At 36.3% G+C, this 72,089-nt stretch overlaps 1 long non-coding RNA gene across 1 annotated transcript; it reads left to right on the forward strand.

The window, feature by feature from the left end:
• The first annotated feature begins 18,504 nt into the window (after positions 1-18,504).
• On the forward strand, positions 18,505-57,849 carry LOC150008670 (uncharacterized). Its single transcript, XR_016511330.1, has 3 exons — positions 18,505-18,634; positions 44,718-44,787; positions 57,474-57,849. It is a non-coding gene; the product is annotated as an uncharacterized LOC150008670 (long non-coding RNA).
• Positions 57,850-72,089: the final 14,240 nt, after the last annotated feature.

Raw genomic sequence — 72,089 nt, forward strand, 5'->3', positions numbered from 1 at the left:
TATCTTTGCATATTCTCCTGTGTTCTCTTTCTCGATTTTCTTCTCTTTTTTATGGAGCAAAGCCTCAGGTATTCTTCTGACAAAAGTTACATAGGAAATAATTGAAATTTTACATATCTAATGTCTTTATTCTATCCTGAATATAAATTGATAGTTTTCTCATAGAATTCAAGTGTAGAAGTCATTTTGCTTCATAATTTTGAAGGCATTGCTCCATTACCTTTGAGAATCAAGTAGTTCTACTTTGAAATTCAGTATCATTTTCATTTCTGAGTCGCTGTTTGTGACAGGCCCTCTCTAGAAGCTTATCAGATCTTTCTGTGGTACAGCTTTCTGAAAGTCTAGTTTGTGTCTGTCTTCATCATTTTTCTGACATTCATTGGGTTCTTTTAATGTGGAAAATCATGTGTTCCAGGTCTAAATAATTGTCTTATATTATATATTTAGTAGTTTTCACTACTCATGTGATAGGCAGAATTTCAAGCTGGCTTTTATGATTCCCACTCCATGGTGAATATAATATGCCTTTATAGAATTCTCCTTCCCTGGAGTGTAGATAGGACTTTTAACTAGCTTCTAACCAATAGAATATGGAAAAGGGGATGAAATGGCACACCTATGATTATATAATGTTATATGGCTAAGGTGAAGGGATTTTGAAAAAGCAATATAGATCCTTAATCATTTGATTATCCTGAATGGGTCTGACTTGGTAGGTGAACTTTTAAAAGAGGGTCTAGAGGTAAAAGGTCTTTCTGTTGCTCACTTAGAAAAAGCAAGCTACCATGAATTTTGAAGCTATAAAGAAATAAATTCTTCCAAAAAAAAAAAAAAAAGAAGAAGCATGAGCTTAGAATAGGACAACAGCCCAAGCTGACTCCTTCATTGCAACCTTGTGAAATCCTGAGTAGGGAATACAGCTAAGGGTACCTGGACTCCTGGGCCATGGAAATTGTGGGATAAGAAATGTACCATGTTGTCATAAGGTGCTACATTTGTGATAATTTATTATGCAGCAATAGAAAATTAATGTTTCTTCCCTCCTCCACCCTTATTTGTTTTTTGTTTGCTTGTTTTATTTGGATTTTGAATTTTCTGGGCTAGGTCTCTTTTTCCATCTGTTTTTCTGTTCAACTTTCTGAGAAATTTCCTCAGAATTTTTTATCTTCTAATTTTTCTAATATGTTTTTCATTTCTGTTATCACATACAGGAGTGAGCAAAAGTATGTTTACAATTGTGAGTTTGTGAAGTGGATTTTATTCTTGTATTATTATTTATTTTGTATTATGCATTTTTCCATATGAACAACTGTAAACCTACTTTTGTCCACCCCTGTATATATCTTAAAATCCTGATGGCTTATTTTGTCCCCTGAATTCTAATTTGTTATAGCATCCTACTCTTGTTTCATAGTTGCAATATCTTTTTTCTTACACTTCTGAGGATATTAATAATGTGATTTATTTTTTGTTTTGTTTTTGTTTTATTTTTATTCCCTATCTAGGACATGTATTTCCTCCAAATTGATTTTATCTGTAGTTTTATTTTAGTTTCTTTACCTTTCAAATTGAAGATTTCTCTCAAATGATAAAGACAACATGTATGTGTGTGTGTGTGTGTGTGTGTGTGTGTGTGTCTAGCAGTGTTTGGCTGGAAGTGGGGAAATGGCTTATCCAACAGTTTACTTTGGGGTGATCTGGCTTGGCTATTCATTTGAGAAGCCTCCTATGGGAGTATCTCGAAAGCTTTTCTTTTGATCTGGTCAAACTGTATGGGAAAGGATCTTCCAATCTCCTGGCCATGAGTAAAAGTCTGTCAGCTACTATTCTGGAAGATGGGTAGGTAAAAGGCATATTTCTACTTATTTTCCTGCTTTCAATATTCTCACCTTCAACCTCCACCAAGCCAAGAGACCCTCTGTCTCATCTTCTTCACAGACTGGGTCTCCAGCCCTCCGCCAGTGTTGGAGAAATTGGGCGAGGAAGGAGAAGTGGCTGATGGCTGCCTGGGTGCAGGAGGTGTGGGATATCTTTTATAGATTTGGTTTCTTTTTAGACTTGCAGCAGATCCTCCTATCTTACCCACTTTTCTCAGCCCCACTTTCAGAGATACCTAGTGCTGCCAATCTCTGCTGTAAAATCTAGTTAGTCCCTAGCTCTCCCCTTTGCTGGGTTTGGGCTTTGTATTCTCAGGTCCATTAAGTTCTCCTGACCACTCATTCACTTATTTTCTGGCCTCTAAGTTGTTTGTCTACTTGTTTGTTTGTTTTGTTCTGTTCTTCTGTCTTTGTTCATTCATGGTTCCTAAAAATGTCTGTTACTGATAGTTATGGCATTTGGGAAGAAAGTAAAAGGAGATGTACATATTTAACTTGACATATTTGCCAGTAAGTCTGTTTATGTTTTATTGGAAAAAAATTTTGGTTGCAGATAATTGTTCTACTGAAAAGCAAATATGCCAAAGACCCACCTGCCTTATCTTTTCTGGTATCTATCTAAAGAAGTGCATTCACTTCCTCCCCCTGCCCAACCCCCCAAAGCTTTGGCTTAGATCAGTAAATTGATTAAACAATTTTAGAAAATGGCTCTTCCTCTAGGGAGATAAAGAACATTTATTTGTCAATAAATATGTGGACTGTGAAAGAAGCAAATACCTTTTCATTGAGAATTAATTTTTCATGCTGACATAGAACTAGCAACTTCCACCTGCAGATAGATTGTTTAGAATACTGTTGCTTGAAGCAGAATTTTCTGTTAGCACTAGCTTTATTCCATTGTTGACAGTCTAGTCCATCAAAACAGAAGAACTTCTGACAAACTGATGAAGAACCAACATTGCCTTTGTCTTCTTTATATTTTTGGTACTTGTTCACATAGCAACTAACCTAAATAATATTTAAGCCAAGTTATAGTTGTAAAAAATGTTCATAATGTAAGAAATCCTTCCCCTAAAGATAGTCATATGTATCTGGCAAGTTTAAGGTTGAGAACATCATCAAAAAGATAGTAACAATTGGCATTTAAAAATCTTTGTCTCTCAGGGCATTTTAACATCTGTTAGATTCACCCAATATTCCCAACCTTGGCAAAAAATGGCCCTGCAATATTTGTTCGTATTTTTAAGAACCTTTATGAAATTCACTTCCCTGAGCAATGTGTCCCAACAGTGTACTTGGTCATTTCCCCTAAGTTATAAATTGCCTGTGTCTCTGAGTAATGTCATCTCCTCAGAGAAGACTTTCATGCCCACCTTATCTAAAACTGTCCCTTCCCTATAAGCTATAACTCTATATTTCATTTATTTTATAACACTTATAACAATCTGAGTTCAAAATTATTACTACAGATCAACCATCATTCAGAACCACCTGAAATCTAGCTAAATGGAAGTCCTACAACTAGGGATTTAAAAAAGAAGCTACTTTGAGAATAATAGGAGGGGTGGAGACACAGAATGGGCTGTTCCCACACCCGCGTGTGGCTGATAAAAATTGGGAGGGATATCTTAGCTATGGAAGACCCCATGAGGATTGAAGGGTCCCAGCCCCACACAGGCCCCCAGGCCCAGAGATCCAGTGTCAGGAAGAGAAGTTTTCATAACTTCTGTGTGTAAAAACCAGCAGGGATTATGGCTGAAGGAGATGAATGCTGGAGCCTCAGGCAATAACTCTTAAAAGTCCCATGCACACAGTGACTTGGACTCACTCTCTGAGTTCCAGCACTGGGGCAGCAGCTCAAAAGGCACCAGGAACATATGGGGAAAAACTGAACCATCCAGCATTAGGACAGAAAAAATGACAGAACAAATTCCTAACCTGGTGAAGAAAGTAAAATAGACATACAAGTCCAGGAAGTGCAGAGAGTCTCAAACAAGATGAACCCAATGAGGCCAACACCAAGACACATCATAATTCAAATGCAAAAGGTTAATGACAAAGAATCTTAAAGGCAGCAAGAGAAAAGCAGTTAGTTACATACAAGAGAACTCTCATAAGACTGTCAGCTGACTTCTCAACAGAAACTTCACATGCCAGAAGGGGTTAGCAAGGAATATTCAAAGTGATGTAAAGCAAGGCCCTACAATCAAATATATTCTACCCAGCAATGCTATCACTTAGACTCAAAGAACATATAAAGAGCTTCCCAACAAGAAAAAGTCTAAAGGAGTTCCTCACTGCCAAACCAGTATTATATGAAATGTTAGTCTTCTTTTTAAAAAAAAACAAAAATATAAACAATAAAAGGGCAATAAATACATATTTAACCACAATTGAATCTATAAAACAAATGTAATAAGCAGAACAAAAAGAGACTTATATACAAGGTCTGTCTGGCAAAAGTGCAGTCATTGTTAATATAAAGAGAATAATTTGTGTGACATTGATGTAACCTGGCAGCCGAGGAGAGTAGACTGGAACGTGCATGTGTGAACAATGATGACTTCACTGTACTAGTCAGTGGGAATGGTAGATGCTGTTGAGTGAGTATGTGCGCTGTGTGGCCGTCACATTGAAAATGATTGAGCAAGTAGAATAACGACTCTGCATCAAATTTTGCATTAATCTTGAACATTCCTCCACAGCAAGTAGTCAAATGATTCAGAAGGCCACAGCTATGGGCAACTAGAAATGGGGAGCTACATCAAGACAATGAACCTACTCATGCATCACATCTTGTGCAGTATTTTGGCAAAACACCAAATCACCCAGGTGACTTATCCCCTCTATAGCCCATATTTGGTTCCCTGTGACGTCTGGCTTTTCCCAAAACTAAAATCACCTTTGAAAGGGAAGAAATTTTAATATGGAAGCAGCACAAGTTTCCATCAGTAGATAAGTGGATAAAACAACTATGGGACATTTAAACAATGGACTACCACTTGGCTGTAAAAAGAGAATAAAATTTTACCCTTGTGACAATATGGATGGACCTAGAGAATATTATGCTAAGTGAAATGAGCCAGTCAGAAAAAGACAAGTGCTATATGATTTCATTCATATGTGGAATCCTAGAACTTAACTAACGAGGAAAATGGGGACAGATTGATGGATGGAGAGCAGGATAACAGCTAGTTGTGGGGAGGTGAGAGGGTTGTAAGGATTGAGCAAAAAGGTAAAAGGACTCATGGACATGGACAACAATGTGGTGATTGTTGAGGGGAAGGGGGTGTAAGGGGACTAAATGGTAATGGAAAAAATTACAAAAAAGATTAAATCAAACAAAAAAAAAAAGAAAGAAAAGAAAAGAAAGGCAAGAGATTTCAGTCCATCAGTGAGATTTAGGAAAATACGACAGGGCAGCTGATGGTAATTGGGAGAACTGTGTGAAGTCCCATGGTGCCTACTTTGAAGGTGACTGAGGTGTGATTGTCCTATGTACAATGTTTCTTATATCTTGTGTCTTCTTCAATAAATGTTTCTATTTTTCACATTACATGGCTGGATACCTTTTGGACAGACCACATATACACAGAAACATTTTGACTGTTGCCAGATGGGACAGGGGTTGGAGAATAGGTGAAAAAAGTGAAGAACTAAGAAGTACAAATTTGTTGATACAGATTATTCATGAGGATGTAAAGAACAGCATAGGGAATATAGTCAATAATGTTCTTATAACTATGTAAGATGGGTGCAAGATTTATTGGGATGATCACTTATTAAGTTATGTACTGTCTAATCTTTGGGGTGTACACCTACAATTAATATAATATTGAATGTCAACTGTAATTGAAAAATTAAAAAGATGATTAAAAACACTGAAAACAAAAGAAAATATCAAATAGCAAGGAATACGTCTTATAAAAGATATTAAGATTTATGCAGTGAAAACATTGAATGTTACTGTGGAAATCTTTAAAAAGCCAAAATAAGTGAAGATCAGTACTCAGTGTATGGATTGGAAGACTAAATATTGTTATGAACAAAATATGTCATTTCTTCCTAAACTAACCTATTGATTCAAGGATATTCCAGTAAAAAATCCTAGGTGGTAATTTTGTTATAATTGAGAAGATGATTCTGAAATATCTATGGAAATTCAAATGATTTAAAATAGCCAAGGCAATTCTGAATAAGAACAAAGTTGAAGGACTACGTGACTTCAAATTTACTAGAAAGTTATAGTAAGTAAGATAATTTGGTAGTGGTGCAAGAACAGAAAAATAGACAGATGGGACAGAAAAGAAAGTCAAGAAACTGTCCTCAGATACATGGGACCTGGATTTATGACTCAAGCTTCATAGCAAGTCAGTAAGGAATTAATATTTGTTTGTTTTTTAAGTAAATGATGTAGGGCAATTGAACACGCATATGGTCGTCGTCGGCAGCCGTCCGTCTCGAGAGACGATGGTGTAGCTTCTTAAGAGTCTATCTGCACCGCCGAGAATGGCTGTGCAGTCCGACTCCGGAGTGACATCGTATCTGTCTCCTCCCGTGTTGAATCGACATCTTGCGATGACGCTGAAGCTACAGAGCCTGGGCAGGGTGATATGGAGGGTCTGCTGTTGCCCATGCAGCAGACCCCCCCTCTCTTCGCAGCTGAAGGGTCCAAGGGAAAGACGGAGTCAATACAGCTTGGCTTCAGGTGCGCCGCAGGAGTTGCCGGTGATGACTACAACGTCAAACCGCCTTAGGGACTCTGGCTCTGGATTTTCTGTCGGGGTTTACTCCCCTAGCCTTTCCCCTGAAGAGGTATGCCGCAAGGCAGCGGAGGTTTTTTGGAGTCAGAGTTTTCCTTCTCTGATGTACCCTGACTGGAAGATCGAACCAGCGACACTTAGCTCGCAGGCCGACGCTCAATCCACTGAGCTAAACCAGCCAGGGCCACGCATATGGTAAGTTTAATATTAACTCTTACTTCACACAATATACATTAATTAACTTGAGAGAAATCCTAGTTCTAAATGTGAAAGTTAAAACAGTAAACATGATGGGATGGAATATCTTGACTGTAATGGTAGTTGTATGACTGTGTAAACTTGTTAAAAGTTAGCTTTGTGACAATTCATCCAACTAGAGATTTATTTTCTGTCTTTTAATATACAAATCATACATACTTCACAATAAAACTTACTTAAAAAGCAAAATATAAAATTCTTATAATTATTTGAAATTATGTTATTATATGTCTACCTATAACTGTTCAAATATCCCCACCAGAGGTAAAATCCACCAAGACAGAAACCTTATTTATCTTGTTCTCTGCCAAACTCCCAGCTCCATACATGAGGCTTTGCATTTTCTTCTTAAGCTCCAGCTTTCTACCGGTCCACATTCCTTACTCCTACACATTCTTTCTGCCCCAGTTCAAATATCACCTTCTTAAAGAGACCTCCCTGACCAACCACTGTTTTCTAAAGTTGGTCATTTCTGTTGTAATTATTCTCTTTTTCCATCAAGACCTTAGTTGCAAGCAATCAAAGGTGATGCCTGTTGGTTAAGCAGAAAAAGAGTTTAATATAAGGGTATTTTGTGGCTTACTGAATTGTTCAAAGAGGTAGAGAGCCAGGTTTGAGTAAACTTTTGGGTTAATTTACAAAATTGTGTTGCAGAACTGATATGAGAAAGAATTAACTGTAGTTGCTAAGGACAACTTGGCTCCTTTGTGCCATGTATTACTTTGGAGCCCCAGCTACTATTACAGAAGGGAGGGAAGGGAAGAGAAATTACCCAAACTATCATTTTGTAACTGAATGCAGGTTCAGTTGCCTGCTGCTATGAAAGCCAATTCTTGAGAGGCAGGTGCTGATGTAAAGGGAAACGGTTTATTTACAGATGTTGGTCATCTGGAAGATGGGGAACTCATGTCTCAAAGAAGATGGGGACTCATGTCACAAAATCGATTTCCACTTCTTAGTAGAGGCAGAGGTTTTTATAAGGAGGGAGAGGAAAACAGAACAAAGAGATCAAGAGAGGGGATTGAAAAGTTCTCCAGGTGCAAATGAGCACAGTCCATTCTGATAAGGCAAATGATGGTTTGGTGCGAGTCACCCCGGTTTAGTCATCCTGGCTTCACATCATCCTGGCTCCATGGATGAATGTCAGCAAATCTCCCAGAGCTGGGATGCATGAAGGTTGGAGTCTGTATCTTTTGAAGTTAGTTTCTAGGATTCTTATACATACATGCTATTCATCTACAAGCTACATGTTAGTCAGTCAGCATTTACAAAAACAATGTCAAAAGAATGCTGGGGTGGGTTACAATTCATCATTACAATTGCCCATTGTTATAATTCTTTTGCATTACTAGCATCTGATTCAAATTCTGGCATGGGTGTTTCTACTTAGTGGAACCCAAGTTATATGCCTGTAATCTAGGCTAGATGCAAAAGAGACAGACTGAAAAAACTCTTATACGGACAGCTGGTCTTTACGTACCACCAAAATTCATGTAATGAAGCATTCTCAAAGCACTGAAAAGTTTTCAAGTGTGTCCATTATAATCTCCATCACATTACTTTATTTATTTCTATTATAGTCTTATTAGAATATGTAAATGGCCTGCTGTATATATTTATTTTTATTGTATTGGGTTTAATTTATTGCATTACTAAAATACAAGCATAAAAAGGATGGGGATTCTATTAGTCTTCTGTTGCTATGCAACAAATTAACATAGATTTAGAGATTTGAAACAACACAAAACTTATTATTTGACCATTCTAGAGATCAGAAATCTGACCCAGTCTTAACAAGCTAAAATTAAGGAGTCAGATAGGCTATGTTCTTCTCTGGAGGTTCTGGGGGATCATCCATTTCTTGCCTTTTCCAGTTTCTAGAAGCCATCTGCCTTCATTAGGTCATAGTCCTTCACTCCGCATTCAAAGCCAGCAACAGTAGTTATATCCTCTTATGTTCCAAATCTGTCCTTCTCCTGTCTCATCTTTTATCCAGCCTGGAAAGGTTCTCAGATTTCTTACAGACCCCAGGTGATTAGATTAGGTCTACCTAGATCATCTTGATTAATCTCCCATCTCAAGGTCCGTATCCTTAATCACATCTTCAAAGTTCCTTTGTAAGGTAACAGTTACAGATTCTTGGAAGATAAGGCATGAATATTATTGGGGGCAATATTCTTGCTGCCCCCACACCTTGTCATTCTTCACTGTTGCATCCCCAGAGTCTCAAACAATGCTGGCTGGCCATAGACTCAATAAATATTGAGTGAATGAAGGAACCTAGATCATGACAGAGGTGGACCAAATTCTTTATTCTCCCTACTATTTCACACCCAGCCTGCTTTGTATGGTAGTAGAAGAGGAAGTTTTGGATCACAGAACTCTATCGACAGCTCATAAGGGAACTGGCTAGCCATGATGCTTCACCCAGACTGTTTCCCACAGATGCCCAGCGCCTCATGCTGTCCTTTTTTTTTTAACCCGGGCCGCATATTTTTTACTTATCCTGACTACTTGAGCCCATATCACTGGCAATCAGATATAAATCATGGAAACATTCTAGGAAACTTGGGGTCCCAGAAAATGATGGGAATCCTGAGACAGGTAATCACCCTTGTAAATGAATTCACAGTGCTCTCAATTCAACTAAATCCTGGCATTGCAACTTCTCAGACAACTAAAACCTCACATTTAGCATCCTCCTCAGTGAAACCCTCTAGATACACCCACCCATGTGCTGGCATTTACAGGCAGACTGAGACTAACACAGTAATCTTGATATTTCTTCCCAGAGAGTCTGTTTTACCAACAATAAGTCATTTGAAGCAATATTTTCTTATAAAACAAACATGGACCTATTATAAGGCAGTATATAACAATATCTTAAAATATCATGAAAAACAGCACAATAGAGTTGTACCTCAGGACTCGTCGTTAGTTCCTTCCAGAACTCATGACAAGTGCCAAAACTAATGAAAACCAAGCAATGAATTTTCTCTTGTGGAGCGATGTTGTGACTCATTTGAGTTTCAGCAAGTGCGGCAAGTCCTGAGCAAGCGCCGAGTGTTGAAACATCTTTTTATCATCCAGATGAGTTGAGTACAAGGTCTGACAAGTTCTGAATCCAATAAGTACTGAGGCATGACTGTATTTTAAAGACTTGCTGCTTCTAAGTTACCCTCCACTGTCTTCCTGTGCCCGACTGCCACTGGTGTAATTCTGTTCATGGAGTGTCACCACCTAAAACATCCTCCTCTACTACCAGTAAAGGGGTACTTTGGTTGAAAATATCAAGTAAACTGTTCTAAACCTACCTCAAATATTGATTATCTGGCTTATGATATAGTCAGTGGAAGAACATGCAATATTCTTCCTTTTTATTTTCCTGGGGTTAGAACTACCATCTGTGAAAGATGACCAAAGGTGCTATTTTGAAGATCTCACTTTAGGTTGATAATAGCCAGACTCCTCTATTTACATTTCTAAGGTCACAGATTCCAGGGTCAAGAAATTGCACCAAATTCCTAAGGCAAATGACGGCAAAGCTTTCCCTCATCACTCTTCTACCTATGTTTCTCTAGGGACCCAGAACCCTAAAGTAACCTCAAGTTTTATATTCCGGCATCAGGTTCTGCTATGCCCTTTCAATATTCTTCATGTTCTAAAATTACTTCTCATTTTTTATTGTTCTTCTTCTGTTTACTGCTCTGTATCCTTACTAACATAAACAATAAAACTGAGTTATTACTAATTAATATCCTCCTAAAACAAAGAGCCAAGAATATTGCTATTCCTCTAAAGTAATTCACACTAAAATATGAATAGCTGATAAGTATGTTGCTTATACTTTGAAAGTAGAACAGTTATCCAAATTAGCTAATTCAAAAGGGTGGGGTTTATGTCTCTTGTTCACTCTCAAGTCTTTAACACAGTGCCTGACAGAAAATGGGTACTCAATATTTGTTGACTGACTGGGAGAATATTGGGAAATGGCAGCTTTGGGGAAGGAAGTTACCTCAGTGTCCATATATATATTTTTGACTACCTACATTCTTACACATTTTGACAGGCAGAGAAATAAGACCACCTCCTCCTCACTGCACCCCACCCACTCACTTATTGCTAAGGACTTACCTATGTTGTTTTATAATAACAAATGCATGGTAGGGTTCTCTTCCTCCAAACAATGTTTTGATTTTTTTTCCCCCTAAGACTGTTTGGGACACACCCTATTAAAAAAAAAATCCCATGAGCAGGGAATACCACTGCAATTCTCTATAGCACATAGCACTGACTGAATTGAAATTGGAAGGCAATATACAGAGTACAGAGTCTAGAATAAAAGTCCGAATTTCTATTTCAGGCTCAGCTGGTTGTGTGATTCTAGGCAAGTCATTTAGTGGCTTTAATAAGTTATTTTCTCCCACTATTTCCACATCTAATCCTAAACCTTCTTAAGATTTTCAATTAAAGTTGTATTAAATTGTTTTCAAAGAAAATCAAAATGTCAATGATACAAATTATACAGGTTATAAATCTGTTACATTTCCAGAAGGAGATTTAAGATGAGATATATAAAATATCAGTTATATGGTTGCAATGAACAGTGCTAGAATTTAATCCTATTATATTTTTAAGTGAGTCCATCCATGTTCCAGGTACAAGCTCAACACAGAAAATAATATGCCTCCTGGTTAAGGGGAGAGGCATAATAATTTCTGCTGGGGAAATGGAACAATCCAGATGTAGCTCTAATAATGACCTTGCTTACCAGGCCTCTTCTTCCCACCTTCTTCCTTTTGTCATCCTCCTCTTCTAGGGGCACACTTTGCCTGGCAAGGAGCATAAAAGCTATTACAAAAAGATACTGGTAATGTAATAAAGTATTGACCCAGTGGGCAAGGAAATGAATTATATAACTATAGAACGATATGTGGGAAAATATGTACAGACAGGAGATGAATAAAAAGAGGCACTGTGCATGTTATTAACTTAGATAGGAGTAAGAGAAAAAAATTGTATCATCTCACCTTTTTCCTGCCTTCTGTTTCTGGATCAACTTGACAGCTTGAAATTCCTCAGTGACTCTCCCTTTTTGTTTCACATCTTTTTGGTTCATATCTCTTACCTTCCTTTCACAGTTTTCAAGTCCCCATCCTAAACTCAGGAACTCAAGAAGAAGAAGGAGGAGAAGGAGGAGGAGGGGGGGGGAGGGGAGGGGAAGGCGAGGGGGAGGGGAGGGGGAGGAAGATGAGAAGGAAGAGGATCACAGGGCTGGGGCTTGCATAACTCTGCCTGACTTGGAGGAGTTTCAGTTTCTCTACACTGTGTTTCTTCATCTGTAAAGTGGGAATAATAATACTTACCCTAGCCACAGCATAGGAACGTGTGACTAGCAAGTGGGAGAATGTGTTAAAAAATTAACCTCTCCAGTGTCATCATCATCACTTCTCTCAGATCCCTCCTCAGCTCAGTGGAAGCCTTGGTGTCATGGGCCCACCGGGGCCACCTGGCTGTTTACCTGTTTCCACAATACAGCTTTTACTTGCCTGCCCCCATAAATGTTACTTTATTTGTCTTTGTGGCCATCCTATTTTATTCTTTCTGCTTCTGTCTTATTATTAGTTCGATATCTATAATCTATCCATAATTTTAAAAAACCACATAAAACCATATTTTTATGCGGGATTAAAATGTCAATTCTATTCTTCTTTAAATTGGAACCACATGACATTTTCTTTCAAAACTATTCATCATATTTACAAATGAGAAAGCTTAATTTTAATATCCTTTATATTCACTGTTATTAATTTTGCTTTTGCTTGCTCTAACCACTTTTGAAACTGCACATAAACAGCTCTCCTTAATGTTTGTAGGAATAAAGTAGGACAAATCCCAAAAAATTCTACAAATTTCTGTAGGAAACAAATTTTTTTAATAATGTCCACATAATTTAATAACACAAAAACCTTTTATTCTTTCATCTCTATACACTAAAAAAAATTAAAAATTTTATTCTCAGATTACTTCAAGAATATAATTTTTTCTTGTGAAATACGAAATTCTGTAACACTGCATGCGACATAGTCCATACTTCTCCTTGTCTGATTCTTTACAATTATTGTATTAAATAAAGTAATTCAAATAAAGCAAATGGTGACATTGGACTGGAGTACTCTGATGCAAAATTATAGATCTCAAGAGTGTTTTTTAAATATGCTTTACCTTGTTGCTTCTTATTACCAAATATAGGGAAATGTTTGCAGTGTGTGAACATTTAAAACAAACCTATCAACTATCTGAGTACAAAGTTAAGTCAATGGTTTGCAAACATTTCTTTGTTTCTTTATATGCATTTAGCTACTGATATATCTTTTTCAATGAATGAAGCAACCCTGAGAACATACAATAAAGGAAAGCAAAAATTACCAGGTTTGGACTTCACTTCACAGCCAGAAAGATTCTGTTGAGCCTGCCAGCAGGGGATCTTGCGTATTAATGCCCTACCTGGAAGAGCTGACATGTTGAAAATGAGATTAACATCTTCCTGTTTTACATTAACTAAGGCTAAAGTGTCATTTGCCTTATCAGGAGAAAAAATTTAATACTGAAATGATAGGGTTGCCAACAAGGTGTGGTTTTAAGAAAATGTTAAATTATTAAGTAGGATTTTTTTTTTTTTTTTTTTTTTTTGTGGTAGTTTTGCTGATGGTGAGTCTTTGAAGATAAATACCTCGTGCAAATAAAAGCCAAAAAAGTCCGGATGACTGGAAAGCTAAACACAAACACATGCAATTCAGCAACTCCTTTTCAGGCCAATGCTAATTGACATTTGGCTCACAATAAACAACTTGTCAGAGTACTTAAAAAACAACAACAACAAATAAATGAATTCCCCATGTCACAGAGTACTGATGGCTTGGTATTTGTTGTCAGTTCTAGACCAGCCTAGAAACAGAAGAGCTAATATAAATGATTTATTCATTCAGATATAAGATAGCACTTTTTAATTCCCTCACTTCACAATCCATCTAGTTATGTATTTACTAAAGATGAGCATTTAGATGAAAAAATATTAAAAATTCGAATGTAGGGAAGTCTCAAAATCATTGTCAAACATAAGAGAAGTGGGCTAGGAGTGACTTGGTGTCCCCAAATCCAGAGGGACCCTGAACAGGACTGGCTAGGCTTTCCTCTGATCCCGAAGAAGACCAGCTGGTCATCTATACTTTATCCTCAGGTGACAGAGCCTCTCTATCCACTGACCTGTTTCCAAGCCACAGCTCTGTCACTTGTCCACCCCTGTAAGTGTTATTTTATTTGCATTACTCCTGTGCTGGGCACACTCCTGGGAGTAGCAGAGGGTCCAGAAAGAGGACATAAGTTTTTTGTCCTCCAAGCTTCATCGGCTAGCTGTGCAGACAGACATCAACAATAACTAGATGAAAAAAGCTAACTCTAATCGGAGCAGAGGCATAAACACCTGCAATAGGAGCCACAAGGGAGGGAGAAGAATTCTCCAGGGGGGGATCTGGGACAATTTCCTGGTGGAGATGGGGTGTGAGCTAGATCCCGCGGAAAGGGTGGGATTTTAATAAGTGGGAAGGGGCAATGGTGGAGAGGGCTTTCTGAGTAGAATGGACCAATTTATTATATTTTGATACCATGATCACAGAGAACATCAGAGTTAAATAGACACTTAAAATATGCATGGATAGAAAATACATTGTAACAGAAAATACTGACAGCAATCCACTTTAAAAAAAAGAAACTATCTCTACCTGTATATTGAATATACAAATGGTACAAAAAGGAAAAAACATGGAGACTTCATTCTGCTCGCTAAATGCCTACTATTCAAATCTTAAGAATAAGCCATACCAGTAGCTATTGTTTCTATTCATTTCAGAGCTTCTAATTGCTGCTATCTTATGGGGTCTCAATGAGAAGAAAGGAGGAGGGGGAATGAAAATGCATGAGATTTTCAGGAATGCCAACAATGTGAAGTTGGATTCCCACTGTAACCACTTGCATTTATTGTTCCAGAGATGACACTGGTCCTTGTGTTCAAAGGGAGCTGGAGGAGGACAAGCAGTTTTAAGGTAGCACAAAGGAATGCAACTTAATGCCTCCCTAAGGAGAAGCCGCAGAGGGCTGTGCTGGTGGAGAGAATGATAATAGCAATAATAACAATAAAAGAAAAGAGCGAGGGGAGGGGGGGATGGAGTGGGGTGGGGAAGGAGTCCTGATAACTAGAGATGAGGTGAGAGGAAGAGGTGGAGGTAGCCTTCGAAGGTGTTGGAGGAGGATTTAAGTGATGCAACAGAACAACAGAACAGCGGAAGCTGTGGGGCAGGACGCAGAACACATCCAGGGAGCTCCCAGGAATAACGGAGAGCACATATTGCATCATCAGGATCACTGAGATCTGAATCCTCTGGGGAAGTCGTGTCTTTTTTGTACTAGATGTTTTGAAGCTGAGCTTGGGGGTGGAGTGGAAGAGGAGGGGAAAATCACCGGGAAAAATTAAGCAGTCTGAAAGGAATGTAAGATTATGAAGATAAATGTTTACCTCTCCACTGCATTGTATCTCTTGAAATGAAACTGTTTTTGAATAGTGCTGCATCCATAATGCAAGAATGTGGGCATTGTGAACAAATTGACTGTCTCGGGTGATTTGACACATTTTTATTTCTGCTTAGGAAAATATCTGTTAATCCCATTAGAGAGAGAAGGAGAGGGTCCTGAACAGGAACAGAAGAGATCAAATCACTCACCATCTTGCTCGCCCTCTCCTAATGCCAAGGTCTTAAAGTCTCACCTATTTCCACAAGACTTGGCACCTCATCTATGCCCTGGCTGTCATTATAGCAATACCCCTTCTTCTTCACCACCCCATCCTTGCCCATGGCACTGGCTAAAATCAAGACAAGACTGGGTAACTGCCCTCTCCCAGGCAAACTGAAGTAGAAAAGAGACCTCATTTTATGCTTTCTCTTTGCATAATTTTCCTTCCTTTCTTCCATTCTTTTTTTCTTCCTTCCCATTCCCTCTCTCCATCCCTCCCATTCTTCTTTATGTAGTTTGCTGTTTGCTAATATCCAACTCCAGACCATTCTTTGTGTTTGGCAAAGAAAGCAGATTTATTGTCTGGTATCTCCAGGGGGGATATGGTGTCTATGGTGTTGCCTAGGCCAAGCGTCCCCCAGGAAGGTTAACTACCTCTAGCTTATTCTCCAAGGGACAAGGATGGCAACCTCCCAGTTGAGCACCAGCCATTGTCTTCAACAAGAAAGGGGATCCGATCCAATTGAGGAGTACCTTTGCTTCTCACAACAGTGTATCTCAGTGTCGTAATGCGACTTGTTGCGACCAGTTGTCTGGAATCTGAATCTATAGAGGGTAAATTAAGAATAAGAGAAAAAGAAGACATTTTTCCCAAACTACTTTCTGAAAAAGGTTCTTCTTGGAGCAACACCCAAGTCTGATCAAAAGGTCTGTTCATCTGTCTCAAGAGCCAACGCTAGAGCCCAGCATGTAGCTAAAAATATGCACTCACAGTCCTAGAAAATTGTATTCATTAAGCTCTACCTAAAGGTCCTCACCCAGAATCTGCTCTATGCCAAAGCAGCGTGCTGCTGTTAATCCTCCTTTATAGATTAGGCAGTAAAATAAAGAGGGTGGGACTGAAATTCAGGGAAGTCTGCACACGTGTTTGGAAAAGAAGAAAAGCAAAGCACAGGGATTTCTTGTGCTCCCCTTCATGTTCTGATTTGCCAGGGTTGTCCGGGCACCACTGAGAGATGCAGGGCTTTTTCACACTTACAGTACTTTCCCTTCTATAGGGAAAGTGCTACACATAAATGGGAAATTTAGAGACAGATCAAATAAATGCATTTCCCACTGTGTGATGTTATTTCTGTGTACCTCCTCCCCCCTTGTTTATATGTTAAGGAGGAAATACTATTAATCACAGCTGACAGTATTCAGCACTGACTATGTGCCAAGCACTGTGGCAAGTGTGTTATATATATGATCTCAGTTCCATTCTTCTAAAGCCCCATGAGATAGGTTCTGTGTCACCCGCATTTTGCAGAGGAGAGCATTAAGGTTGTAGGAAGGTGAAATAACTTGAGCAAGGAGACGTCAAAGCTGGGATTTGAACTCGAAGCTCTTGCTCTGAGTGAGTATATCATAGTGTCATCTCTAAATAGTTCCTGTAAAAATATGTTTTATGGTTTTCATTTAAGATTTTGGTGACCGTGCCAAATAATAATAATTCTGTTATTACCTTAACCTTTACAATTTTCTACAATCAAATGGTAGGGTTCCTTGAAGGGAGGACTGTCTCTCCCTCACCTTGGTGCCCCTTGCAGCCCTTAAAACAAAGTCTCTTGCATAGAATAGGAGCTAAAGAATTATTTGTTGAAATGCATTTTACATTATCTGTGTATCTAAATAAAACCCCTCTAAACAAGTCTATTTCCCAAATACTAGGGTTGTCACTTCTTTGTAGCCATCCTCTTCTTCCTGTTTTGTTTTTGAAAGGTTGATTTTGAACTGGAGGGACATTGCAGTTGTCTTGTCACTTAGCGTGATTTGAAAGTGAGAGTCTGTGTAGTGCTTTCGCCTGCCCTCAGCAATCAGGCCTCACACTCACGAGGCTCTGATTGTAGGAGTTGCCTTATTTGCATTGATGAGGATGAGCCAGCTGCTAGAGCACACAGAACTGCACCTGACACAATCACTGAGTTCAGGATTAGCTCGGGAATCAGGAACCCACTGCGCTGCGTGGCAATCTCAGCGCTGTATTAGAGTCACTCATGCAAAATGACCCAGATTTGCAATGAGCATAATTAGCAATTCAAAGATGCATATTAATTTGGGGGCCAATATTTTTTGACATTTCCCTAAATTAAAAATAATACCCTTTCTTAGACCAGTTTGGGCATGAAAATAATTCAGGGGCTTGTGAGTTTGTGAAAATGTGTAAAACCCAGAAAGTGATGTAGATTTCTTTGGGTAACTAGCCACCCCACCCCCACCCCCAGTCCTCCCCGCCACACACGGAGATATATTAAGTTTGGCATCAAATATGGTAAAGGCTTTGTGGTGTCATGCTCCTTTTTAATCAGTAGAAAATAGCTGTTTACAAGGATAAAAATAATAAAAATAAAAATAGCTACAATATGTGGAAAAGGAAATTTTAAGCTTTAAAAAAAGGGTTTGATATTTTATATTATGTATTTATATTTCTGAGGCTCTGTTTTGGTCAGGCATAACTACAAATATACTCAGTGATTTTAGGATTTCCTAAAAGTACAACAGATTATGTTGAATTTTTATTAAACAGAGTTTATAAATCAAATGGAGCATTCTCAACCCCTGGGCTGTGTTTCCATATGTCTGCAGTCTATAGGTATTGAAATGCTCACCTATACTTCAGGAAAAAAACCACAACATTTTGCAAAAATTGAATAAATGATCATTCGAAGCAAAAGCATGCAGTTCAAAAGCTAAACCTCCCATTGGAGAACAGAAAATTTAATGAGCTTTTAATGGAATGCAATGCTCAGAGTAGTAAATTATTTGTTAGTTGACGATGCAATCAGCATGCTGATTAAGGTTGCTTGGTTTTTTACTAAACATTAACTGAATGAAAACGGGTAGTCCTTGTTCTGCTTGGGGGGCTTTAAGGAAGCAAATGGACTTTCAGAACAGAGATTGTCAATAAAGGTGAGTGCACTCCAGGTGTCATTTGAATATGATGATAAAATACTTCTGATAAATATTTAAAAGCATTTTAAATCCACAATGTTCGCCTAGTGTATTGTGGACTCTGTTTAAAGAAACAGTGGGCCTTAGCAAGCCTGACAACAATCCCTCTATCTCTCTAGAAAGAAATATCTAGATCTGCTTTCTTTTATTGCAAAAGAAAAAAAAGGGGGGGGGATAATATGTTTTGAAAATATAAGTCAGCATGGACTCCGGGACCAGGAACTGTTTCGGAGTTTGGAATATATACCTAAAAAAAGACAAAAAAGAACAATAATCAAAACAAAGGAAAATATTCTGACAGTAAATAAAAGAAGAGACATCTGTTTCTCTGGGTAGATTAGGATAAAAATTTAATTAAGCAGTTGCAATAGTTCGGTGTTTTAAAATAATTGGTACTAGAATACATATATGTATGTTTTAATTTATAAATGATGGCATTTTGAGGACAAAAAGTATTGTGATATCGGAGTTATATTCTGTCTAATTTAGGAGGTTTGAAGGGGAGTAAAATAAAAAGAGCAAAAATTGGAAATAAATTATGTAACGGTTATTTTTGTTGTTAGGTTGTTAATGCAGAATTTTTAAGATATATTATTTACCATATATTAATCAATATGTACATTAGCTATAAATTATTATTTCTGGGAGAGATTTTTGTTACTGTATCTGTTTAAGATGTTAGATTTATCCCCCCACCCCCACCCCTACCCCGCCCCTGGAGGGTTTTTTTGTTTGTTTGCTTTTCTCCCTACAATTGAAGAATTATGGGTTTGTAGGTTAATTTTCTTTGAACAGCTACAAAGTTCTTTTTCTATAAATCCTAATTAGTTTCATTATTGGGGATTCTCTGGCAATAATCAGGTACCCTTAAAATCCGATAAATAACTACCTCTCACTTTTAACTATTCCTGTTTATGACCCAAGAGGTTAAAAGCCTTTGACTGGCATTTGACTTCTGACCTCATATAAATGTTATCTTATCAGTTCCTGCTTGTTAACTTGTATTGAGTGCTTGTCCCTGATGGCTTTTAGATAAAGGGTTGTGGGTTTTTTCTTTTTAATATATTTCCTATAGGAACTAAACCATTTGCTTTGTTCTATGCCTAGTGCTCTCCAGTCTACACAGTAACCTGCTATAAATCTGTTACAAAGCCCCAAATATACTTTTATTTATTCTTCACATTATTTTAGTTTAGCTTTATGGTGGAATTTTATGATTCAGAATATATATTTATTATAATTAATAGCAGTAATTACTGGGATCTTAATCTTTAACATGTTAGTCAGGAAGCTGGTTAGCTTGCTATTGTTTTTTTAAAAAATACAAAAAATAACAACAATTTTAGCTTTTGATTTTGTACCAGCATGGGATGAGTTAGAGAGATAATTTATGGAAATCTTGCCTCCCCAGACTTCAGAAGTCTGCCTAATGAGAGAGTCATCAGTAAGATATATCTTTTTAAAAAAATCGAATCCAGACCCTGAACAGGGTATTTTTGAACCTTTGGGGAGGAAGGTGGTGGCCTGGTGCCCTCCTTTGCCCTTCTGTCCTAAAAATTAAGGGAGATTTCAACGTTTTATTTCAGTTGCAGCTGTGTGTATTGCTCACACACTTAAGTGTTTGTGTGTGTGAGTCCAGGCACTATGTACAAATCTAAATACGTTTAAATGTTTGCATTTTAATCTCCCTCCATACCTCGATGGCATCCTGAGAGTATTCTAGGCAGCTACTGGTGCCTCTGAGGCTGCCTCATTTGCAAATGACCTACAATGTGATTTCTAAACAAAATATTACATTTATTTCTATGTGAAAAACAGGCAGAAGGAAGGCAAAGAAGGAAGAGGCAGCCATCTTGGAGTCATTTTGCCTTTTAGCTCCTTCTTTCTCCTCCTCAGGCCCGATAGTTAGGATATTATCTTTATTTTTAATTGGCCTTCCACATAGCGCAGGAGTCCTATACAAGAGAACTTTGTATTCATGTTTGGAATAGAAAAAAGTTGTAACCTCTTTGGACTTTAAATAATAACTGCGACTATAGACGAACTACACTATTATTCTCTATCCTTCTAAATAAATATACATATAAATGAAGCATATGCCACAGCTTGTAAGAGACCTGTACAAAACCTATTAAGGGAAACAAATGTCTATTTGGACCACTCATTTAGTGCTATCTAAAGAATTAATATGTCAGTAAAGTTATCTGCCCTTCCTCCTCCCCCATTCTTTCTTTTCTCCCCAAACACACACTCACATGTACACACAAACACCACCACCCCCCACTCCCCCCAACGCCAAGACACCCACTATGGAGAATCCTGGAAACTTGTTTTTTGTAAACAGGAATTCCCTTCCTCTTAGACCTTAAGTATTTAAGAACAAGTACAGAGGAGCAGCTTTTATTTTGTATTTTATTTTAATTTTCTGTGTGGAGCTGCTCTGGCTCTGCAATGTCCCAGCACTGCTTTCATCACGCTCATATTCTGGCAACACATGGGTTTCATGCAGCTCGTCCTAACTTTTCATTTCAACCATTGCTTTTCTCAAAGTGGCCAGAGTTTAAAGACTGCAGAAGCAAAGGGAAAAGAAATACCACGGCAGGGGGAAAAACAAACCAACCCCCAAACTGGTGCTGGTATTCACAGCACTGACACATTCTCAAATGTTTTCTCTGTAGTTATAACACAAAAGCTCTTTCTTCCCTGTTTTGATGTGTTAAAGACGGGAAAGAGAGAAGACACTTGGAAGTGGTGAAATAAGTATTTGGAAGCACAGGGAAGGTGTTTCTCCTTCGAATGTCCAGAATGTGTCAATAACATGTAGTTACTTATGGTTTAATATTAATTATATATTTTTTAATGGAAAGGGAATGAAAAGTTAAATTTAAGCAAGTTGTGTCACATTTGTTGAACTTTTAGCTATCAGGGTTGCCTTTATCTGTGTGTGCAATTTTTTTTTTTTCCCTAAGGGTACAATTAGAAGTGCATTTGAGGCCAATCATTCTGCTGTCTCTGAAAAAGGGATAACCAGAATCCTAAGTCCCTCTGAAAAGGGTGTGAGTGGATCAATAACAATTTATTGTCTAACTCTGGTATTTGGCCAGAAGAAACTGCAAACTTTTACTCCCTCAAAGTCTGTAATAGGAACTAATTTTTCTAGCCAATATTATTGGCAGATTGTTTTACTGAATGAAACAACTAAGAATTTGAAGGACAAATAATGACCTAATTTCTAAACACTCTTGTATTCTGATGGCTAAATTCTCTGTGTTGAATCCCAGAGTCCCTTACAGATGTACTTTGCATCATGGCTTTAAAAACAAAATTTAAACATGTGAGCTAGCTGATTTCAAAACTGGTACAAGTTGCATCATCATTCTTATTTACATTTAACTAATCTTTGAATATATAGTTGCAGGCATAGTATATCTAAGGCAGAAAAGGTATTTACTTAAACCACTTTTATATCAATCAAAATAAACTCCCAAACCATTTTTGATGTAATATTTTAAAGTCATCGTAATGAGTAATACTTTTAAATTGTTGTAGTTAGAGGATGAAGAAGATGAAGAAACATCAAAGTCCTTGTTTTTCTGTATAGCTCTATCTTCAAGCTTTATAAAGTTAACTAAAGGTGTATTAAAATATATAGCTTTTATATGTTTATAAACATCCAAAATATATTAAGAAAGATAATCCATTTGATTATTTCTTATTCCTTGCCAAAAATCAAACCTTCTCTGTTTGGAAAAAAGCAAAGACTTCTGTCATATCACATGGACCTTTTGTACTTCAGCAAAAAAACTGAGGACACAAGAGTCAGAAATATCAAAAATTTTAGGACCCAAAATCACCACTGTTGAGGTTTTATCCCTTCCTTTGTGAGGACTGATACAATGGATTTCCAATTTCCTTTGGTCTCTGGCCTCTCTTTTGCCTGTTTTTTAAATTAGTTTAAATTAGTTTTGTTCTTTCTTACTAGTATGTTGAATTTGGGTACACTCTCCCAGCTTGATTCTCATTCTCATTCTCCCAGCTTGCCTGGGTTTTGGAATGGGGAGTGGTTTTCCTTGTTTAAAGGCATTGCAATTCAGACTCAGAGAACCAGGACTTTTTTCTAGACATGCTGAAACTGAACATGATTTTATGACCTCTTTTCATGAACATTCATCTGCACATGCTCAAAGGTCACACCCAAGATCATAAGACATGTTTGTGTCCTTATGGTAAAACCATAAAATAATATCCACAGGCATCTGATACTAAGGGCATGGCCTGGACATACACCTTGCCCTCTTCCCCTTGGCCTCGCCTGCCATGAAGAATGAATATGTCCATCTCCAAAGTAGATGCTTCGAAGTGACCAGTCAGATGCTAGCAGGTCAGCTGGCTCTCTCTCCTCTTGGACAGAGGGTCCATAAATCAGAGACATGTTGATGTGGTTGAAAGAAGGTAGTCCAGCCTGAGGGAAGCCCTGTAAATCTCTCCCGGAGCATTGTTCCTGGGTAGGGAGTGGGGGTGACTGTTAGGGTAGCTCTTGGGGCTGAGGGCTGTTATTAATGCCCTGGCCCTCCTGCAGTGGGTGCTAACTTGTTGTGCATGAGAGCTGCCACCACCTTTCCCAAACATCGGGCTGCTTGGAAAAGTCAAGCACTGCTGAGCCCTGATTTTCATTTAATAGTCAAAACCAAGATGCATTTGGGCTATGATGATAGGACAGCTCCCTTGAAAAGATTATTTGAACTACAAAGGCTTTCATTTAGGGCTAGCAATGTTGCAAAAGGGCCTGCTAGAAATTAGCAGCCTGTCCTGGTATTTGGAGAGCAAGAGTGACAACTTATTGGAAGTTCTCAAGGAATCATTTATATTTCACACTCCACTAGGCAGCTGATTTGAGATTGTCTGTTAGCATAACAAAGGCTCTGAGCCTGTGAACTTCAGAAACCTTTCGACCTCTTAGCTGCTGGCATGAATAGCCCCCAGTCCTGCCTATAGAGATCTCCCAAAGCTCCCCTGTTCGTGGCTAAATTGTTAATCAGGGTAATTTAATATAGTTTTCAATATGCCTCATCTTTTATTGGGAAAGGTTTTCACAGCTTCTCTACCCCTGAAAAAAACTTCTTTTATTCAAGTGTGAGAGGGGCAGCTGCAGACAGACCCCCATCCCTTGCTGCTCCCCCCCGAACCCCCTCTGTAGCAGCAGTAATGTTCTGAACAGCAACCATAGTGAAGAGCCAGAAAAAGAAACTCCAACCACAATCCCTTTGCATGCACTCCAACCTGAACCTGAAATTCCAGTCTATTTACACCAGGAACCGACAAAACAAAAACCCAAGGCTCAGCCATAACTGAAACCTCAGAGCCAAGACACACACACACACACACACACACACACACACACACACACACACACACACAGATGCCACACCCCATTCTCCACTCTCCCTCCACCACCACTCTTCTCCTCCCTCCTCATCTCCCAACTAAGCTTCTCTTCTGGCTCCCAACAACACGCACTAGACCCCCAGGCCTGCTAATTTTCATCTCGCTCACTCTTTGGAGGCAGCCCACACTGTCGTGCAAGCTCCTGATTCACACAGCCACCCTCAGCCTGGAGTCCGCTCCCCTCCCAATGTCACATACACTTGCTCTCCCCTGCTCCCTCGCACACCATCAATTCACATGCACATGAGTTAGCTGAAAAGAGCCAGAGCACAAATATATTCATTTTAATCCAGTTAAGACCTAAGAGGTCTCATAGGATATTATTCAATAGTTTGAAAACCAAGAATAAAACTCAGATTTTGCTACACCATTTTATCTCAAATAGGCCTACAGCATGCCTTTCTTTCACTTTCTACCAGTACATATTGTAAAAAAATAAAATAAAGTGGATAAAAAACAATCACAAGCAAACCACCCAGCTGCAGGCAGACACTGCTCAAATATTATTATGTTGTCTTTTATTAATGACTGTGTTTCTCATAGCCATGTGCAAAGTGTGAAGGAAATTTCACACAAAGAAGGAAAAATATATGACATTACTATTTTAAAAAAATAAAAATAGAAGGCTACAATCTCTTAATTTTATTTTGCCACATGAGAATTTTAGATATCTATGATCTTTTATCTTTCATTTCCACTTGAAAATTTTATGACATCTGGAAAACATATCTGATAATTTCCTGATCCTCTGGTGGTGATTTTCTGTGTAACCTGTGCTCTTCTCTATGCGAGTTGATTCCCTGTGTCTAGCTTCTTCCTGAAACAGCCATTTCTCATGTGCCCTGTTTTGGTTGGTGTGCTTGTCTCTCCGTCTCCTGGAGTTGGATAAAGCCAGGATCTAGTGCCTGAAGTATTTTCTTTGAATTTGCTCTTGTTAGAGGTCCATGATGGGGGTGGGGACACTTCACTCAGTTGGGATCCTGATCTAGTATCTAAAAACTGCTAAGAGATGGGAGACATTTCTGTGTACAGGATCAAGGACAGGGTTATTTGCCTCCAAAATAGAAAGTACAAATACAGACCCACAATTAGTAAAACAAAACAAATAACCCAATCACTTTCCCAAGATAATTTTTCTTTAAGTTAAGAAAAACATTTAAAAAATAGATTTCCTGATCAATTTTAATAAGTAAACAATGCCCAGAGGTGACACTTTGGAACAGAAAATAAAATAAGTGTATCTGGTTATTATATTAAAGGGCAGTCCTAAAATTTGATGTTCCTTTTTTTTTTTAAAGGAATCTGACAGCTTTAAATTCATTGTTGTAGAAGTTTTTAGATTATAAGCATTTTTGTCATTAATCTGTGCATTCTTTGTTTTAATGATAGACTGTTTAGTGTATTTTATTCTGTAAGTAGTGCTTTTCATGATGTCTTAAGCCAGAATATTTTTTAAATATTAATTGACAGTTACTGAAAATCAGTGGATAAATATTTCTGGTTTCTTTTTTAAAAAAATCCAGATATATAAAATCATTCTTATATAATTAACAGACGTTTTACTTTCAAAAGATGATTAAGAGAAAAAAATATCATTTTTAATCCCAAGAAAGAAAAAATACGCAATTGTGCATTTTTCAGTGCTTTTGCTTAATATTTTTTCATTAGCCTTTTCTTCATTAGGATTTATGATCCATGTCCATCATTACACTTTCACATCCCTGATTTCTGTTAAATTTTCTAGCAGAGGTTAATAAATACAAAGGGATAAAAAGGCTTATTTACTTTCATGTAAAGTGCTCAATATTTCAAGCTTATTTATATTTGTGTTTTAAATTTTTTCCATCTTCTAATTTAAATTAAAACTTAAATGAAATTAATTCTACTTGAAGTTAGGAAGTACCAGGGGGACCTTTCTTTTTACAGAATTAAACATAATGATTGTGCTAAATTATAGCATTTCCTTGGGCTTGGGCCATCTCACAACCTTCTCTAGCATGGCACAGTTTGGGCTTTATATTTATGGAGGCAAAAGGGTTTGGGGGCAGAAGGATGTGTATTTGGAATGGTGTTTGACAGGGGGAATGAACGCAGACACCAGAACAATTATATTACAATCCCATTGGGAATGCCAGCACCAAATTTAGCCAGACTGATGGGGTACTGTCTAGACGGTCCCTTTTGTGTATCAGCTGTTTTTTCCCTGCTTTATTGCTCTGCCTGAATGTGTGAGTTGAACATGCATATGGATCTCAAACATAACCATTCCTGCAACCATACATTGCTATTAAACTTCCTTTCATTTGGCTCAGAATCAAGGGTTGTGTATCCCTACTGTATTACCCTTACAATATTTTGTAATTAAAATGCAGCTTCCAGAATTAGTGGTTTAACAAAGGTCATATGACAAAGTAGAAAATGCCTAGGTTATTTCTCTATATTAAAAAATGCACTGGGTAAACATTTCTGTCTTCTCATACATGTCCACCTCTTTTTTACACAAGAAAAAGAAAACCAGAAAGAAAAGAAATAAAACAATGAGAGAAAAGAGGCATAATACATGTAAATTACCACCTTTCTTTTTGAAAAGGGCAGAGGATGGAAAGAAAGAATATTTATTAAATGTTTACAGTGTAATTAATGGCAGTGTGTGTGGGTTTCCTTTTTTTCCCCCCTTTCCCTTTATTTGATAAGTTAAATAAAGTTCAGTAATCAAGGTTCTTGTGAGGTCTTAGAAATAGATTCCCAAACTCTTCTAAATACATGCTTACAAGATTGCTGTAGTGTTACTGGGCAAATAGGAAATCTCAGATACATTCACATTTGGGCAACTGTCAGGATTTTGTTTTGTTAGTTAAGATAGTGCAGGAAGGCTAGGGCTTCTATGTGATTACTGTATCCACACAAAACATTCATTGTTCAAAGAAGCAGGAATGCACCCCTAAACAAGACGCACAATCCACGGGTGATAAATACTAAGGTTGGATGCCTCTCCCAACAACCAAGAATCTGAAATGAGCACAAATTAATTATTCCAATTAGAAAGTAAGAAATAGAAAAGCATTAATGCTAATGAAGTAGGTATCAAACCTACCTCTTTCTATGAACGGTTTATCAGCAACTTTGTCTACAGTTACTAAGAATTAAATGATATAAAAAATTATAATCTCACAAAATATAAGTCCTTAGAAATAAAATTCTTGCCTTGTAGTAGGAGGCCAAATGAATCCATTGTTTCAAGAAAGAAAATCTCATGTATCAAAGCACAGGTAACTTTTGTTAATATATACACAACAATTTGGAGCAGGAATTCTACTCTCCATTTGCTGATTTTTTTTTTTACTTAAAATATGAAGTGATGAAAATTCTTACCTTTTAGGGGGAAAAAATGAAAGTTGAAGTTAGTGGTAGAAAAAATGTAATAGTTAGATGCTGGTTTCATGCACTAGATTTTTTTCAGTGACTAAATAAGGAATTTTTATATTTAAAATAATAATTTTCCATACTTTATCCCTAGAATTCAACACTTACCACCCGCTATAGACAATGAAAATTTTATACATCTTTTGAGGATTGGGTATTGAAGAGAGAGCTAGAGGAAAGAAAAAGTACATTTTATACCCAATCCTACTAAACAGGATAAGACTATGATCTATTTTTCAGTTTGAAACATCAGATCACAAATCAACAATGATAAGATATGATCAGTGATACAGAATTGGGGAAATTTCCTGGTTGGGAGAGGGTATGGAACTTGAACAACTGACCTTGAACATGGAGACCTTGAGTAGGCACTTGTAGGTTGGTGTTAACAACCTCTGAGGCCTAATTTTGGCATGATTGAGAAAAAAAAAAAAGCAACCAAAGGTTGAAACAGAGAGCAAAATAAACCAAGACTGAGAACTAAAAACCAGGAGAAAAATGGGGCCGGAGTTGGGGAGTGGGGGAGGAGGTTGGGAAGCCGTGGTTGGGAGTGGGTGGCATGCAGGGTTAGTGAGTGAGAAAGAATGAAAGACAGAGCAGAGAATGAATATTCTAAGCATTGTTTTAATCTAAAACAGAGACGCTTCCAGGAGAATGAATTTCAATGGATATGAGCCAAAAATAATTATAGAGATTTTCTTGTTTTGTTTTGTGAATGAAGAGCATCTCTTTTCTCTAGATATTTGAGAGGGAGAAATGACCAGAGCCAGGAGATTGAAGTGATTCCCCTCTGCCCCTTCACTTTCCACACAGCACAGTAGCAGACCTTTCTTTCTTCCCTTTTCCAAAAGCTATTGGCATCAACTTGTGCTAGGAAGAGGAAAGTGGCAGCAGCCTTCAAATCTAGCTGGATTTTCTATTTTAACAACAGATTGTTTACTTTGATAAAGCTGAGTATTAAAACTGGAAACAAGAAGGGGGGTGGAGAATACATATTTTAAATTATGGAAATAAATTGAGCTATTTACAATTAAGAATATCCCCTTATTTCAGATATCTGAAACTTCCTTTGTGGTTGGTTTTACCAATTACATTTGTTTCCTTGTTTTTGATCATTAATAGCAGACTACTGAAAGAAATAAAGTATTCTCTCAGTTTTTCTCTATTTTCTCTGTGATGTAAGATCTTTATCTTGGAAATGTTTTACAAGGAAAAAGTCGTCATTTGTTAAAATAGCTTGAGCTATGACTGAATTTTTGTGAAAGCATTATAATATACTTCTCATGAAAACAGAAATAAAGGGCTTTATACTAATATGCAATATGCAGGATTGGGGAGAAACATACATTAATAGAATTTTGGGAAGAAGCAATCATAAACAACACAGAATTAATACTTAAAGACTATTACTTTTCTTAAGTTAAATTGACTTATACAGAAATCACACTATTAAGTACTGTCTGAATGCTCTTTCCAAATGTCCTATTTTAGGTGTTGAACCATGTTAAAGACCATGTTGTCATTTTTATTATTTATAGATGTTAATTCTACAGCAGTTTTAAGTTATCACTCTTATTCGTATTATCTGAATTTAAAGAAAGCAATGTATTTCAGAAACCTCAGAACCAAGTCCTTTCCTCTACTTCATATTTCATAACTTGTAAAAATTAGCTTTTGTTTTTATAAATATTTGACCTGTTAACTTTAATAATTTAATTACCCAGTGGAAGAACAGCATAGAGAGTTGTAAAGTTAATGGGTTAACACAAAAAAACCTTGATACAAATTTAAAATAAGAAAAAGTATATTACATTGTTAATCAAGATTATTTATTGGCTTAAGCAAAAACATCTCAGAAAGTAGCAAAAAGACATATACTTTCCTTTAAAACTTTATATATAAAATTGTTTCTGTTTTTTTTTAATATAAAAAATACTATTGACATATATAGTGGTTGGCAGTAAAGTTATATAATTTTATTATGTAGTTAAGTTTTTAAAAAATTTCTTAAAGATGAGAAATGTCTTTTGTGTAATGGGACTTTATTTAGGGATTTTCAAAATATATTTTAAATGTCACTGTGAATGTATTGTGTAAGTCTAGGAATATGAGTTTTATAAATCCATATTTAATTTAATTAATCATATTGATTCGCTTGACATTTTTTCATCCCAAATTTCTCCTCTCCCCTTTTTGTTATCTCTCTATTAAACACAACTCATTCACAATGGTGAACTAATTTTCAAAGCAGATTTTACAAAATAAAACTGACAATGGTTTTAGAAGAACTTTTAAAAGCATTTAACTTAGATTTGCTAGCAGTGGTTAAAATGAATACTTAAGAATTTAAAGTACTTAATCACACCAATCTTAACATTATATTTAAAACCCAGTCCCCCAAATGAGTAGATCTACTTCTTAAAAAGAGCCATTATTAATATTTATAACCAGAATAATCACTTAACTTCTCTAAGACAAAATAAATTTATAAGACTAACACAGGTATTTATTTTTCAACTTTTAAAAGAAAACTTTACTTCTTAAAATAATTTGCAAAATAGAAAAATATTTAATAATATTTAATGTCTTAAAACATCAATATATAAAATTTGAAAATTCATATTTGTTTATACTACATCATTAAATTATTGAGAAAAATAGTCTACTAAAACATTTGGAATATGATATACAATAATTTATTATTAATGGCAATGTAATGTATCACACCAATATGTGTATTTACTATCAAGCTCTCGAACTGATTAGGAAATGAAGAGACAAAGATAGATTTATAACTGATAAGTGTCCCAAAGATATTAGCAATAATAACTAAACTAAAATGAATGTAGAGCCCTTGGTATGTACACCAAAGTTTCTATATTTTACTAGAATATATACATACAGCTATGCTAAATATAGATATATTTGTCATTTGTATGTATCAGTCATTATATTATAAAATGAATATTTCAGGATTCTGTCTTGATCATTTCTTTTGTAGCCTTTAATTACTAAACTAATTTCAGAGCTTTGCTTAGAAAAGTTATACAGAAATTGCCTCAAAGGAAGTGTTGTTTGTTTGTTCTTTTCATTTTGGGGTGGTGTGGAGTCCAGTAAGCAACTGTGGGTGGTGGGAGGAAGCAGCAACCAGCAATTGAAAGGATTAGGATGGAAACTTCCTCAAGCTTCATGGGCCTGTATGCTGGCCACAGATGCCGTTATGGTTTATAGATAAGATATGCTTAATATTAAGACTTTAAAAAGAGCCTTCACACTCTTGAAAATTCAGAGGCAAAGCTGAGCCTCTTTCTTTAGCCCATATACTTCACTGCGTGGTCCTGGAAGCCTGGCTAAAGATAGTTTCATCCAGCTCAAATGCTTGGGTTTTGTCACTTTCAGTCATAACCTCCACATTACTTAAATGTAGTTTTGAAATGTGTTAAACGGAAATGCTGATATAAGCCTAAATGTAGCTGTACTTGCTGTTTCTGCTCTAAGTTCATTCATAGTGGTGGATTTAGTTAAAGGGCCCAGAACAGCCATACTTAACAGTAAGGAAACAAAATCCTCTTGGTTTCAGTGGGGTCTAGGTTTATGTCAGAGCAGAGGGAACTCACTATGGATATTTAAGATAAGTACCTTCTGTAAAAATGTACACATCATTGGTGTCCTATATAATGTAAAGAAAAATATGCTGCATTACAAATAAAGCTCCATTAGCTTTTTCCCCTATTCTAAATGCTATTTTATATATCTTGGCTATAGAGACTATGTAGTAACATTTATAATAGTAACAGCTGACTCCCAATAAGAATGGCTCAAGTGAGCCTAGGTGTCTACTGAATCATAATCAAGGACTACCTGGCAAGCATTAAGTGACAATAAGGGGTATTATTGCTAAAATATTAGATAAATTGATAATAGAGAAAATGGTCACTTTGGCAGGAAAGTCAACAGAAAATAGCAGTAATTATATGTGCCTTGTACACAAGCATACTATATTACATCCAGTTGCAATGTGCTATTATTAAAAAGAAAGTATGGTACCTCTTCTGGATGATACAGCTGCAGTAAGAAGTTTTATAGAATGGCTTATTTTCCAGAGCACAACATTTTGCTTCTCTCTCTCTCTCTCTCCTCTCTCTCTCTCTCTCTCTCTCTCTCTCTCTCTCTCTCTATATATATATATATATATATATATATTTGTGTGTGTGTGTGTGTGTGGTAGAATTTCTCCTGCTAGTTAAAAACTGTTTTTCATTACACCATTGCACAATTATTTTAATGTAACTAGCAATAATTACTTGTTTTGTGTATCTCTAGTAGAGTGATTCAGTGTTTGCTGTTCTACTTCATAAAATGCATCTGTATTAGGGGCCTGTGAAAAGGAGTATTGACCTTATATAATATATTGTTATATTAGTAGGGGCACAGAGCTCTATTTCTTTATAAAAGGCACAAAATCTATATTGCTTTGAGTTTTCCTTTTTGAATGCTATGTGAGTGTTCTGACAAAAGTATAAAACTGGGGGTAACTGAAGACAAGAACCCTCACTACATGGAAATCACTCAGTACACAAAGAAACTCCTTCTCAGATAGTTGTACAATGGGTGACTGAATAAAAAAGACTGTTGGAGGGATTTATTGACAGTGACATCACAGAAAACTCTGGAATCAGTGTTCGTGAGATTTGTCACACCAAAAAAATCAAACACAGATTTCAAATCGTTCAAGAATATCTGATCATTTTATGGCACTCACAAAGTTCTCCACAAATAAAAATGAAAATCAAGCAGAGCCCCTCCTGCCAGTCCTTCATTTTACACCAGTCCTTCTAGTTCTCTTTTCCTTCCAAGACCTATTTATCTGTCATTTTATTTTTCTTTCAAGTTCCCTTTAATCCTGTTTTCCCTCATTCCTCTTTAGTCTTATTTAACCAGTGATGCCAATAAAAGTAAATAGTCTATTTTAAACAAATGAGTCAGGGCCAAAAAAGTGGATTCGTGTGTGCCTTATTTTTTAGTGAAGCTATACCTGTGGTATTGTCTTATTTAATTTTTTTATAATTTTAAAAACAATATGAAGAAAATACTGGAGAAATGAAGTACTATTTAATGTCTCTGGATTTATTTATAAATATATGTAATGTTAAATGCAGTGAAATCCTTGTGAGACTACTTTCGTGCTTACTGATCCCAGGGTGCAGAAAGAATTAGCTTATCCAGGCAAACTCAAAGTCATAATTAGTCTTGTGAATTATAATAATCGGGTCTCATTCTATATTTCTTTTTCATATGATACTCCCAGTGGGAGTTCTGCATGAAAAGGGACTAGAGAGTTGGGCATTAATAATGGCATACCTGTGAAATGTGAGCATTTTTCTATAGTGCTAATCAATGAAATCAGAAATCTGCCCCATCCTTGGTCCTGTACCCTTCAACCAATTAAAAGAATAACATCAATAGATTTTTCAAATAAAAAAATTCTTAATTTTCAGAACACTTCTCAAAGTTATAAAATAAAAATGAAAGTGATTTTTCCTAACTTGATTACTCTGGCCATTCAAACATCTTGTTGATTGACACGACCAATTGTTTTAATATATAGACCCAGTCTAAATTTTTTTTAAAAGTATATTACTTTACTAATCCTGAAATGCTGATGTCTGTCATTATTGAAACATAAGTAACTTCTTTTAAGAGTTACATTATGATGAACTGCTAACTAGGCTTAAAAAAGTAGGCAAAATACAAGCATAATTGCCCATCTATCTAAAGTCCAACTCTGCACAGCTCTAATAATCCTAACAATTTAGACAGTAGTCATCAACAGGTGAACAGACAAATAAACTATAGTATATTCAAACAATGGAATACTATTCAGCAACACCCAAAAATGAAACAATGATACATTTTACAGCATGGAAAAATCCTAACATAATTCTGCTGAGTGAAAGAAGCAACCCTCCCCCAAAAGTACAAATTATTAATATAATCTAGGAAATTCAAACTAATGTATAGTGACAGAAAGCAGACCAGTAGTGGTCTGGGGGAAGGATCAGGAGGCAGGAATTACAAAGAGGCATAAGAAAACTTCTGAAGGTGATGGATATGTTCATTATCTTGATCGTGGTGATGGTTTCACAGATGTATACATATGAAAAAACTTTTAAAATTATAGTTAAATATGATATATTAATTTTTGCCTCAACAGAGCTATTAAAAACAAACAAACCAATTAGAATGGATACAGAAACCAATCAGAAAGGATGCTAGACTATAACAAAAAAAATTCAGACAGTAGGTTTCAAAATTATCTAGGCAATGGAAATCATATACAGCTGACCATAAAGAACTTGGGAAATTGAGATTGCCCTCTTTATCCCCTTGCTGATGTTATAATTCCTGGTTTAACTCAAAACCATTTTTTTTTCATGTTAAAAATGAATACAGTCCTGAATGAGATGAGCATCACAAGTTTTAGATTCTATCTTCAACAGTGCTGCCAACTGTGTGACTTAGGGCAGGCGACCACACCGATGTCAGAATACTACCAGAAAATTGTTTGAGGTAGAGGTAAAGTGAAGGTACTTTCTTCTAGAGACAATAGGATCCATCCAACAAGCATTTCAACCTTGCAATTGTGTGTATTGTCATAACATCTTTGAAGATTTCTCTTTCCTATCTTTACTACTGTGTGGATAAAAATGGAGTAGGAAGGTGAATTGAGGGATATTGTGAGCAAAAGAACATAAATAAACTGAAACTCTTTGTCTTAGGTAGATATCCCTATATGCTCTGACCAGTTTCAATCTACTTTAGTAAAAATTTATTAAAATCTACAATAGAGTACAAAATCACCATATTGCAAGTCTATACTGAAATGGAGGATGACTAATTGAGTCACCTATTAAAGTGCCTTGTGTAGTACAGAGTAAAGGACTGACATAATTCTAGGCTGTTATTTTTATTGTTCTATTTTTATTATAGCAAATGTGTGTTTATTTACTTATAGCTAAAATTTTAGATGCATAACTTAAGTAAGATCAGTGCTCATCTCAGAGATGGAGAAAAAATCTAGTCGTATCTAATTTTTAAAAACCTTAGGGAATAAGCTGGAAGTCAACAAACATATGGGAAAAAGACTGGAAGCAAATTAAATACATGTGTAAATTGATATTTTACTATAAAAACATGCTTAAAACTTTGGGTTTACCAAAAACGTATCAATTAAATTGAAAACAAAATCTATTAAGTAGAATATATTTCTGGATGAAGAAATACACGTGTTCTACACGATCTGAAATGCAAACTCTTTTATCTTCTTACAACTTTTTAATTTTGATTTTAGAGATATAATATTTAAAATGTGTTAATGAAAGCATTTTTTATTTAGAGACTTATGTACTTTTTAATTTTTTTAAATGTTCTTTTTGTCAGGATCACTCTTCATGCTTCATAGTTAAATTTCTAAATTAAGATTGGCAGAAAGAAAAACGTGCCACTGATCTTGGATATAAAGTTGTAGCATATCTTCTGTTGGTATGTAGCTAACTCCTGGGTTTTCAAACTATGTATAATAGCTATGATCATAATTTTTTCTGGATAGTTTTTAAAAATGGAAAAAATACAAAGGAAGTTGAACTTTATACTTTGTCCATGTCTCATTTTTTAAATGTCTTTTTTTCTTCTCTCCTTCCTTCTCTCGTCTCTCACTTCATTATTTAGCCAATGATTTTTTCCCCCTGTTATTGTTAATATCAGTCAGTGACCAGGACATTGTCTTAAACCTGAAGGCTTTCAGGTAAGACCTCTCACTATTTCTTGCCTGTGCTCAGGGTTAAAAGAGCTCTCTAGATACATCGTTAACTATTTCTCTACGTTGTCTGTGAGGCTGTTTTTCTTTTGCTACCTCTTAGCACAGGATTTTTGCTTTAACCAGGACCAGTTCAGTGATAGAGGAATTTAAAACATTCTTAGGAGGTCCCACCACTGACCCACCCCTCCACCTGATTTCTGATGTTCCAGATAATCTAATGAGATGAGTACACCTCCTTCCTCTTCAAACTATTGGAGAAAGGATCCAAATCAAGGTGTTTGTAAGTCAGTACATACCTCTATGTACTTAAGTTTCTGGAACTTGGGACTATTGCTAGAAAAACCCAATGACTTTTTGGGATTGAAGTAAAGATTCCTGGAAAAGCTGATTTCTTCTCCTTGTGGAATCATTTCCTGGTTCAGCTGTGACTTGCCGTTGTTGAGATGCTCAGTCAACTTCTCATCCTTCCTGCACTCCTCACATAAAAGGAGATTGAAACTGGCATCGTATTTATGACACTGCATGGGCACATTCTGGATGTGTATGTTTTTTATTTGCCTTACCCATTTCACTGCATTTTCTTTAGGGCCAATGCAAAAATATATGTGAAATCGCTTTGCAAACAATAAAATATGCTAAAAATGAGAGATGGTTTTATTGGAAACAATAGAACACTAGAAACTGATATGGAATAGCAATATAACCCAGGAACATATTGGTCAATCCAGACCCTTCATATTTTTAGGTCTTGATATGACCGCTTTGTTTGTCAGATACACACACACCTTTTTAGCTCACAAGAAATCAGATCATTATGTAGGGTCAAAAAGCTGCTCTTTGTGATGTTTTACCATGGAATCTGGAGGAAATACTGGTAGTTTGTCAACATTGATCATTTGGACACAGAGAACCTTATTAGAAAAAAAAATTTTGTCTTCTCAGAAGATATGTGAAAAATGTTTATAGGCAAGCCATTTAGATGATACCTTTAATGAGCCCTATCCCTATCCTCTAATAACTTTCCTACCCACTCCTATAAACTTAAAGACCCTCTTTTTTCTCTCATCAATTCATTAACATAAAGTGATTTTCTAATTCACTATTGTAAGTAATTATAATTAGAATGGATTTATTAATTAATGGCTATTATAATCACTATTAATTACTCTTAACTATACAGCATTCCATTTAATCTGTTCCATAATCCTTCATATTTAAAAAGAGAATTCAGAGAACCCCTGAAGACAATGGAACCCACAGAATCAGTTAAGGACTATAGTTAGAACAAAGAAACAAAAATACTTAATAATTCAAAATTAAGAGCTAAACAGACATTGCAAATCTCCATGTTTATTTTGCCCTAATCAGGTTAAATTTGTAAAAAATTGGAAAAACCAATGCAATTTCCAAATTCTACTTGTGCATTGCTTTTATTCATCAGCTATTCAAGAATATGATGATCTCAAATTTTTATTTATATAGATCTATAATGTCTGCATAGACAATAAATAATTTTATCCATTTTCACTAAAATTTTTGCAAAATATATAACTAAGCAAATGCAATTTTTTAATCCAGAGTCTGAGAATTATTTGTAAGAAATCAATGTTGATTGAAAAACAAAATGTTATTTTAATATATGTTCAAGGAAAGTTATTGGAGTATTTTAGAATATTCCAAGCTCCATGTATATACTTTACTTAAAATGACATCCTTTAATCTATATATTATTTATCTGTAATTATTTTTATGTTCTCTCTACTGTTCTATCCAAAGACTAACACATCATATCAACTCTTTCTCTAATACAATAAAAAGTGGCAAAAACAAATTATACAGAATCCTCTTCCAAAGTAAGCAAAATTATACTGTGGGGAAGCATAAGCAGATATTACAAGCAGTGACAGGTAGATATGGGATAAAGGAAAAGTTCCTCACCTAAGAGATTCTAAAATTAAGGTGAGTTATGGAGATAGAAAATATATATAATTAGACATAAATTGTACATTTTTTCCAAATAACTAAATCAGATATTCCCTTCTACGGACCATTTTTGGTTCAATCCAATTATCTCCTACTTTGATACACAGTTGAAATACTTTTACCTCACTTGAGATCATGTATCTCAAGAAAGGTGCCACAACATCTTTTAAGATGGCATTATGCAAGAACCAGAAAGTATGCACCTGGTTGCATTAAAAATGGCTGGAATGAGAAATGAGATATTCTGCAAAATCTTACAAATCCCTCCACTGTCACTCCCTGGTTTCTGTGTCTGTTACCTTGGTTGGTTTCAACAGTCACTCATATTTTTGTTGTTGTTTTTATTTTATTTTATTTTTTAAAGTTTTTCAGCAAATGATGCTGGAACAATTTTCTTTCTACACACACAAAGATAGACATATGCAAAGAAAGCAAAAACAAAGAAAACAGAACCCAGAACTTTAATCCACATATTAAAATTAACTCAAAATAGATCATAGACTTATCCTTAAGAAACTTGATAAAGAAAAAAGGAGAAAATCTTTGTAACCTTGGGTTGGGCAAAGAATTCTTAGGTATTTAGAAGTATAACCCATTAAAAAAAAATACTTTATCAACACTAAAACCTTCTTTTCATCAAAAAGATAATGAAAACATAAGCCACTGAGGAAAACAAAATATTTGCAAAACCTATATCTAATAATAAAACTGTGTCCTAAACACACAAAGAGCCCTCAAAGCTCACATGTAAGAAAACAAACAAAACGATTTTTTAAAATGGGAAAATTATTTGAACAGATAATTTATGAAAGAAGATATTAAAATGGCAAATAAATACATGAAAATATGCTAAACATCATTAGCTATTAGAGCTATCTAAGTTAAAATTACAATGGGATACCACAGCATATTCATTAAAATGTATAAAATTAAAAAGACTAGCAATGCCAAGTGTTGGTAAGGATATAAATGGAAGGCTGGAACAATCATTTTGGAAAACAGTCCAGCAGTTTCTTAAAAAACTAAACGTACACTTATAATGTTACCCAACCATACTACTTATTCCTAAGTATTTATACCTCACACAGGGGAAAGAAACTATATGTTTATACAAAGACTTTTACAGGGATGTTCATAGCAGCTCTATTTGTAACGACAAAAATCTAGAAATAATTCAAATAAGTAAATGAATAAATAAATTGTATTATATAGATATAATGGAATATTATTCAGGAATCAAATATAAGGAAAGCATTGATACATACAACATGAGTAAATATTAAAAGAACTATGCTATTTTAAATATTTATGATATGTTTATAAAAAAAGATCAAGTAAATACAAACTGGCCTATACTAAAAGAAAGCAAACCAGTGGTTGCTGGGAGATTATTAAGAGGAAGGCATTATAATGGGTGAAAGGTATCTTTTGAGAATGATGGATATAATTTTGATCATAAGTTTGATCATGGTGATGGTTTTACAAATATATGTGTTTGTCAAAACTAAACAAACTGCTCTTTAAATATGTACATTTTATGATGTATGAATTATACCTCATTAATACTCTAATAAATATTCCATATTCCAGTCTCCCTTCTTTTATTCTTTCTCATTTTATCACAAAATCTACTCTATTTCATATTTTATTTTTAAGCCTTCTTCTTGATAGAAGATGACTTGCATCTCATAAAATGAGCAAGGGGCTGATAAATTTGAATTAAGAAGTTATACACATGGTTCTTGTTCTTACTACAGTTTTTGGCATTTCCTGTTTGACTTCTGGTAATTAAACTTAGATGCCCTCTACAACCCACCTGAACCTAATGCCTACTTGTTTTTTTAGCAACTCTCTCTCTGCCTTCTTCCTGCAGTCTTGCTGTACCAGCCCCATGTGAAGCACGGTCTGACAGCTACATCAGGCATCTTCTTTCATCCATGTCAGCATATATATTTAGTCAATTCAGAAAAATAAGCAGTTCATTTTAATACTTAGTTGATTATCTGGGATGCTAACTAGTAAATTGTTGCATAAAGGTCAAAGACTATGAGAGTCAGAACTAAGTTGGTAGCAGTAGGACAGGTTTAAGAACTGGCTACCGAATAGATAGGATCAACATGATTTGATTGATTGGAGACTAGTGTTAAGGGAGAGAGAAAAGCCATGGATCATGCCTTAATTCTGGCTCAGTAAATGGAGGTAATCATTATGCTATTTATTGAAGTGGGAAATGCAGAAGCAAAAAGCAGATTTTGGGTGAGGGAGACATGATGAATTCAGTTTAGTATAACAGAATCATAGTTGTGACTATAACTCATCTAAGTTGTGATGTCTGTTGTATAGTTGAATATAGGATCTGCAGATCAGGCAAGAAGAAATCTAGGTTTCAGATATATATTTTAAAATAGAGTATTAAAAAAATTAAATAGTCAAAGTTGTTTTTAAAAAGTCAAGAACTCATAGAGCATATGAACGGAAACCAACTGGATTTGCCAAAAGAGGCTATTAATGAATATAGCTAGTATAGTTTTAATGAAATGGTAAATATTTTAACATAATCTAGAGAATGAAGGAGTAAATAGAAAGTGAGGGAATGGAATGCCCTGTCCTTATAATGAGGACAGGGTAGATTTTTATCTCATCTCAGAATTAAGAACCAGAATTACGAACATATTTTCTAAAAACTTTAAATGAACTCTGGCCGGGTAGCTCAGCTGGTTAGAGCATTGTCCCAATGTGCCAAGGTTTCAGGTTTGATTTCTGGTCAGGACACAAACAAAAATCAACCAATGAATGTATAAGTAAGTGGAACAACAAATCAATCTCTCTCTGTCTGTCTGTCTGTCTTGTCTTTCTCTCTCCCTACCTCCCTCCCTTCCTGTTTCTCTGAAATCAATAAATAAAATATTTTAAAATAAGTTGCCATGACTGCCAGAAGTTCTTTAAAAAAACTTTAAATGAAGTCTTCTACCATATCTATGCTCTATTCTTCCTTCTAGGTACCCTTGTTGAGGTAGTTCATTTTAAAGAGATAATGTATATAAAATATTTAACACAAAGTATAACACAATAAATGCTCAAGTAATATAATTACAGGCATTCCTAATTATCTGAATCTAACCCACTTCTGAAACACATGGAAAGGTAAATTTTTGTATAGCAAAGAGCAAATATTTTATTATTTTAAATGGAAAAATAATAATGTATTCTTAGAACATGGAAAACCCCGAACAGTTCCCCTAAACATTATTAAAACATCTCTATAATAATCTATTAAGGAGTTGTGCATTATAAACAACACATAATTCTTGATTACTTAACATTTAATGAACACATTAGTGAATGTGTTGGTGTGGATTATAGACAGTATTAGATACAAAGTGCATCTTCTACACTATAATGAATGTGTGTTCTAATGTACACAAACAAGAATACAGGGAAAATGCAACACAAATACAATTAACATAACAAAATTTTTAAATGAGGCCATTTAAAAAAATGGTTCTTTCCAGAGTGAGATTTAGTGGTGAGGAAGACCTTTTCATTTAATGATGAATAATGCCTTTAAGGCAAACATGAACCACTGTTTTATTCAGAGAATATCTGAGATATAAATGCTAGGCATTCTGAATCCTCTTGTACAACTCCTTGGGAATTACATGGAGAATCATTTTAAGAATTTTAGAACTCAAACACTAAATTGAGAGTAAGTAATTTTAAAAGTTGTTATTACTATCAGTTTTGTCTTCCGGGAGACATTTAGCAATGTCTAAGGACATATTTAGTTGTCACAAAATAGAGGTCAGTGATGCTGCTAAACATTCTACAATGTGCAGAAAAACCTCCCCTACCCCAACAAAGAATAACCCAGCCCCAAATATCAATAGTGCCAAGACTGAGAAATTCTGAAGGAGCAAAAAAGAGCGGAATCAAACCAATATTTCAGAAGACACCTCAATTGGAATAAGGAACAGATTGAATATTACAAAATCAGAAGTTGGAATGAATTGATGTTATTATTAGTTTAAGAATCTAAAAAGTGAGTCTTTTCATCAATAATACTAATAAATATAAGAAAAGGAGGCAGTTTTGGAGGAGACGTTGAGAAAAAATATTGTTTAGTTTTTACCATGGTACACTTCAGATATGGATGGAACATTCAAATGCATGAGATAATGTTAATTAATGCAGAAATTTTTAATCTAAATTTTCTGGTTAATTCTTCTTTTAAAAAGCATTTAGACACTTGTCAGGTTATATCTGAGCTCTGATTCTGTGCTATATATTATACATTTTTTAACATGCAATCTCAATCTTTAAGGCATTAACTGAAGAAAGGTATTGCCACCCCATTTTATGGATGGAAAATGAGGCTTAGGAAGGTTAAGTGATTAAGGTCATACAGCTACTAAATCATTGTACATTTAAACCAATGTCTTCTAAGTCTGAGTCCTGGGTATTTTGCTAAAATAATTTTCTTTAAGTACTCATGCATGCTCCAGTTATTTTAGACAATTCATTACAACCGTATCTTTACTGAATTTAACAAGTGACTTCCTCCAGCTTTGTACTTACACACACACACACACACACACACACACACACACACACATACACACACACACACTTTTTAAAATACATTTTCTAAAATAAAAGTAACACATGTCAATGTAGAAATTTGGAAAATATGAAAAGCATAAGTCAGGAGGACAAAAATTATTATTAATTTTACCACTTAGAAATATCTACTCATAAATAACTTTAAGAAAATGATTTGAGCCCTGGCTGGTGTGGCTCAGTGGACTGAGCGGTGGCCTGTGAACCAAACGGTCACTGGTTTGATTCCCAGTCAGGGCACATGCCTGGGTTGTGGGCCAGGTCCCCAGTTGGGGGCGTGCAAGAGGCAACCACACAGTGATGTTTCTCTCTCCCTCTCTTTCTCCCTCCTTTCCTCTCTTTCTAAAAATGAATAAATAAAATCTTTTTATAAAAAGATAATGATTTGAATTTTTACTAGTTTTTTTTCACTTTCTCTCTGCTAATGGTTTTGCTGATGTACAGTGATATTTCTGAAATGAATCATGAGGAATTAGAAAGAAGAAATGAAGGGAAAGATGGTAGACAAGCTAGAGAATTAGTTCCCAAATTCATAAAGAAGAAATGGTGTGGGGGGGTGAGGAGAGAGAAGGGGAGGAGGGTAATTTCTAGAACCTCTTTTTGCCCAAGAAGTACTTGGAACTTAATAAATCTTCATTCAACTGTCATCTCTGTACTCTGCTAATGACAAGATTAAATTGAAGCTACACTTTCCTGAGTGCTTATCATTTGCAGACGCAGTACTAAGAGCTTTGCTCACATTATCTTATTTTATCCCTGCAGCAACCTTGAGTAGGATATTACAATTTCCAACTTAGAGGAGAAGCTTAGGTTTAAAGAGGTTTTAAAAACTTGCTAAATTCTACATCTAGTAAGTGGGGTAGTGTTCTTACTCTTTGCTATGCTGCTTCCTCTTGCTGAAGAAAATGAAACATGCAAAAGTGTGTAATCCAGGAACAGGGAGTCTGAGCAGAGCTGAAGGAAATCTGGAGATCTCAGGCAGAGAACACTTTCTTCTGGTTTCTAGCTTCAGACTTCTTTTTCTTTTCTCTCTGTAGGGCTGATATTAGGCCTATAAAGTATGATTCCAAGTTTGAGTCACTAGATGTTTTATATTTGAGTCATTGAAAAAAATACAGTTTGATAAGAAATCACATGAGGAGATTATGATGTGCCTGACACATAGTAGGCCCCAACAGTTTGCTGCATGAATGATCAGGAGATGGGAACTCCACTAAACTGAAGATATTTTTGCTGGAATAACTTAAATAATAAGCTCAGCCAGATTCCTATTGAAGTTTACCACTTATCTACTAAGAGTGACTAAATCTCAACAGTATTTGGCTGACTGAAGTTACTATTAACAGCTACATTTTAAATACTATATTTTATTTGTTTATTTTTAGAGAAAGGGGAAGGGAGGGAGAAAAGAAGGGCAAGAAACATTGATGTGAGAGAGAAACATTGACTGCTTGCCTCTTTTATGTGCTCCGACCAAGGATGAAAAAACCCTCAACCCAGGCATGTGCCCTGACCAGGAACTGAAGCGGTGACCTTTTGCTTTGCAAGATGTGGCCCAACCAACTGAGCCACACCGATCTGGGCACCTTTCTTAAAGTCAGACTACTATTCTTGGAAAAGAAGAACATTAATGTTAAAAATTGTATGGTTATAAATTATCAAATTTTAGTTCAAGCTTAAAACAAATGAAATAATCCTTTGGTTTTGACAAAATGTTTAGAAATTTCATGTTTTTTTGTTTTTGTTTGTTTGTTTTTTTTTGGTTTTTAGTTTTAGGTTGTAGGATGGAGCTATTGTGGAAAAGTAAAGACTTTAAGTAAATAATAGTTTGCATGCATTTTCCCAGCTAGGCTTCTAGGTTGGGAATATTCTGCATATCTGTGGAAACATGCTCTTTCTGTGAAGTTCAATGTAAATGACTGGTTTTACATGAAGTCCTATATTAGTCTCATCACTCAGAAATTTTATGCATAATTGTTGGGTAATAGTATTTATTTTTATGATAAATGTTTCAAAGCTACTATTCTCTGGGGTTCTCACATAAAGGAAAATATTTATCTTATTAGAATCTTAATCACACTACAATTAAAAGGAAATGCAATCAATAAAATATTAATGCAGGTATGTTTCAAGATCAACTATTTACTGGTTAGGTCCACATCTATTGTTCTTTAACTTTATGAAGGTCAATATATAGCAGAGTCAATGAGTTAACCAACAAATCGAAAACACAATTATCTGTCTAATTGCGGGTCCGTTATTAATTCCTTAATTAAGTGCATGACTTGTTAATGAGAGTTTATGCTGCCTATTCTTTTTAAAACCTCTAAGACTGGGTTGCTACTTTAAAGTCTGAGATTATTGAACGTTCTTTTTAATGCTGGATATCCTAGTAACACTATAGGAATTAGAATCACAAGATGTTAAAGCAAGAAATGGCTTATATAGATCTCTCCTCACCCTTTCTTTTAGAGAAGACACTGAAAATCAAGGGAAAAAATGGAGTTGCTCAACATTGCAGTTGAACCTGAAACCCAAATCTCTTGGTTCCCAGGCTCTCCAAAACATCAAGTCACTGAATTTCAAGATTCCAACCCAGCATTTGGTTTTGTAGATACTGTGGGTAATTTGCTTTGCAACTTGTGGGACTGGCTCATGTTCCTTGCTTTCTAAGCAGAGTAAAGTAGGAATTAAGTACATGAAGGCCAAAGGGAGCATGAGAAGCTTGCACTAACTGAAAATTCTATCCCACAGTGGCAGGGGCTGTGGCAATGTTTTTGAGGCTGCTTTTGGTGAGAGTGAGCTGACCATCTCCCACTCCGAAGTGAGTATCTGAAATGAGTAGTGCCAACTCTAATCCCATGAAAAGTACTCCTTCTAAGTATCAGGTAGATAGATGAAAGTCCTTGATATTCCAGCCAAGTAAAATGGATTATTAAAAAGTATTGATATCTCAGTGGTGTTTAGATTTGCAGTTAGACAAAAAATAACTATAAATTTTCCCACTAATTTTTCATTGCTACTTTCTGTGTGAGTCAGATTTAATTATTCATTTTACTTCATGCTAGATAAGAAAAGGTTGGTAAACTTTGGTCATTTGTGTAACTCTAGAAGCACTCTACAAATGGAGGAAGCAAAGTTTTTGAACTCAGGTTTTACTTGGTTTAATTATACAAGCTTATGACAAAAAACAATCAACAAATTGTGAATGGAAATAGCTATTCATATCAGTTTTTAAAACATTCACTTTCATCATAAAAAATGGTCATCGGACACTTAGAATAAGTTAAAGATGCTTGAGTAAGTTTGGCATTTTTACCAAACTTATAGCTACTTTGTTAAACTTATCCCAGCATTTGCCTTTCAGCTATGCCAAAAAATAGCTTTGACTCATTCAACGACATATTTCAATTTGATTGTTAGATAAAGCTCTTTCTCAACAACCAAATCAAGTTGACCAGTTGAATCCTCCCTCTGCTCCTCTTCATACTTCCTCATTACCTTTTCATGTTTGAACAAGTTACCCAGAGTCATGAAATAGAGAGAAGAGTCAGCTCTTCCTACAAGATGTTTGTGTCTCAGCTTTTCAGAAATGAATGCACCTCTGTGTCTTTTTTATATCTGTAAACCGAAATTGGTGATTTATAGTACAATAATCTCTTATAGCTGGCAGAGGTCTTGGACAACATTCAATCCAGTGTTTCCCAAGTTGAGGGCTATGTACCATTAGTGTGTATAAGATAATTTTAGGAGGCATATCAATATTGAATGACACAATAAGAAAATTCACTTCCTTTAAGGTTTTTTCACACTTCTGATTATATCAAGAAGAAAGTTTCAGGCTGGTGCTGACAAAGAACTCGCTAACGCTTTTCCTTTTTAAGAAATAGAAGGCAAGCCTCAGGCTCAAAGTATTCAGCAGATAACTATGTAGAGCTAGAATTTAATAATAATGTATGGTTTTCATTAAATTAATTTTTCCGGGTTACCATTTATTTATGGCACAGACACAAAACTTTCTTTTAAAATACATTTATTTGAGTCAAAAATAAAAAAGTTAATTTAAAGACACAAATTAAGTAAAAATTAGTGCAGTGAATACAGCAGTGCAAACATTACAAAAAGGCTGTAATCACTGATATGGTAAAAATCACAAAGCTGCTGTGGGAGATGCTATCTTGGAGGTAGCAAGAACAATCCACGTAAAGGGAAAAATTATGCAGAAGTGCAGCAGTATGGAAGTTAGAGATTTTAAGTTCAGAAGGTAAATATCTCAAAACCTCAAGTTTGAAGTCATAGTTCATAAATTTTATTCCCTTCAGTCTTTAATAAGTTTAATTTGTTAAGAGAGAGATATCATTTTTGTCTGATGCATTGTTTAATTGCTTCAATGACCAGACTTAAAATCTTTTCACAGTATTCCTCCTCCACATCCTCTGGTGGTCCAGAAAGGTGCCCATGGAGAAGTGAGTTTACCTTAGGAGCCCTCAGTAGTGACAGACTGGTCATTTTCTTTGAAACATGGATGCTCACAAAAGAGCATGTTATAAGATGTTTGAGGACTACAGTACAGATGGTATTACAAAACTGGATGGAGATCAAAACTATGAACACTAAAATGACAACAAACTTACAACTATCAACAACTGAATCTAAAAAATAAAAACAACATCCAACTAAGCAAACCAAAATAGGAACAGAATCATAGATATGGGGATCATTTGGAGGTTTATCAGCTGGGAGGGGGGAGGGGGAGAAATGGGGAAATGGTACAGGGATTAAGAAACATAACTGGTTGCTACAAAACAGACAGGGGGAAGTTAAGAATAACATAGGAAAGGGTGAAGCCAAAGAACTCATATGCATGACCCAGGGACATGAACTAAAGGGGGTGGGATTGCTGGAGGGAAGGGGAGTACTGGGCAGAGGGGAGCAAAGGGGGAAAAAATTGAAACTACTGTAACAACATAATTGATAAAATATACCTTTAAAAAAACTGGATGGAATCGGTTAGTGAAAACTAAGGTTTGTAGATCTAAACCTTGGGGTTGAGATAAGGTTTTAAAATTCTTATAGAATTATATATATGTGTAGGGAGGCAATGATATAAAGGTGGAGGCCAGGGTTTTTTGTTTTAGTTTTAGTTTTAGTTTGCAAACGATTACGCAGAGTACCAAGATTGTCATGGAAGGCCCTTTATATCAGGAGATATGTTGGCATGACATGAGGGGATTGTAGATTTTTAAAAGCATTAGGATTATGTCTTTTTATTTTCCTTATGATAATAATTTTACATTTAGATAATCGAGTATCACTGTACAGTAAATCATCTGCTTTAGGTATCTTTATATATTCACTCAAACTGCTTCTATGGTGCAGACTTTTAGGTGTTAGAAAAAAGGAGAAAAGGAAGGAAGGAAGGGAGGGAGAGAGGAAGGGAGAGAGGGAGGGAGGAAGAAAAGAAGGAAAGAAACAAGCAGGCCATAATCTCTGTCCTTAAGGTACTATCATGTGAGATTGGGAAGAATACGTTTATGTACTGAAAGGCAATCTGAAGATAGTACAAACCATGCTCATTTTCAGGAGATACTATAGCAATGGGAATGGTTAAATTTCAAGTTTAAAAATTATTCTAGTGGAAATTGCATTGCATATAGTCATTTGAAACCTAACTCCTTTAGAATGTGTAAACTACTCCTCATAGAATACTAGATCAGTAAACTATCACACATTCAGTAGCATGGAAATATCAGGATACTAAAAAAAGTGGCTGTCCAAGAACATGGCTAGAATAATATTTCAACCTTCAGGACACTTGGATAGGGCCAAAGCATCTTTTGTGCTACTTTTCCCTCATACACCAGCCATACCATCCAAGTAATTCATCAGAATTAGTAATCTTTTCAATGAGGCAATAATGAGCTGACATCTAATTTTCTATAATAAGTAAATTATCAGTTCATGTCAGAACAAAGAAGACGGTCATTGCCACTGATATTTATTTACCCTACATGATACAGAGACTATCCATAGGCTACATGTAAGATTTTCATGGGATCCCAGGAGTTCTTGGATCACATTGTGAGCACCTCTACTGGTGTCTTTTTGGATAACACGTCCTAGGATATATAGACGGAAGGTTCATGCTTCTAGTAAGGCCAGAAATGGAAACTTGAGGTGTGCAACTTTCAAGAAAACTTTAGAAAAGCCTCAGGCTAATATGTTCACACTTTACTCACTAGATTGTTTGGAAATAATTTTTGATGAGTATAGATTTTTTTTCAGAAAGTGTAGGACATTGTTTTTCTTTTCATCTGTGATATTCAGCATTTCAGCCATATACAAACACTTCTATCAGAGATGCTTAATCGTTTTTTGGTTTATTTTTCAAGAAGGCTGAAATGAGTTTGAGTTTCCTATGACTTTGACTGGTAAATAAATATGCAATAAAGGGGATGTCTGCCTCATTTTAAATTTGCATTTTCCCCCCACAGGGAGAGCATATTTACTAGTCTCTATTTCCAATTTTTGTCACCAGTGAAATAGTCTTTGTTTTGACACATGAATAAAACACACACACACATGCACACCCTTATGCAAATTCTCACCTACTGTTAGATAAAGTTTAGAAGTCTGTCATTCTAACTGCCACTGGTTGAAATCTTAGCTTCAAAAAATAATGAAACAAGTTGAGGAATCCTTAGATTTTACTTTATCTAAGCACCCGGTAAGAAAGATAAGCTTAATTTTAAAAATGATGATGGGAAGTAATATTTGGTGACTTCCAGCCAAAATGGAGGCCTAGACAGACATGCTGCATCTCCCTCCACAACTAGGAAGGAATACAACTATCTCAAAATCAGAGACAACCAGAAGTTCCAGAAAATCGAGCTGCATGGAAGTCCAACAAACAAAGATATAAAAAAGAAATACTCATCCAGACAGGTAAGAGGGGTGGAGCTGGGGCAGAGAGGATGTGGTGTGGTGGCGGCAGCAGTGGTGCAGCAGCAGCAGGCCAGTGGAAAGCACAGTAACATGTTTTTAAAAGTTGGGAGGGGCTCCTGGGGAGCGCTCTCAGCACCAGACCAGACCATGCAGCTCATGGTCCCAGCACCGGGGGAAATAAAGACTGATTGCTTCTGCCTGTGCAAACCAGTGGGGGCTGTAGCAGAGGAAGAAACTGCCAGTCTCTCAGCAGAATCTGCTTGTTTAAAGGGCCCCCATGGTCCTAGAACATCCCACTCTGAGAACAATGGCCAGGGCAACAGCTAGAGAGGTGCCAGTCCCATACAGAAGTGGGAGAAGTGCCTGGAAAAAAGGGGCAAGTGCTGAGGGAGTGGCATTGTTCCCTCTCAGACCCCTCCGTCATATACAGTGCCACAAGGTGGCGAAACAGGTTGCCTGTACTGATGAATACCTAAGCCTCTGCTACTTAAATGTAACAGGCATGACATCTCTACCTAAGACACAACAGCAAAACAACACAGCAGCCTGTCAAGATGAGGATACAGAGAGATATTGCTCAAAGAGGGAACAGATAAAGGTTCCAGTGGGAGAACTAAGCGACAAGGAGATAGCCAACCTAACAGATGGTGAGATAGCCAACTTAACAGATGTAGAGTTCAAAACACTGGTGATAAATATGCTCGCAGACTTGACAGATATTCTTAAGTATGGCAAATGCATAAGGGAAGAAGTAAAGGCTATGCTAAATGAAATGAAGGAGAATCCACACAAAACCAATGGTGAAGGGAAGAAAAAACTGGGATTCAAATTGATGATTTGGAACATAAGAAAGCAAAAACAGCCAGTACAGAATGAAGAAACAAGAATTGAAAAAAAATGAGGAGAGGCTTAGGAACCCCTGGGACAACTTTAAACAAGCCAACATCCGAATCACAGGGGTGTCATAAGGAGAAGAAGAAGAACAAAAAATTGAAAGCTTATGTGAAAAAATAATAAAGAAAAACTCCCCAAATTTGGTGAAGGAAATAGTCATACAAGTCCAGGAAGCACAGGGAGTCCCAAACAAGCTAGACCCAAAAAGGACCACACCAAGACACATCATAATTAAAAGGCCAATGGTTCAGGATAAAGAGAGAATCTTAAAAGCAGCAAGAGAAAAGCAGAGTTACCTACAAAGGGCTGCCTATTAGACTGTCAGCTGATTTCTCAAAAGAAACTTTGAAGGCAAGATGGAGCTGGCAAGAAGTATTCAATGTGATGAAAAGCAAGGACCTACAACCAAGATTACTCTATCCAGCAAAGCTATCATTTAGAATGGAAGGACAGATAAAGTGCTTCCCAGACAAGGTAAAGTTAAAAATGTTTATCATCACCAAGCCATTATCATATGAAATGTCAAAGGGACTTACTTAAGAAAAAGAAAATCAAAATTATCAACATTAAAATGACAACAAACTCACAACTATCAACAACTGAATCTAAAAAATAAAAACAAAATCCAACTAAGCAAACCAAAATAGGAACAAAATCATAGGTATGGGGATCACTTGGAGGGTTATCAACTGGGAAGGAGAAGGGGGAGAAATTGGGAAATGGTTCAGGGACTAAGAAGCAAAATCTGTTGCTACAAAATAGACAGGGGAAGTTAAGAATAATATAGGAAAGGGTGAAGCCAAAGAACTTATATGCATGACCTATGGACATGAACTAAGAGGGGTGGGATTGCTGGAAGTGAGGAGTTACTGGGCAGAGGGGAGCAAAGGGAAAAAATTGGGACTACTATAAATAATCAATAAAATTATTTTAAAAAATGATGATGGTATGCACTAGATTTTGTATCTAGTAGGAAGATACATAGCATGAATAAAACGCCAAGAAATAAACCAATAGAGTACCATTTAAGATTGTTTTAAAAGGAAAAATAATGTCTACAAGATGGTTAGGTAATTATTTAAAATACTTGTGTAACTATGGTTTAGTTCATCATCACCTTTCTAATGGTGTTTATGTTCAGCTCCAAAGCACAGCCCCTGCTTTTTTGTTTAAAATGTCACCAACTGAATTAGCATTTTTATTGATACAAAGAATGTTCACGATTCTTTGTTCACAATTCTTCAGAAATGATGATGGAAATGTAGCAGTTTTTTGTAATTTGTAAACTAGATATACCTCAAAGAGTCCCTCATTAACTCTAGCTTAGCATTTAGAACAAAGGCATTTAAAATACTACAATTTTTAGATTCCTCGTGAATTTTTTAATATTTTTATAATTATTATTATGTAGATAAAAATAATATCTTTATTGCTGAACAACATAATTTACATACCTAAATAGATTAGGAATTAAATCATAGGTTCTTCTAATTTGATGAAGGAAATAGACATACAGGTCCAGGAAACACAGAGAGTCCCAAACAAGTTGGACCCAAGAAGATCACACCAAGACACATCTTAACTAAAAAGCTAAAGGTTAAAGATAAACAATCTTAAAAGCAGCAAGAGAAAATCAGAGAGTTACCTACAAAAGAGTTACCATAAGACTATCAGCTGATTTTTCAGAGAAACTTTGGAGGTATGAAGGGACTTGCAAGAAGTATTCAAAGTGATAAAAAGCAAGGACCTACAACCAAGATTACCCTATCCAGCAAAGCTATCATTTAGAATGGAAGGGCAGATAAAGTGCTTCCCACACAAGGTAAAGCTAAAGGAGTTCATCATCACCACACCCTTATTATATGAAATGTTAAAGGGATTTATTTAAGAGAAAGAAGATCAAACCTATGAACAGTAAAATGACAACAAACTTATAACTATCAATAATTGAATCTAGTAAACAAAAAGAAACTAAGCAAGCAACTAGAACAGGAACAGAATCATAGATATGGAGATCATATAGAGTGGTATCAGTGGGGAGGAGGAAGGAGGAGAATGGGAGAAAAAATACAGGGATTAAGAAGCATAATTAGTAGGTACCAAATAGATAGTAAGATGTTAAGCATAATAAAGGAAATGGAGGAGCCAAAGAACTTATATTCATGACCCATGGATGCGAACTAAGTGGGGGTAGGTTGCTGAAGGGAAAGGTGTTACCAGGTGGAGAGGACCAATGGAGAAAAAAATTGGGACAACTGTAATAACATAATCAGTAAAATGTACTTTAAAAAATAAAATAAAATTAATTAATTAACTTAGACACCTTATTTTTATTCTTTTGGAAACTTAGAAAAGAAAACATTTTAGTTACAGTTAACATACAATATTATATTAGTTTCAGGTGTATAGCACAGTTGTTATACATTTATATAGCTTTCAAAAGTGATCATCCCAGTAAGTCTAGTACCCACCTCTGACACCATACAGTTATGACAGTACTATTGACTATATTCCTTATTCCATACTTTAGTTTCTTAATAAAAAAATAATTTATTTTTCAGGTCAGTTATAGACCCACTAAATACTTGGAATCACACCTATAGCTTTATTTGTAATTCTTGGAAGACTATAAATTATTTTAACTATCTGTATGAACTTAGGAAGTCGCTAAACCTCTCTGTGCCAGTTTTCTCATCTGTAAAATGGGGATAATGACAGATCCCATCTCAGCAGTTTGTTATGAAGATTAAATTAGTAAATATTTGTTAGAGAGAAAAGTGAAGTAAAAGTGTTTACTCTTGCTAACAGAGCATTTCACAATCATAAACAGAGGTTCAAGAAGGAATAAAATGAGAAATATGTCAAGTATGGCCCAGTTAAACAGAAAGAAGCCTTTGCAAGTGCCAGTTGTGAGGGACACTTTGAGATCTTTGGTCCACTTCAGGAACCAAGATATTATCTAGAAATATTATTGAGTCTTCCTTATTTAGGCTTATTTCCTTAATAATATCCAAACACAATGTTTTTAACATTTATGATCATCAAAAAGATAATTATACATAACAGAGTGCTAAACTAATTGCCTTCTGCTTTGACCTTTACTTCTATCATCCAGAGTTCTTGAGTTTTCAGAGTTGTTACATCTGGCATTTGACTCTTTTTTATCCCATGTTTAGCTGTTGATTCATGTGGTCCTTCTTTCTGATATTTCTAATTAGTCTGAACATGAATCATCATTATCTTTCTTCCTTGTCAACTACTCCTTGGTGCTTTTTCTGCTGTTCACCCCAATTCCCTCTTTCCTGTACTCAAAAAGAATTTTTTAAAGGAATATATGCTATTTTACCTTACCTGGTTACTTTTTCTGAACTGCCCTGTTTCTAACAGCATAAGAGACACATTGAGTGTTATTGGAATGAATGATGCTACTGCCCTGCTAGTTCTCAGTGGTAATAATCCTACTTGACTCCTTACCTTACCAATGCCTCTAAATCAAAGTAGAGAAGAAATGGTTTTATGGTACCATATACCAGTTTAAAGATATCAGCTGGTCTTACTGCTTGAAGTCACAGGTTAGAAGAAGAGAGAACCATATATTCTTGTATCTAAACTGGTGACCTAGACATGAGTTTCAGCACCTGTTAAATAGCCCAAAGCTATTCTAGCTCTTAAAGTGATTTCTCAGTGCTCATGGGAAAACAGATGTTAAGGAGAAGAAAAAGGACACACTGAAAACCAAGCATGAACTAAAGACCTTTAGAAAATCACTCTGATACTTGCCCAACCATGTTCGGTAGGAACACTTGCTTTATTGCATCCATACTTTATCAGAATGACTTCTCAGAAGACACCCTGTTAAAAAAAATCCTTGTTCAGCAGAAAACATTTTAGATAATGGAAGGAAGAAGAGACAAAGATGGTGATTATTCAATGTCCTTATCCCTTTCTTTGTCCTTTTTTCACTAAAATTCAAGCCAAGTATCACAGAGAGCAGAATGTGGCAGCCTGACAGAAAAACTCTAGACCAAGCAATAAGGTCAGAGTGTGGGTTCAAGGTCTATTACTTAGGAAAGCTATTTCTCTCTGTGAATTTCAGCATCTGTTCATACAAAGAAGTAATAATATCTGCCTCACAGAAATTTTGTGAAGAGGCCTAACAGAAATTTTGTGAAGAGACCTCTGTATGTCATGATAGTAATATTGGACATTGTTATTGTTTTTTATCAGCAGTATGTAATTTGATGTTACAGACCTAAATACCAAACTGGATGTATAATTTTCTCGGCCTTTTTTTTTTTTCTTTTTCCCAGAAATTCATAACCTTCGCATCTTCTGGGATACAGCATATGGAGGGCAAAGAGCTCAAAACATTGGAATACGAGAGGTCTGAAGTCAGACTCTGTTAGGCTCTCTGAATTAGTGACAGTCAAGGCTCTAACCCTTGGTTTTCCCTTCTGTAACGTGGGGTTGACATCCATTTTGCAGAGTTGTGGAGAAGATTAGTGATAATATTTGAAGCTGACTAGCCTAGTGAATAGTTCACAGTAAACAACCATTATTTCATAGGATTGTTTTTGTCTTTTAATGCTTTCATATTATCATCCAAAATATGGGTTTGCCTTTGTTCACAATTGCTTTAAGTATTGTGCTTGGTGGATAGTAATTGCTGACAAGATTAGGCTTGAAAGAGATGAGTCATTTGCAATGATAAATTGCTAAATGGTAATATAGTGGGCTCAATAATTTTTTTATTGTTCAGCTATCCTAACTAGAAATTCTTCAGAAACTCAAGTTCCTGAGGAGTGTGAACACTGCTAAGACATGGTTACTGCCTTTAGGAAACTTACATCCTAGCAGACAGAGGCGGATTTTAAGGCAGGCACACCCGGCATGTGCCCTGGGCCCCGACTTCTGAATGGCCCCATAAAACCCCAATTTTACACTTTTTTCTAATAACACCAAGTTTGGTTTCATTTGTCGTCGGCAGCCGTCCGTCTTGAGAGACGATGGTGTAGCTTCTTAAGAGTCTATCTGCACCGCCGAGAATGGCTGTGCAGTCCGACTCGGGAGTGACACGGTATCTGTTTCCTCCCGTGTTGAATCGACATCTTGCGATGACGCTGGAGTGTCCTCTCCAGTGAAGCTGAAGCTACAGAGCCTGGGCAGGGTGATATGGAGGGTCTGCTGTTGCCCTTGCAGCAGACCCCCCCTCTCTTCGCAGCTGAAGGATCCAAGGGAAAGACGGAGTCAATATAGCTTGGCTTCAGGTGCGCCGCAGGAGTTGCCGGTGTTGACTACAACGTCAAACCGCCTTAGGGACTCCGGCTCCGGATTTTCTGTCGGGGTTTACTCCCTTAGCCTTTCCCCTGAAGAGGTATGCCGCAAGGCAGCGGAGGTTTTTTGGAATCAGAGTTGTCCTTCTCTGATGTGCCCTGACTGGAAGATCGAACCAGCGACACTTAGCTCACAGGCCGACGCTCAATCCACTGAGCCAAACCAGCCAGGGTCTTGGTTTCATTACTACACTGCATAAAATATGGTTAACATGTATTTTTATTTTCCCTGTCTCTCTCTTTTTTTAAGGGGCCCAATATTTTCTTCTGGGCCTGGGGCCTCAACCAACCTCAATCCTCCTCTGCTAGCAGAAGGTATTTCTTTCACTAATATCTATGTCCAACAAAATATTATCTTTGTGTGGTGACTGGACTATGAAGTGAGAAAAACAAAAGGGCTTTCTGAGAGTAGACAGAAGTCATTGAAATCATCACTCTGCCAGAGGGGATGAGTTATGGGGAACTGAGTGGGTGGGGGGAGAATTAAAATCTGTTAACTGTATTTAGGCACAGTACCAGGCAATTCATATTCATTGCTTTTGTTAATCCTAAAAACTATCTTATAAAATAGGCTGCAAAGTGTTGACTTTATGGTTGAAAACAATTGCTTATTTCAAAGAAGGAAACAGCCATGTCTAAGATCATGTACCCAGTGAGTGTTGAAGATGGGATTTCAATCATTAACTGGAGGAGTAGGGTTAGAAAGTGGGTTTTGTTCAATTTGATAGAAAAATAAGGTAGAAAACCTGAATGTCTAAAAATGTCTTATTTTACCTTCTGGATTTCCTTCTCCGCTTATCTGCTGGGCCCAACAATGAGTTTAATTCTAGATTTAGAAACCCTCTGCTGAGGGCTATAGCCATTCTTTTTGTGCACATAGCCCAAGGACTTATCTTATGGTTTAACCTGCACACTTACAGCAAGAAGAATGGATAGCTATTTCAGATGTGCTACTGTTTCATATTCGATGAAGGGAAACTCATCCCACATTAATTGATTTGTAGAAATATGGTACAGAATATACCACAATTAAGATACACAACTCAAACACTTATCCTTTTATTTTAACAAATATTAGTAATTATTGCTCCCCCTCTCAATAAATCACAAAACTTTATACAATCATACCTCAGAAACATTGTGGATTTGGTTCCAGGCAACCATAATAAAGCAAATATAACAATAAAGCAAGTTACAGGAGTTTTTGGTTCTTCAGTGCATATGGAAGTTATGTTTACACTAGACTGTAGTATTAAGTGTCCAATAACTTGTCTAAACAACAATGTATGTATCTTAATAAAAAAATACTTTATTGCTAAAAATGCTAACCATCTGAGCCTGTTGGAAAAATGGTGCCGATAAACTTGCTCAACACAAGGTTGCAACAAACCTTCAATGTGTAAATATTGCACGATGTATGAAGCACAACAAAGCAAAGAACAATAAAATGAGGTATGCTGGAAAGCAGTCCTAGGTAGTCAGTATGGTCAGCCATGAGCACCAAATTACAGGGCTTAGCAGAAAGGATTTTTTCTCCCCTCATGTATCAACAAATCTGGGGATGAATAGTCCAGGATAGATAAGAAGAAGGGTAGAGGTGTGAAGAGATCAATAATCTGTCTCTTTCTTTTTCTTTTTCTGTGTGCGTGTGTGTGTGTGTGGTTAGAACACTTACCATGAGTTCTATCCTCTTAACCAGAGATCTGCTATACAAATGACTCTGTTGCTTTCAAAAAGAATTCTGCGGAGCCCCTGCTAGCAATTTCACCTTACGTCTTTTTGGTCAGAATCTATCACGGGGTCACTCCTAGGAGCAAGGAGAACTGCATTGTGGTTTGGAATGTAAAAACTGGAAGAAAAAAAAGATTATCAGTGAGACAGAAAGAGGACTTTTTAGAATGTAAAAAATTTTACTTTTATAGTCTCCATGATAAAGCAAAACAAGGCAGAAACATGGCATTGTGTAAGCTATCAGCTTTCACAGCATCAGGCACAGGAGCTATGATCCTTCCTGGGCTGTGTTTGAGGCCACAAGAGCATTCTGGTTCTACTACTTACTGTGAAACTGCATTCAAGGTTTTTGACCTCTGTCAGGCTCAGCTTCCCTGTTTATAATGCAGATATAACCACAGGGCTTCTTTTAAAGTATTCTGGTGACCGTTTCATGCAGTAGTGAGTGTTAAGTGCTTAACATAGTGCCTGGCACAGACTTTACTAAATATGAGCAACTCTAAAAAGAATAATCATTGCTATTATTAACACTCATACTTCTCCTTGACTAGAATGAGCCTTTTTATATATTACTTTTCCTTTTCTGGTTTGTTTGTTTTTGTCCTAGGAATGTGCACTCTGGACGTGTGCTCTGAGAAGGTACCCATGACACAGACCACACTGGACACCAACTCAGATATTGGGGCAACGTTCCATGACAGCTGAGTTCAGACATGCTGGTCACTGAACTCCTTGATGCAGAGCTGTCAATAATCTCTCATCTCCAGCTGACGGAGGCTGGTGCCACCCTGAAGCATTGAGAGATGCCATGCCAATTTATTCGAGGTCTTTATTGCTGAAACTCTTGCATAATGACATCTTTATTCATGTGAAAACACAGGATAAATTCCAACTATAGGATATTGTTTATGTTCATCAGAAATGTTATTTGTCTTTACAAAGTCTGGTTTCAATGAACAGTCTATGTAATGGATATTAAATAAACATGGAATTTTACACATTCATAATATTTGGTTTCTTGTTGTGATTTTGATGAACTACACTTTCAAGCACTGTCAGTTCATCCTTATTTACAAACAAAACGTTTGCTTGTAGCAGAGTGATGTAGTGGCTTGCTGTATTTTAAGATAAGTCAACTTCTCTATTCAATGTTTAATGTGAAACTGACTCAAAAATGTTCTTTCAGGCAACATTTACATTTCTCTCTGTATAACATATATTATACTATTTTAACTTAATTCTGTGAGCTATATAAACCAAAGGCATTCTAATTCTGTTTTTAATGTATTTTCCCAAGATAAATAATTTATAATGCACTAATAAAACTAAGGAGCTTATATTAAAACATATTATATGGCCTACTGAAATTGATATATGGAAATTGACTCTCTTAAAAGTAATTTTGTGAAATTATTTTCTATGAAATTGACTTTCTTATATGAATTCTTGACAACAAATATAAAACAAAAAGAATTTGAAATCTCTCTCTCCATCCCTCTACACATTTAAGAGAAGTCATCGAATACTTTCTAACTTTATGATTTTGAGGTTTCTTAGAAAAGAAACCAGATTAATAGTAACAATTTTAGTTGTACATATCTTCATCTAGCTACCTATTTAAAATAAAAATCCTTTCTTGAGTACACTTAGTTTTTTTCACATCTTTAAAGTGATACAGTTTTAGTTGTAGATTTATTTGGGAAATATTTTTATTTTGCCACCCATGGGGAGAACTGTCATTTTTTTTCTGTTTGTTCATTTGAAAGCTGAAAATAAGTAATGCTGAGCCCATGTTCCTTCATCCTGTAGCCTTCCCTCATCACAGATACCCTGTAAACCACTTAAATGCATCAAATGAGATAAGAAAAGCTATAAAAGGGCAAATAAATATTGTAAACATTAAGGTTCCTTTAACTTTTAAAAGACTTGTTTCAAATGAGTACTCATGGATACCATGACCAGCTAATATCATCATGGAGGCCTGTATTTGACACTCTGCCTTTACAAGGAGGCACCAGGAAGATGTCGGGGAAGGGAAAGCTGATGATCTTTCAGAGAAGGTTTCAAATAACAGGGTGATGGTGTCCTTGTACCTACTGTCTGGTATTTAGTTTTGAACCTGGGATGATAGTTGAAGGGAAGGAAAGAAAAGGAGAAGAAAATTGAAGCATCTGAAAAGCAGAGATAAAGGAGCGGAAGAAATTTCTAGGCATTTAAGTGACAAAAATGCTGATTCCTAGGAATAATTCAGAACATCCTAGCACCAGCTTGCAGGGGCCAGCAGGATTTGTTAAGAGTTAAAACTTTGGATTCCATAAAAAGTGCTTTTCTGTGCCATTTATTGGGTTGGGCTACATTTGTGGGTGACTAACCTCACCCATTCTTAGGATTCTTTCCTTTTGACTAGTTTCATTTTTCAGGCACTGACCTTTCCCTGACCGTGGCCCCTAACTCTGGGTCACCTTGTTGTAGTCCTCGTGTAAGCAGTGAATAGAGGGCTCACCAGATTGTTGGCACCGGCTAAGTGGTGCTGAATACAATCGTCCTCTTTCATGAGTGGAAGGGAAGTTGCCTTTCCTAGGGTTCAGAAGCTGAACTGACTTATGCCTCTTTTTCATTTTGTTGCCTAGGAATTTTCCCTCTGGCCAGATCTGCAAACTGGTTGCCTTGCAGGAAGGTGACATGCACCACTGATGCAAAAAATAAAATAAAAAAGACTGTTGGCATCAACACAACAGTCAATGATACTTCAAAGCAGTTTCATTTTATGGTGAAATAGGTCAATTATTTGTCCCAAATAATTAAAAAGTTTAATTGCTTAATCTCAGGTATCTTTACATTTCTATGTTGTTATTTAATAATACTCCTTGTATTAGTGGAACCACTATCTGAACACCTAGCTTTGCCACTTTTCTAATCCATTCCCTAAATTACCCTAAAAAAGAACTCCCTCTACATAAAAATGAAAACAACTTGTGTCTCCCAAGTTTTAAATAGTGAAAAGAATTTATTAAATCTCAGTCAGAGGCTCTAAATAACCTCTGTCCTTAGCCTCTGTGTCGTCATATAACCATGGCTCTATTAGCAGTATGGTCACTTCTGAAGTTCTAGACTCTTCTGGTTTTTTTGTTTGTTTGTTTGTTTTTTTTAGGAAGAAATTTTATGGGTACTAATGCTGAGATTCAGGGCTACAGTGAATGGCATATTCTGACATGTCACACTGAAGTTCAAGACCAGTGCACCAGCCTGTCTCTTTTAAATAAATCAATATGGCAATATTGACAATTTCCCAGGCTACCTCTCTACATTCTGTATTTGCTCCTATTCTCAGGATGTCAGCACTGCAGAAGGACAAAAAAGAAGAAAAAAAAAAGAAAAATCTCAATAGCTAATAAGAAACATCAAGCTTATCTCTTACCTTGCCATCCAACTTTGTCAGTTCTTGGAAAAATAGTGCTTCTAATTATTTTTCAAATGAGTAGACTTGTATCTTGTGTTTGGACATTTAATTAGGTCTAAGGGAGGGAAGAAAAGTGGACATTTTTATTTTTTATTCTTATTTGTTTTAATTTGATTGTTTTTCAATTACAGTTGTCCCATTTTTCTGCCATTGATCTCCCCTGTCCCGCCCTCGAAAGGTGGAAGTTTTTAATACCATTTTGCTATGTAAAATACTCATGAATATTTCCACCTTATTAGGTAATGCTCTATCAAATATACTTGTGATTCCAAGTGGCTTGGCTGTGGTTCGAAGAGCGCAATCATCAGTCAACGTTAGCTCCTTGCGGGACACATTGTGCCCTGTGTGCTCTAAAGCAATCAAACGAGTCTGCAAATGTTCTTCAAAGAATACATCTAGAATGTTACTTCGTTAAGCATCTTGTTGGCATTCATTCTATTTTCCACTCTGAATTGCTGCATTTAGTTTTGTAATGACCTTCTATAGCAAGGAGGTTTTATTAACTCTTTGATCTTTCAGCTTTGGGATAAAAACAAAGAAAACATAAATGAGCACTTTGTACACTGTTTTAGAGAATAGACCAGAAGAAAAAAGGAAATATGTTTTCATCAAATGGATTGGTTTGTGTGGAGACTTTCAGTGCTTCCTGTTATTTTCTGCCTTTAAGAAAATTCTTATCAATGTTGTACATGTGTGTGTTTTAATGCCATCTGTATAACTAGGTCTTTGTTCCTCTTCTCTCCAGCTCCCACAGATGAGGTTAGGGTCCGATATCTCGTTGTGGATTTTCTTTTTAAGACACTCTCCATCCTTGATTTCCTCTAACCCTAAGTGCAGTTCTTGGGAAATCTGCCATTGTATTTATGGGATGCTGGCAGCCATGCTCTGTTTCCAAGTGTTGCCTTTGTGTGTGTCTATGTGAGTGGAGAAGGGGAAAGGACCCTTGGTCAGGTGGCTAACCAACACTGCAATGAGAAAAAACACTGAGAACACTTTGCATGTGATTCCCAGTTCTATACTTTATTGTAACTGTGTCTATATATTCTGGACCAAAATCTCAAAATTTAGTTATCTTACTCCTAAAGTCCTGAATTCATAGCTTTATTAGTATATATACATGAGGCACTGCCTTTCACATTGACTGACTTTTTTTTTTTTTCCCCACCCTTTGGTTTGCTTCCTTTTTACATACTCATCTGATTCTATCTTTTTAGTCTTGATCACAACTTTGGAAGCAAACCTTCAGGTAAAATATTATAAAGTACCAGCATTTTATGATGAAAACTAAATCCAAAGGGTGGAAATAGTTACTAATCAGAATACACCTTTTCTTTTTCCTGTCTTATAATCAGCAGTTTATTTGATCATGCACACATTTTCTTTAACATCTTGAAATTTGATACTCTATCTGTTGCTAAATTTAAAGCAATTTAAACTGCCCAGGGCTTTCTAGAGTTGCTCAACTTAGACTCTAAATTAACAAGTGATGATCTAGTTGTATGCTGGCAATGTTATCAGGTCCTGTTGTAGTGCCTTAGGTCTATCAAAAACAAGAAGCCATTTTTTTATTTTGAAATAGCTTCATTTCATTTTGGCTAAGTTTTTCTTTTACTTGACTCATTTAACATGAATCACTATGATATGGTATGTACTAAAAGTGTTAAGCTATATAATTCACTGGCCTTTCTTTAGAAAAGAAAAAAGTGAGTGATAGTTTACCTAGGTGCCTTGCCCAAATAAAGCAGGCCCACCATTAGAACCCATGCCTTTTAATTTTCTGGGTACTTTAATTTGATTTTTCTGGTTCAAAGAGTGAGGGAAAATGATCAATTATTAAAATGGGGGACATTCCGCTTCTCAACCTTGGTGTTTTCGCAAGTGACAGTCTTCTCTGTTAGAGGCATGGCAACCAACTTGGTAAATCTGTTTTCACATCCTTACATGGTACTTATTAATTGTTTTCTACTTCTGAGAACATGCCTTCCTCTTCTTAGCAATATTATATTATTTTATGTTTAATTGTCTTGTCATATTTTAGATTATAATTTCCCTAAAATGAAAAACTGTTTATGTTCTAGAATGTGTTCTAAAACTAATAACTACAAATTGCTGTAAACTGTGAGACTGCTTCCATTGGGAAATCTTAAATTATAGATAAATAATTGATTTTAATAGTGTTTCAGTCTGGCAATTGTGATCAGAAAATAATCTAAATTTTCCCTGGCTTGTGTAGCTCAGTGGATTGAGTGCCAGCCTGTGGCCTGAGCAAAAGGTTGTCTGTCAGTTTGATTCCTGGTCAAGGCACATGTTTGGGTTGCGGGCCAGATCTCCAGTTGAGGGCATGTGAGAGGCAACCAAATGATGTTTCTCTCACACATCAATATTTCTCTCCCTCCCTTTCTCCCTCCATTTTCCTCTCTATCAAAAAGAATAAATAAAATCTTTAAAAAAGAAAATAGTCTAAATTTACATACATATTAGAAATATTTCTAAATATTCTTTTGGAATACTTTTTAATAACAAAACAGGTAATAGAGGAGTCAGTATTGACACACATGACATGCTTTCCCCTTAGATACAAAGCAAGATGGCAAGCAAAGGGAATAACTTGAAGCAATTATTTAATGAAAATTTGATAAATATATATATAATATATGTATGTATATTGAAATCTTGCAATACTAATTATTTAAATGGTCCCAGGGAGATTATGAAAGATTGGAGGAAAAAAAATTAAGTTACTTAATTATTTTTTTCTATTTTTACCTTTTGGTGGCTCACTCAAAAATAGTTTAAAACAGTATAACTTTTTTTTCAGAAGCAGTTAGTAACATTTAAAAATCTATTTGGGGACTTCCGGCCAAGATGGAGGCTTAGACGGACGCGCTAGGTCTCCCTCTACAACTAGAGAGGAATACAACTACTTCAAAACAAAGGATAACTAGAAATTCCAGAAAATAAAACTACACGGAAGCCCAACATATGAAGTTATAAACCAGCGGCGCCCTTTGGGCAGGTAAGAGCGAAAGGGGGCGGCGCTGTTTGCGGTCGCACCTGGGACAGCGGCGGGGAGAACAACCCCGGCTGCAGTCGAACCCCCGGCAGCTCGCGACCCCAACGCTGGGGAGAGCAGCCACCACATCGCCTTGAACAGTGAGGCCCAGGGGGGCGGGAGGATGGATCCCGGTCTCCTAGTGGAATAACTGTGTGAATCCATCTTGGACCCCTGCCCCCAAAGAAAGCACCACAGGGCTGCGAAATAGGTCGCGGACAGGCACCGGTCGCTGGATTGTGACGACAAAGCACCACGGCACAGCAAGAAAGGCTGCCGAACGGCGCCGGTTGCTGGGTCATTACGAGTACACAGGCACTGCCCCCTAGAGCCGGCCCAAGAAAACAAAACGCATCTGTCAAAATGAGGCAGACAACTATAGAAATCCCAGTGGCACAGCTCACCAGGCAACAGATGGAGAACCTGACAGATGAACAGATAAGAAACCTGTCAGATGCTCAGTTCTGGGCCATTGTTATCAGGTGGCTTACAGAATTCACAAAAGAGCAGGAAAAAGATGAGAAAGAAGCGAAAAACACTCATAATGAAAGGAACAAAACCACATACGAGACAGATGGTGAGGAAAAAAAATCCAGAGTTCATTTCAACAAACTGGAATATGGAGAAGGAACAAGCAGTCAACCAATGCAGTGAGAGGAAATGGGAAGCAACGATAAGAGGATCAGAAACCTCTGGGACAGCTATAAAAGGCCCAACATAAGAATCATTGGTTTGCCAGAGAGCGAGGAAGATGAACTAGAACTTGAAAAATTGAGTGAAAATATAATAAAGGAGAACTTCCCAGACTTGGGGAAGGAAATAGACTTACAGGTCCAGGAAGCACAGAGAGTTCCAAAAAAACTGGACCCAGGGAGAACCACTGCAAGACACATTATAATCAAAATGTCAAAAATTAAAGATAAAGAGAGAATCTTAAAAGCAGCAAGAGAGAAGAAAAGAATTATGTACAAAGGGGTCCCAATTAGACTATCAGCTGACTTCTCAAGGGAGACCCTGCAGGCAAGAAGGGACTGGCAAGAAATATTCAAAGTAATGAAAATCCAAAACCTACAACCACGAATACTCTATCCAGAGAAATTGTCATTCAGAATAGAAGGACAGAGAAAGTGTTTCCAGGACAAAATAAAACTGAAAGAGTTCATTAGATCCAAACCACTGTTATATGAGATGTTAAAGGGACTGGTTTAGAAAAAGGAGGATCAAGACAATGAAATCTAAAATGAAAACTGCATCACAAGAAACAACAGAAGCTAGGGAATTGAAACAAAGGCAAACTAAACAGGCAACGAGAGTGGAAAAAGAACTATAGGTATGGGGAACATATTGGGGGGAGGTCAACAAGGAGGGGGAATGGGGAGAGGGAGGGAGATGATATAGGAATTAAGGATCATGGTAGGAGGGAATGGAATAGACAGAGAGAGGTTGAGAAGAACTGTATGCACAACTAATGGACATGATCTAAAAGGGGGGGACAACTGGAGGGAGGGGGGCCACCGGGTGGAGGGGAGCAGAGGGAAGGGAAATTGGCACAAATGTAATATTATAATCAATAAAACACATTAAAAATAATAAAAATCTATTTGGTAATATTATACATTTCTTCAAAAATCTTAGAATATGTACTCATGCAAAAATATTGTGGAGGGTATGCATAGGGTGTACTATTAGACAGTTGAAGAGAAAAACACTTTACAGCGGAAAATTATTTAGATTTTTTTTATCCATGTTACTAATTCAAAGAGTAAATTTGTTTTTTTACTTCACAAAATGATGGAAGAAAACAAATTTAAGGTTCAAGGTCTCTTGTAAAAAGTTCTGATTGCCTTGATGCTTCTAGAGAAAAAACTTAAGGGGCTCAAGGTTAAAAAGATGAATTAATTACATATATTTTTCTCCTCCCACAACCTCTGCCAAAATGATAGCAATAAAATAAAATAAAATAAATAATGATATTTTCCTTTAAGAAAAGAAAAGGAGGAAATAAAGGTAGACATGGGATTTCAACAACTATTTGGAAGATAAGCAGATAGAAAGGTATTGGCTAATCAGAGGGACATGTCTGGCAGGTGCACCAAAAAGTTCTGAGACTGAATGCAGAAGGGAGGGTGAACTACACAGGGCTGGAAGCTAGAAGGGTGGTGGAAAGTATAAACACAGACAAGTGACCTCCCAGGTAACCTCCCTCCTTACACACACACACAATACTCACACCCTACCCTGCACCCTCCTCCCAGCTGGAGAGAGGGGCTTATGTTCCAAAGAAAATTAACTATACTGGCTCTTGTTTCAAGGATCCAAGGCATATCAGAGGCTGAGGCTAAGACACAGGGTATATGTAGATGAAAAATGTTAAATCATAAAATATCCATCCCCTTCTCTGGCTCAGCTTTCCAAATGCTGGCAGCCAGGAACATACCTTCCTAGATTGGAGACTTAAAGATACATGTCTCCAGACTTATGCAACTGAAATCTGGGCTTCCCCTAAGAAAATGCTGCTTTTCAGTCAGTCCCCTACAGTGAGGTTTAACCATTAGTCTCTGACCATACATGCCGAGCTTTCACTCAGCTTTATAGTGTTCTTTTCTTAAAATAGGAATGGACAACTAAGGGTCACAAGATGCATAAGAAAAGTCTTCAACGTGAAAGACAGACACAAACAATCTAAAGACAGAAGGAAAGATAGTGACCCGAAGAACAGAGAAAAATGCAAAATTATCTGAATATTAATATCAATATCTTTGGATATATAATAGAAAATATTGTGTCCCAAGAAACAAGAACTGAGTGTTATGCAAAAAGGGACAACAATACAAGAAATAACTTTTGAAGATGAAAAATGTAGTTATAGTCTTAATTAAAAATTCAACAGAAAGGTTAAAGAATAAAGTTTAAAAAAATAATCTAGAAAGCTGAGCAAGTCAAAATTAGAAAACAAGAAAGAAAAAATATGAGCTAAGAATCACCATCTATCTCAGTGTAATGAATATACAAAGAAGATATCTTCTTCTTGTAATCATGTTCACAAATTAATGATATATATCCCATGTGGCTGGCGTTATGACTTTCTCATGAATTTTGCAGTGGAAGAAAATGCCACAACTTATAGGAAAGGGCCTTCAAATAGTTATAAAGTGGCCCAGCTCATTATGTGCCAAATTCAGTATGGTCCAGATTTAAACAAACACAATGTTCTGCAAGTTCAAGGATACTAGACTGACCCAGGTCACTTCTAAAACTGAGCATCCCATGGAGGACAGCCAGTGAATCAAAGAGACTATTAGAGGGACTGAGTCCTCTCCACTGCATTTTATCTCAATCTCACCCCCTCCCATCTCAGTCTGAGAAAAAGTCAAATTCTAAGCCTGTGTCATATAACACTTCCTATATAGTGCTGGTATATTATAGTTATTCATCTCAGAAATGTTTGCTATTAATTTGTATACATATTATAATACATGTGCTGTTGATTAAATATTCTTCTTGAGCATATGAGAAGATTATATTTCCTCTTGCTTTTTGAAATTAGGTATGGTCATGTGCCTACTTGGTCAATGGAGTTTGAGCAAAAGTGAGTATAAATTGCTACAGCTTTCTCTCTGCCATGGTGACTAGAAATGTTCCAATTGCTTTTCTGTTAGAGTGAAGTGAGAATGATATGGAGCAAAATTCCAAGTCTACTCATAGATAAGTAGAGTGAGCAAGAGATAATTTCTGTTTTAGAGTCTATGAGATTTGAGGATTGTTTATATAACAGCAAAATCTAACCTATCCTGACTGATACAACTACAATATAAATATACAAATACACAGTTTTTTCTCATAGCCAATCAGCCAATACATTTGATGAATACCATTCTCAGCCTTCAATCAGTGAGCATGCATATGCCATTCTGTTTTCTTTAATGATACTTCATTGAGCTGTTTGTTTAGGTCTGCCATTGATTTAGTTCTGGGGAATAATTTTGAGCAATAATGCAAATGGCTGTTCTGGAGATTTCCCTACATTTTCTTTCAGACTATATGTTAAAATGTAAACCTTTAAAGAAATGGAGGACATAGAGGCTGAAAACCAACAGGAAGATGTTAATAATTGTATGAGTAATAGCTGAAAGACCATACCCACAGGCATGTCATAATTCAGATGTTTTTAAAGATAAGAATATAGCTATTTCTTGCTGTGTAACAAATTTCCCCACACTTAACCAGAATTCAGAAGTGATTTAGGTGGTGGTTCTTGCAAAGGGTCTTTTAAGTCTGCAGAGTTCCTTGGAACAGGGATCTCATCATAGGGCTCCTTGAGTGTCCTCATAACACCTACCTTCTTCTAGAGCAAGTTAGGTTTTGATGTTGTTTATGACATAGACTTGGAGATTACACCCTGTCAGTTATACAATATCTGACTTGCTACACAAGTCAACCCTACTCAGTATGGGAGAATTCAGCATAAAGACATAAATACCAGGAGATGATGATCACTGGAAACTATCTTGGGGGCTGGCTACACAGCAGAAGAGTCTTTGTCAAGGTATAATGCAGGGATTGCATTTCCAAAGGGAATCTGCTCTAATGATCTTGCTGTTTGTTGATTTAGTGTTTCCATTCTAGCAACACAATCTTTCCTATCCCAGCTGCATCTACTCAGTAAGATATAATGAAGAGACATATTTCAATAATACAAAAATGATTGATTGACACTTTTAACGAGATACTACTGGTTTAAAAGGAGATTCTTCCTAAATATTCCACAGTGTTTTACTATCATTTGCATAAAATTGAAAATAAGCTAAAAGGTTAAAGTTTTGGCATATCAATTAAGTTTTTCTTTGTTAAGTACTGTATAGTATTTTTCTATCATGTAAATATCAAGCTAAGTTAACAAAAAAATTAAATTTTAATTTAATTTAGTAAAATCTAAAAAATTAAAAAGAACAACAATTTACATTGTATAGCACTTACTATCCACAGCAACTGTACCTTTTTGGAATAATTATTTCCTCAGATTGTAATCATCTTAATTTTCCTCTTTCTTTCATGTCTTTAAACTTGGAACTATTTCTTTATTTTCATTTTAAGGAAAAGTTTATTATATAAAAAATTCTCATTTGAGGAGAAGTTAAAAGTTTTTATTATTCCATGAAAAAAAGCAAATAAAATGAACTGTTTCATTTACAAAATTTTAGTGGTCATTCCTTTACCAAAATTAAAGTAACTATTAAAAATTTGTATTGATTTTTTAATGTAAAAATCTCCAGAAAACATCTACATGATGGTGACAAGACCATACCATCTAAATGACACCTGTGTCCCTTGCTTCTCTCCAACCAGAATGTACTCTCTTAGTTGTCCTGGTTTACTGGTGAGTCTCACTTCAAAAAGTTCTTTTCTAGTTGGTTTGTTAGCAATCTGGAGTGTATTTGTCCAGAGAAATACCCAGAGAATTCCTCAAATTAGTATTCTCCAGCCACAGAATCTAACGTTCTTGTGTGGGAAAATCCAAGGGGCTTAGTAGAACAATGTACTACAGCTTCTCATGTTTTGATTGGAGAAAAAAAATTGTGGTCTTAAGCTTTTTTCATTTTGTTCTTTCCTGGTAACATAGATATATCTACTTTTCATCTTGCTACTGTCCCTTTGCTTCTGCTTACAGTTTGTCTCCTTTCTTGGTTCACAATAGACACAGAAATTACTTTTAAAATAATAATAAAAAATAGCTAACACATTGAATGCTGCTACAAATTAAATTTAGTCTAAGTATTCTATGTTATATATATATTTTTTTGCCTCAACTGAGGATATATTTACTGATCTGAGAGAGAGAGAGACAGAGAGAGAGAAACATTGATGTGAAAGAGAAACACCAATGAGTTGCCTGATAAGACACATCCAGACCAAGGATTGCACCTGTAACCTTTGGTGTATGGGACAACACTCCAACCAACTGAGCAACCCAGCCAGGGTTGTATTATCTTATTTAATCCTCACAACAACCTTAGATGTAAGGCATTATAATTACCCTTATTTACAGATGATATACCTGAGGAATAATCTGCTTAGAATCATGAAGTTAGTACATGATAACAATTTAAACTTAAGTAGTTTGACTCTGTATCACATCTCTTGTTAACCATGAGAAGATCTGTGAGGATTCCTAAAATTACTTAATGCTAATATATTACTTCATTTCTTTAATCCTTTTTTTGATAGCTGGGAACAGAATCATACACCACAGATACCTCTTGAGCAAGTTGTGAGTGGCTATGAGACTAAGCTGTTCTCAGACCCAGAAATTAGAATTCCCTTTCCATTGTACATTCTTACATCCTTGACAAGAAAACAGATACCTTTCTCCACTGGGAACTGAACAAGGTCACCCTGGCCCAGGTTGTCAGGAATGAATCAGTAACAGACACTTGTCTACAGGAAGATGACAATATTGCCATTAAAGATTTCTAACATTTCTTTAGAAAGAAAAAACATAGTAACATGTAGAGGTTTAATGAATATTTAACAAGTATGAGATGGTAATTTGGTTTATCAATGCCACTAAATAATTTCATTAAAGAAAGAAAGAAAGAATGAATGAATGACTAGATGGATAATCAGTCTAACAGGTAAATAGCTAGACAGGAAAGCAGTAGTTGCAATTAGAAAACACAGATGGCAGCCCACTGGGGCACAGGAAGGGACTGGCATGTCTTTGTAAAAGTAAATGGGGAAGTTGGTCATTGTAGGGAAAGTTAAAGTTCTACAATGCAGGTGAGTTTTCATATAGGTAGTGAGAGTCTGGAATTTGGAGATTCACTGCTGATTTTGACATGAACAGTTTTGTAAGTTTTGGAAAAGTATTTTTCTTCTTTGGGTCCTGGTTTCTGCTACAAAATTAGGGAGTTGGAAAAAATCAACATTTCTCAAACAGTATGCTTTGGAAGAGCAGCTTTTTTTAATGGTATATTTTATTGATTATGCTATTACAGTTGACCCAATTTTTTCCCCTTTGCCCTCTTCCACCCAGTATCCCTCTTCCCTCCAGCAATGCACCCACCCCACTTAGTTCATGTCCATGGGTCATGCATATAAGTTCTTTGGCTTCTTTATTTCTTCTACTATTCTTAACATCCCCTTGTTTTGTACCCACTAATTATGCTTCAGAATCCCTATACTAAACGCTCCAGAGAGATAAGCAGTTTCTTCTGCTACCCCAACTCCCACTGGTTTTCACAGTCAGTGCTGGAACCAGAAGCTGTGTGTTCTAGCCTGGGGCTGAGTTTACTCTCCAGGTGTCCCTCCTGGCTTTTATCTGCCATACGTGGATGCAGGACTGCCTGTTTCACCTTGCCTCTGCCATACCGCATCCTCTCTGCCCTGGATCCCTAGCTCTGCCTCACCTACCCATATGGATGAGTATTTCTTTTTTAAATCTTTGGTTGTCAGACTTCCACACATTTCAATTTTCTGACAGTTCTGGTTGTTTTTTGTTTTGAGGTAGTTGTTATCCTTTTTGTGTGAGGAGGTGAAGCATGTCTATCTATGCCTCCATCTTGGTCCTGGAACAGCAGCTTTTGGGGATATAAGTGCACACAATAAAAAAAAAGCAGAAGTTTCAAGTCAAATTATTGTTAGATCTTTCTGAGTTGCAAGTGAAAAATACCTGAATCAAGTTGCCTTAATAGAAAAATAGGATTTATCTTCTCAATAGCCTACAAGTCCAGGGATAGAGCTGGCCTTTGCCATGGTTGATTCCATGGTTTGAGTAATATCATTAGGCAGGATAATTGTCTTCTAAAGATGTCCATGCCCTAATCACTGGAAACTGTGACTGTTACATGACAAAAGAGACTTTGTAGATGTGATTAAGGTTTGAGACAAAGAGGATTATTTTGGGCCCAATCTAATCACACAGTCCTTAAAAATGTAAGAGGAGAAAGATAACATGACAAGGGCTTAACCTGCTCTTGTTAGCTTCAAATATGGAAAAAGGGGGCCACAAGCCAAGGATTGTGGTGGCCGCTGGATGCTGAGAATACTCTCTACTGACCAACCAAAAAGAAAAGGAAGACCTTGGTCCTACAGCCAAAGGAATTGAATTCTGCCAATAACACAAATAAACAGAAAATGGATTCCTAGAGCTTCCAGAAAGAGGCACAGCCCTGCTGACTGCACCATACTTCTGACTTCCAGAATTGAGAACTGTAAGACAAATTTGAGTTGTTTCAAACCACTAAATTTCTGGTAATTTGTTATAATAGCAACATAAAATGAATACACCTCTCTTTCTGTTTTATTGGCTTCTTTCCTGAGCCAGGTGGTTCCAGCAGTTCCAACCTCCTTCCCCTTGTCTTAACAACATATATAAAAAGAAAGGGCCTTTCCCCCAATAAATACTACAAAAGTTCTTGGCCTAACTTCCATTCATTAGAAATGCATTATATGCCTATCCTTGAGCAGTCACTGTGGTTGGGGGTGAATTTACTAACTGACATAAATCATATGCCTATTTCTGGAATAGATTATGGTTAAGGTCAGATCATCTGCTTTCAAACCATATGCAGTGAGATAGAGATGGGGTGATTTCCAGAAAAGAAACTAGGTTACAGATAGCAGAATTAATACTCAACAGTCCCCAAAAAATGTTCACTAGTTTGAAAACGTCTCTGTTAAATAAACGTAAACAGTTTCACTTGCTAGGATTT

Source organism: Furipterus horrens, unplaced genomic scaffold, assembly GCF_987537825.1.
Source record: "Furipterus horrens unplaced genomic scaffold, mFurHor1.1.pri manual_scaffold_5, whole genome shotgun sequence".
NCBI lineage: Eukaryota > Metazoa > Chordata > Mammalia > Chiroptera > Furipteridae > Furipterus > Furipterus horrens.